This window comes from Pristiophorus japonicus, chromosome 9 (assembly GCF_044704955.1).
Source record: "Pristiophorus japonicus isolate sPriJap1 chromosome 9, sPriJap1.hap1, whole genome shotgun sequence".
Classification (NCBI taxonomy): Eukaryota; Metazoa; Chordata; class Chondrichthyes; family Pristiophoridae; genus Pristiophorus; species Pristiophorus japonicus.
In genome coordinates, this window is record NC_091985.1 from 227,106,525 (window position 1) to 227,174,716 (window position 68,192).

Genomic DNA, 68,192 nt, shown 5'->3' on the forward strand with positions numbered 1-68,192 from the left:
CTTTGCTGATTTTGATGGTTTCGTTGATATAAATAGTTGTTAATGACATATGTTGCTGTATATCTTGCATCACGATAATTGTTTAAATAATTCATTTATCAGGTCTTTAGCTCCTCCACTGACCCCTGCCAATAATCCTTGATTATGGGCTGGGGTTTGGGTGTAGGTTTGGAGGTTAGTGGTTGTGGTTATTTCTTAGAATTGGGGTTAGTGGTTGGGGTGGTCAATAGGATATTTGGTTAAGGAGATAGTGATTAACTCATAAACCATTATTTTCAATATAAGTGTCACTGGACGTGCCCTTTTCCATTTCATGTTTTTAACCATATACAGACGAGTCACAAACAGTTATACAAACTGTTCATTCAAGGAACCTGCTTTCCGAGTTCAGAGAAGGTTCACGAGGTTGATTCCTAGGACGAAGGGGTTGACTTATGAAGAAAGGTTGGGCCTAAACTCATTCGAGTTTAGAAGAATGAGAGGAGATCTGATTGAAACATATAAGACACTAAGAGGGCTCGATAAGGTAGATGCAGAGAAGATGTTTCCACTCGTGGGGAATCTAGAACTAGGAGGCATAATTTAAGAATAAGAGGTCGCCCAGTTAGAACAGAGATAAGGAGGAATTTCTTCTCTCAGGGTCATAAATCTGTGGCATTTCTGCCCCAAAAAGCTGTGAAGGCTGGGTTATATAATATATTTAAGGTGGAGATATACAGCTCTTTGAAAGGTAAGGGAGTCGAGGGCCTTCCTTCCATAATAAGGACAGAAGTGGGAATGTTCGTTGATGACTACACATTGTTCAGTTCCATTTGCAACTCATCAGATAATGGAGCAGTCCATGCCCGCATACAGCAAAACCAGGACAGCATTTAGGCTTGGGCTGATGTGGCAAGTAACATTCATGCCACATAAGTGCCAGGCAATAACTATATCCAACAAGTGTGAGTCGAACCACCACCCGTTAAAATGGGGAGCGGGCAGGGAAGTGGTGCTGAGTCCATGATCAGATCAGTCATGATCTTATTAAACGGCAGAGCAGGCTCGAGAGGCCAAATGGCCTTTTCCTGTCCTATTTATTATGTTCCTGCACAAGCCTCATTTCGTCCCTTCTTTCACATCTCTACATTTCTCACAAAAAATGAATTCGGGTCATTACGTTTTGGTACAAGAACAGACGGATACAATCGTTGTGTTGGTTACATCCATTCATCAGCCTGCCTGAAAAGGGCTTTTGACAATAACCTGTCACCAAGCCCTACCAGAGTCGCCATGTGATTCCAGCATCATATCTTCAGCCATTACCAACCTTTTTGACCTCACTGGAGCTGGTTTTGCCAGCATGATCATTCCCAATACTGAGGCTGTATAATTCCCGAGCAGAGCATAAACGCCGGCATGGACTGGTTAGTTGGAATGTGCTGTATATCCTATGTAAGTTTGTAGTCTCGGTGTAAGTGGTCCTTTGATTTGGTGTCTCATTGTAACTGGTGTCACAGTATAAGTGTCCCTGGATTTGGTGTCACAGTATAAGTGTCCCTGGATTTGTTGTCACACTGTAAGTAATCCCTAGATTTGTGGCCACCGTGTAAGTGGTTCTGGATTTGATGCCTCAATGTAAGTGGTCCCTGGATTTGGTGTCACATTGTAATTGGTCCCTAAATCTGGTTTCTCTATGTAAGTGATCGCGGGATTTGGTGTCACAATATAAGTGGTCCCTAGATTTGGTGTCATAATGTAGGTGGTTCCTGGATTTGGTGTGACAGTGCAAGTAGTCCCTGGATTTGGTGTCACAGTGTAAGTGGATCCTGGATCTGTTGTCGCACCATAAGTAGTCCCTGGATTTGTTGTCGACAGCACCTCATCACTGGGACTGAGGGCAAATCCGCAGCCCAGCAATGCGTTCAGCACAGAATGATCCCACACAAATCTATTCCCAATTAACACTGTCCACATTAATTCACCAGAAACAGCTGCCCCGCATCTAACGCCAGTGAAACACACAATTCAAAATATTTGAAGAAAAAATAAACCTCATCCTAGTTCAACAGAGATGATCAATGGGCAGTAAATCCCCCTCACTCATACATCTCGTTCACCCCTACTCTCCAACACCCTCATCCCAACTACTCTTTCACCCATTTCTCAAACCCTCACCGAACTCTGCTTTCAACCCTATACTCCAAACCCCTCACCCCACCTCCTTTCACCCCTACTCTCCAAACGCCCTCACCGCAACTCCTCTTTCACCCATACAATTTTATTTTTACCATCACTTAAACCATCACTTGCTTCTGTGTTAGTGATAGTGATAGTGAGGTGATCACTAGAAAATAATGTGCAGAGACTGGTGGGTGGCTGCTCATTATCTTATGTGAGATTCAATCCCCTTTCCCACTGAATACTGTGGATAGACATGGTCACCTTTGTAATGGAATGGTCAGTGTGACATCACTTTCTAAACAAGAGCACAGAAGGTAATATGCTATCAATAAATGAAACTGTCTGCAATTCTATTTGTAAATAAAAGGAAATTAAATGCTGGAAAATAATTGGTGAAGATGATAATTTATGTCTGAGGAACTAAGACAGGCCTCAGCCCAGTCATTTGTTCCAAATGTTGAAGCAATGGTTCAGGCTCAGAGGTGCGAGGAACCGTGAGCAGCAGTAACAGGAAATACAATCTAAATGTAAGTAAGTACCGATATAGTTTATCTTCATGCATTTCTATTTTTAATAACTTTTGTTGAATGCGGCCCACGCCATGTTCGAGGATATCGGGTCAGTCCCACCACAGAAAATATCCCCGAGGTTGTTGTCCTTAAAGCAGAGGAGATTTGGGAGAGGTTTTTAAAATCACAAACGGTTTCGCTGGAGTAAATAGCGGGAAACGTTTTCCAGTGGCATAAGCGTCGATAACCAGAGGGCACAGATTTAAGGTGATTGGTGACATGAGGAAAATCCTTTTTATGCAATGAGTGGTTAGGATTTGGAATGCGCTGCCTCATAAGGTGTTGGGTACAGATTCAGTAGTCGTCTTCAAAAGGTAATTGGATAAATACTTGAAGGAGAAAAAATTGCAGGTGTATGGGGAAAGAGGGAAGTTGCACTAACTGGAATGCTCTTCGAATGAGCTAGCACCAATTCGATGGACAGAATAGTCTCCTTCTGTGCGGTACTATTCGATGATTCTTTGGCAATCTCTTTCTATTTTAATATTGCTGATGTTATTGTCGACATCACATCCAACAGCTGGAATCTGAGCATCATGCACAGGAGTGCAGCCCGATGTGAAAATCATCTTTAACGGTCTACTGACCCCTGATATAGCTGGAAAAGCTTTTCCTATCATTAGCACAATTGTGCACCATCAGCTTTACCATAGATCTCTTAGCTTCTCTAATGGCTACTTTCGTCTCCCTCAGTTGTGGGTGATATGTGTTCCGATTCTTCTGTAAATGGAATGCATCTTGATCTAAACTGGGTTCAATGTAAGACAGTTCGGGGAGTCAGGAATCATTCATCCCTAGAGCTACACTGACAGCTTCGTCATTTAGCGCCTATTTTCACTATTTGACCAAAGTTACCCCCAACCTGGCCACCTCTTTATCTCTTTAGTGCTTAAAGTATTCGGCAAAAATAGCACACCCCTCCCTCTGGAGTAATGTGTTCAGTTCTGGGCATCACACTTTCGGAGGGATATATTGGCCTCGGAGTGCAGTGTACCTGAAAGATAAATGAACTCCAAGGGTTACATTTCAAAGAGAGATTACACAATTAGGGTTGTAGTTACTGCGATTTAGAAGTTTAAGGGGTGATTTGATCGAAGTTTCAAGATATTAAAGCAAACTGAGCGGGTAAATAAAGAGAAACTATTTCCGCTGGTTGGGGATTTAAAAACGAGGTCATAGCCTGCGAATTAGTCCTTTTAAGACGGAGGTTAGGAAATATTTCTACACGCAAAGGATGATAGAAGTTTCGAACTCCTTTCCACAAACGGCAGCTGTTGCTGGGTCATTTAATAATTTTAAATCTGAGGTTGATAGATTTTTGTTAACCAAAGATATGAAGGGATATGGATCAAAGGTGGTTATATTGAGTTAGATCACAGATTAGCCACAATCTGATTGAACGGCGCGACAGACTCGTGGGTCTAAATGGCCTGATCCTCTTACTATGTTCCGTCCATCATAACGTCAGAAATGGGCCCGTTCACTAAAGATTATAGTATTCAGCTCCATGCGCAACTCCTCAGATAATGAAGTAGTCCATAATTACCATCTCCAACGAGAGGGAGTTTCAACACCCCCCACCCCCCACCCACAATCCATCCCCCATTATCATCATCATCACCTTCAGTCAATGGCATTATCTTCACGGAATCTAACATCATCAACATCCTGGGTGTCGCCATTGATCACAAACTCAACTGGACCAGGCAGGTAAATGGCATGGCTATGAGAGCTGTGTAGACCACGTCTAAGGCACAAGGCAAGAGTGTGATCGAATACTTGCCTGGAAGGATGCTGCTACAAGACTCAAGGAGCTGTACAACACTTAGTTCAAAGCAGTATGAATAGGAATATAATGGTGAATGGGCCAAGGAAGAGGATCAAAGTAGTAAACAGCAAGGTGGAATCAAATGAGGAAGTTGCTCACAAACACTGATCAACCGATCGGATGGAATATTTGCCAAAGCAGTGGGACCAATAATCCCCTGGGGCCGAACATGGGCCCAGGAGACAGTCCTCCAACCTGCCTCCACACCAGGTACTCAAAGTTCAGGAAGCGTGGGATTGAAGTGCCGCTAGAAATCTAGGAGTAGTTCTTTTAAATAATGGCAGAGTGGCTCCAATCTCACACGCGCTGTAAACGCGTGGAACACGTACCCGAATCACTGGTCATTAGCGTCGGCCAATGAGAATTTGATTAAAAGTGAGATGTAATTGGTCAATTCACGATTAGCATCCCAGTATAAAGCGGAGCTGCGGTCATTACGGTTTGAATAGCGCTACTGAGAGTATTTGCGATCTTCCTGAAGCTGAGAAAGAGTAAGTCTATCATTTCTTTTTCTCTCTCTAATTGGGAACCAAAAGGTCTTGTATTGAACCGGGAGCACTTCCTGTTCTAATATCATTTGACATAGTTGCCCTAATTATTTATTTATGGGTCGCACTATTGAGTTTTCCAAGTCTAGGGTGAGCTCCTGGTTTCAGCTGCTTGTTTACTTCGGATTTGGGCAAGCCTCTTGCAAGGTATTCGGATGGGAGTGCAGCACCGTCATTACCGAGTTCGCTTCATTTAGTCTCCTTCCCTCTATTTACCGGGTCCTGAAGATATGTTCACGGTAACTTCCTAACTGAACTGATCTTGTTTCCCTCTGCACATTAGATCTGACATTGGTGTGAAACTGATATGGCGAGTAGTGCTAAAATAAATTTACCTTGTAAACCTTGGCAATGCGACATACCAATGGCCGTCGTGAGTCCTGTGATTGAACGGGAGGATCGCTATGATTCTGGTAAGTTCTTTCTTTACCCTTGCTCTGTTCCTGAAATCCAGCTGTTTGGGAGTTCCATGATTAAGTGGCCAAGTCTGGAGAAAGTTCACTTGGTGTATGGAATGTTTAATGTCTCGTCTATTCTAAAGATCTCCTTTCTGGTGGTGGTAAGGATTTTCGAGAAACTTGCATTTTTATTGTGCCTTCCATGATCTAGACGTCTCTGTGCCTTACAGCCAATAGAGACTTTTGAAGAGTAGTCACTAGTTGTGATGTGAGCATGGAGATTAATCTCAGCCTAGTTCTAATGGGCTGACATACATTCAACTGCTTGCAATCTTCTAGGCTTGTAGAAATGGAGTGTAGTGTTCCCTTGCCAACTGTGTAGGAGCCCTTTCGGGAGCTGTGATGGTGGCACTAGGCTGTGGGATAATCCTCAGCTGCGCGTGCTCTAGTTCATCTGGCCCTTAACGATTTGTTAACTTTGGAAAGTACTTTAAGACACAAGGTTATGATTAGGCATATCTTTTGCATGAAGGTATTCCACATTTAATTACTTAACTATACCAAAGCTAACTAGAAAATGGGAATTAAACACGTCAGCCTGCAACTTTTCAACCCGAAGTTTGCCGTTGAAACGGACGAAGTTCCAGCTGTTGGAGGCCCACTTCGTGGCTCAATTGGTCTCGGGTGAAGTTAGAAAAGTGGAGCTAGTATAAATTGAAACCATGTGCAATTAATCTTTACATTTCAAGGCTAATCGGCAAGGACCAATTATTGGGAACTCTATGGACTCCCAGGTCAGGCACCTGAACATAATTTACAATTCAAACACATTTGTGATTGACAATGGTATTTTAACAGACACTTTGTCAAGATACTTAATCAAATTACCTATTGGAAAAGGGCATAGACATGATCAATAAAATGTATAAATTAGTGTAATTATTATGCACTCTAGTTTCCCCCGGTGCTGGAAACTCGTTTCTACTCTTAATCGCCCCAATTGGGAGACATCGGGTTATCCCAGTGTCATCAACAGAGAAACACTGGATCTTGTTTTAAGGAGGCAGAGCAGTATGCGGTTTCAACCGAATCTAAACAGAAAATATTCATTCAAGACTACAACGAATGTTAAATGTTCTGAAATGTAATCATGAAAATCTAAACCAGGGCTACAACTGGTGATCTAGGAAGAGGTCAATTCAGCCTCAAACCTGTTTCACTATTCAATGAGATCATGGTTGATCTGTGACCGAAATCTGCCTTCATCCATATTTCCTCATTTAGTTAACAAATCTCAATCTCGGATGTAAATTTAGCTAGCACCAATTGCTGTTTGCGGAAGAGTTCCCAAATTACAAAACCCTTTGTAATTTCTTGGCTCCGAGAGGAATGGTTCACTTTGTACATTAAATCGGTGCTGCCAGGTTAGACACGGTGACGTTTGCTTCTACACCACCCCGCCTCAGTGTCTCGGTGACCAGCCCGTCCGACCCGGCTACCTGTGTGGACCACTCGAGGGATGTTTCCAAACCAGGAGTTCTGGACTCCAGGTGCACAACCCCAGACTCTGTTTCAATTGTTACCGTGAAGAGGCTGAGCCCTGAACAGTGTTCAACTTCTCACGGAGTCCACCTACACTGTCTGCTGCATGGTCTCTGGGCAGGAAGTTTCCGGACTTGGAACATAACTGATCTAAAGTCATTTTTTGCTCGAATGGCTTGGGGGAATTAAGAACTGTTCTGACCCGGGCCATTTCCCTAAAGCAAGGCTGGGATTCCTTTAAAGATTGTGATGCAATATTTCTATAATTACCAAATATTTCAACTTCTGTTTTCATAGTCCAACAACCCACAATGCCCTGGGACTGCCAGTCTTTTAAATCTAATATCGAGTTAGTAATGGGTCTGTTTAATGCTAAAAGCAAGCGAAGCTGCCAATAGAATCTGTGGGAGTGCTCGGCCTCCAATGAGTAGATGGCCAGGGTTTGGGGGCCGAAGATTTACACCACCCTGGATTAACCGCTCACCCTCTGTACACCGAAGGGTTGCGGATTCCTCCGGGGCATCTCTCTAGTGTCGGCTGGGGCGCTGAGTAACACTCTGAACAGGCCCTGGACACGGATCCCGGAGTTTTTGTAAAATATGACTTTAAACTGGCTCAATGGAAGTTTGGCCTCTCTATACTTTAGGATATCTGACTTCTCTTCCTTCTCCCCCCCCCCCCCCCCTCTCCACCCCCAAATTCTACCTCTCTCCTGTCTTTGCAGAAGGCGAAGCGACGAGCGCTGGAATCTCCAGCACGGCTCCAAACTCGGTGAATTTGTTGGCGGCCTGGAGAGGGTTCACAGGCGGCCGCCTGTCCGCCACTGAGGGTGCCGTCCGGTCTCGGGGGTAAGTAAAGCCGAGTCTCTCTCATCCACCTGCAGTTGAACCTTTAGACTGGCCGTTTCACCTTTCAGCCTCTGCTGGGCATGATGTTCACGGCACTAGCGGGGATTGAGCTCGGGTTTCTAGGAGGGATCCAGAATCTGGGGACCCCGCATGCTAGCACCGTCCGGCTTGTCTGTGCTTGTTATCTGCCGACCGATGACTACCGAAGGATTGGGGATTAGGTTCGTCGAGTTGGTGCTCTAACTGATTTCAATGTGGATTTGAGGGAGCGGTCGTTGACTCCAGCAATTTAATCTAGCATCAAATGATGAAGCAGGCTTTCAAAGGCAACTGTCGCTAGATTATTTCCAGGGCCACGGGCTAGTGAGCAGAGATAGGACGATATGCCGGTTAATAAGTGGCTAGAGAAATCATTTAGAAGGGAGCTTCAGATTCCTGTGACATTGGGACAAATTCAAGATAGAAGGGTTGCACCAGAATAGAGTTGGGACCATTATTCTTGCTGCAGGTTAACTAGTACTGTAGGACTGGGTTTAAACTAATTCCAGTGGGCACCAAGATGTAGTATGAAAAAAGTGTACAGGACTGGGAATATAGAATTGGGTGGAAACAAATGTAAAAGTCAGTTTGGAGTTCGTGTGTAAATGCAAGAACTGTGGTTCAGGTTAGTAAGCTGCAGGAGCAAATAACCACGTGGCAATATGATGTAGCAATGCCAATGAGACCTGGCTTAAATGGTAGGATTGCATGCTTATTCCCGACTACAAGGTGTTTAAGATAAATGAGGAAACCAAGACGAGGCGTCGGAGTTTTGATTGAGGGAAATATTATTCGAAATGATGTCCTTGAGGGGTCGAAGACCGAATCAATTTGGTTGTAGTTAATGGAAGAGTTATTTTGCTTTTTGTATTTGATAGGGCATGAGATACATGGGAAGATTTGTTTCAAACTAGATATGCATGAACGATAGTAATACCTCTCTATTGAATGGGGCCGAGAAGGGAGGGATTTCTAGTGAGCTCAGGAGCATTTTCTTGATCAGTGGGCAATGAACACTGATTAATGAGGGAGGCAGCATTGCTGGATCTCTTCCTGCGGAAAGTGGTCAAGTGTAGAATGTCCCAGTTGGAGAGCATTGCTAATTATCAGAGTATCATAAGGTTTAGCCTAGTTATAGAAAGGACAAGGAGCAATCTAGTCTGGAGGGCTACTTTCAGCGAGTTAAGGGATCTGGCCGAGGTAAATTGGAGTCACAAGACTTTGATGGGAATGTAACAGCAATGTGTGGATCAGAAGAGTTGGTTTGGATTCTGTCTGCTTATATTCCTATAAGGGAGGGCATCCAGAGCTCCTTGGTTGACTGAGTAGGATGACTCAAGGGCGTATGCCATGTTGGCTTGAATATGCAAGGGAGGATCAGGATGAATATAAAGGGAAATAAGAAGCAAATACAGTATGAATAGATTGGTGGGTAACATAAAGGAAATCCAGAAGCGGTTGTGCTAACTGGATTTATTGGTGGATGCAGAAGGCATGGATGATGTACAAAACGAGAACAGTATTGGTGTTTACCAGGGAAGTGAATTTTGGTAAACGGGGAGATTGCCATTTTACTAGAAGTGAAAAAAGGATGCTAAATGGGCTGACTGTAATTAAAGGTTGAAGTCACCTGGTCCAGATGGGATGCATCCTACGTTGCTGAGAAGTAAGGATCGATGTTGCGGAGGTGTTTGGCCCCAACTATCCACTCATTTTAGATAGAGGTGCCTTCGATACAGGGGTAGTACTAAAGGACTGAGTAGCAAATGTGACTCCATTGTTCAAGGAGGTGACTAAACTTGGAAATTGGAGCCAGTCAGTTTAACATCGATTATGGAGCAGCTTTTGGAATCCACAACCTTGAAGAGAAACATCCACTTTGGACAAAGGTGCTAGCACGGGTTTGTTGAGGCCAAATCGTATTTTACTAACATTGCTTTTGTGGTCAGGTGGATGAGGGTTGTACAGTTGCTGGTATATGGATTTTAAAAGGTGTTTGATCAATATCACATTAGGCTTGTTGGAAAAATTGAAGCCAAAGGGATTAAAAATACAGTTGCAGAATGGATACAAATGGAATAGAAAATGCAAATGTGGCAACTGACTGTTTTATGGACTGGACGGAGGCACACAGTGGAGTAGCCAAGGTTGTACTGTGGTTTGATGCACAATTTCGAAATTTGTAGATGACCTAGAACTTCGAAGTGTAATAAACTTCAGACGGGCTGGTGGAATGGGCTGACAGATCGCAGATTCAATTCAAAGCAGAAATTGATACATTTTGATAAATGAAGTTCAATACAGAAATTGAGGTGATAGATTTTGGTAGGAAAATTCATGCATAATAAATGGTACAATTTTAAACAGTACAAGAGGCCTTTGGGTGTTTGTGTGAATCTTAGCAGGTGGCAGGGCAAGTTAATAAGGCATATGGGATAGTGGGCGCTTTAAAGAGGCAGAGAGTACAAAAGCCAGGAAGTTATGTTCAACCTCAAATACTTGTGCCTCAACTGGAGTCTTGTCTCCAACTCTGGTCATAGTTTAGAAAGGACGTGAGGGTTTTGGAGATGGTAGACTGATTCTTTGGAATTGTTTCAGGAATGAGGGATTACAGTTGTGTTGGACTGGAGAAGCTGGTTCTCCCTGGAGCAGAGAAGGCCAAGAAGCTGTTTGAGATGTTCAAAAGCATGAAGGGTTGAGAAATTGATCTGTTTCCAATGGCTGAATGACCACGAGGGCACAGTTAAGGTGATTTGCAAATAAACCAGAAGCGACTTGTTTTTTTTTTCAAGCAGCGAGTGGCTAGGATTTGGAATGCAGTTTTTGATGGGCTGGTGAAGGCAGATTGAGTAGGGAATTGGATCAATACGTAAAGGATAAAATATTGCATGGATATGGAGTGGGATTGCTTAACGAAAGAGCAGCTACAGTCTCAAACACTACTCTCTGGGTTATCGTGGCAGTTGGTCTTGCCTTGGCGGCTCTCTTCACAGTTCCCTTGCCCTTGCTGCAAGGGGAACAGTCCATTCTAATGCTGTTTGAAGACTCGCCTTGTTCATTATGCCCCATTACATCCCGGGGGCTGTGGTCAATTGACCCTCTTAAATTTCACCAGAAATCGTTTTTGATTCCACCATCTGTCCAATTTGGTTTATCCTTTGAGGACAAATTGGTCACAGCAGTAATTTTTCCCTTTTCCAGTTGCTTGTTATCCAGACTCCACAGTAATTTGCCTGGCAAATAAATCTCGTTCATAATAGATGATCTAATCTTGAAATAGTTAACACTCAGCCCATGCTAACCACGAATACCCTTTGGCTATTGCTGTGATTTTGTATTACCAAACATGCTTCACTTCCGTGTAATGTGTCCTTATTGTACCAGGAAGATGTCTTCCTCTAAAGACGACTGAAATTAATCGCCCTCTCTCCCAGCAGGATGGCTACAGACCAACAATCAGGTGATAGAGGTCCCATGGCAGTCCCCTGGAGGCCCAAAATGACGGTGCCTCGAACTCCCACAGTTCTCAAGTAAGTTGCAACCAACACGTCTGTCTGAACTGGGCTTGTTCCTTCAGTATTCAGCTTCCCCTATGACCTGACTGTTGTTTAACCAAGAATCGGACGAGCGGAACAATGGCATGGCTCTTATTGCAACGTCTGCTTTTGACAATGTCATGGTTGTGATGGGGACAATATTTTCCCCCACCATTAGTTAGGCCACAGCTAGTGCACTGCACAGTTCTGGTCACCACATTACAGAAACTATACGATTGCATGAGAGGTTAGAGATGTACAAGGATGTTGTCAGGACTGGAGAATTTTAGCTGAGGAAAGATTGGATAGCTGGGGTTATCTTTGGAACTAGGGAAGCTAGTATGTTTCTAACTGATGAGCCTAGATAGAATGGATTGGAAAGACCTATTTCCCTTGGCAGATGGGTCAATAACTAGGGTGGCATAGATTTAAAGTAATTGGTAGGAAAACTGTTTCAGTGGATGGTGGGGGGGTCGGGAACTCGCTGCCTGAGGATGGTAGAGGCAGAAACCCTCTTAAAATGTACCTGGATGTGCACTTGAGTGCTGAACCTATAAGGTTAAGGACCAAGACCTGGAAAGAGGGATTAGGCTGGATAGCTTTGTTGGCTGGTTCAGACACGATGGGCCGAATGGCCTCCTGTACTGTAAACAATCTGACTTGCACGAATCCAGCGTGACCACATTGAGCATCCATCTGCTATTGTCAACCGTGCTAACTGCTCACCTCGCAACTCAAAGCCTTTTGTTTCAGAGCTACATCTGGACTAGAGTAAATTTTAGGTATTACTTTTGAGGTCTGTACATTCTTTCACGCTGCTGCTTGCAGCAACTCCCTGGGTAAAGGCACCACTTGCTGCAATAATTCCTGTCCACTTAATTACAAAACGATCGGAGCTGAATACCCTGGTCTGGACCTGAGATTTCTGCCCCTTCTGATCGCTTCATGCTCACTACTTGGAGCGTTGGACCATTTGGGGTACTCGATATCCATTTTCCCTTTGGGGGATGGTCATGGCTCAAGTTGCATCAGCACCTCTGACTGGTGTTGCTGGTCTAGCGAATCTGAGGCGCTCACTCCTGGTACCTGCTGCCCACTGCGAGGCTCAAACCCATGCAGGTCAAATATGTAACGAGAAACTAGCGACCTTTCAGTGAGGCTGGGATTGGGGAGGTGAGTAAGTCGGACTAGAAGTGATTGAGGTAACAGACCTGGTGTTTTTGAAGTTTAGAACCAAATTAGATGTTGCAGCCTCACTAATGGGTAACATGAGCTCGGCAAGTCTATACCAATCCGAGCTGGTCTCTCTCAATCTGATGGCTTGAGGCTTAACTCGATGCTGGAGGGCTTTCCTACTAACACGGAATGTAAGTGGCCCAATATTTAGCTAGGGGATGATAACCCGAGGTGCATTCGATAAGGCACCAAATAGTGGGAAATATATGGACGAGCAAATTTACAGCAAAATTAGAGGTGCAAGATGTAGTAGTAATGGGTGATTGAAACTACCCTAAAACAAATTGGACCACAGTATTTTATAAAGGGCAGAGAAGGGGCTTCATTTTTGAAGTGTTCAGGAGAATGATTGATTCCGGTCTGATGGAGGCTAATGCTGGTTCTGGAGAATGAAGTGGGTGAATGTTTAGGGAACAGCGATCATAATATAGTTTAGATTAGCTATGGAGGAGGAGGATGCGGCTGAGGTATTAGATCAGTACTTTGCATCTGTCTTTACCAAGGAAGCGAATGCTGCCATAAAGCTAGTGAAGAGAATAGTGGAGACACTTGATATTAGGAAGGCTGGCAGAGGACTAGAGAATTGCAAATATTAACCCATTGTTCAAAAGCCAACAGATACAGGCCAGTCAGTTTAACCTTGGTGCTAGTAGTAGGGAAGCTTTTAGAAAGTAATTGAGGACAATTAACAGGGGTTGATTGATTAAGCCAGCACGGACTTATTAAAGGCATATTTTGTCTAACCAATTTGATCAAGTTTTTTGATGCAGTTGATGTACTGTACATGGATTTCCAAAAGGCGTTTGACAAAGTGCCAAGTTGAAGCCCATTGAGTAAAAGGCACAGTGGGAGTGTGGATCTGGAGATGGCTAAGTGGCGGGAAACAGTGGTGAATGGTTGTTTTTAAATACTGACAGATGTATGGTATTCTCCAGGGGTTGGTCCGAGGCCCACTGCTTTTCTTGAGGTACACCCACGTCCAAGTCATTGGTGTACAAGTGTACAATTTCAAATTTGCAGGTGATGCACAACTTGTAAGTAAAGTGAACCGTGTGGAAAATACTGATCCACTTCAAGACACAGGCTGCTGAAATTTAACTCCATTGTGAAATTGTGTTTTGGTAGAATGAGTGGCGCACAAAGTAAATTGTACAATCCTAAAGTGGATGCATGCTGAGAGCTGGGGGTATATATGCACACCGTTGAAGGGGGCAGGTTGAGACAGCAGTTAAAATGCTTGTGATACTGGGCTTCATAAATACAGGTATGAGTATCAAAGTGTGGAAATTATGATTCTCCATAACCTGGTTCGACCTCAACTGGGGTATGGTGAAATTCTGAGCACCACACTTGAGGAAGGATGTGAAGGCCTTGGAAGGTGCAGACGATTTGAGAATGATTCCAGGAATGAGACTTCAGTTACGGGGATAGACTGAAGAAGCTGGCATTTTTGAGTAGAAATTTGTTAGCTGCTCAGTCAAGAGGGGTGTGGACAGAGTAGATGGAGAAACTGTTCACATTGGCAGTAGGGGTGAGAACCAGGGGACACAGATTAAAGGTGATTGATTCTTTTACCAAAGGTGACTTAAAACATTTTTATGCAGAAAGTGGTTGAGCTGGAAATGCACTGCTGGAAAGGGTGGCGAGAAGACACTATTTTTCTTTCAAGAGTTAGATAAGTATCTGAAGGCAAAATATTGCAGGGCTATGTGGAAATATTGGAGTGGGATTAGCTGAGTTGGCATGGTCTCGACGGAACGAATGGCCGCATTCTGTGTTGTAACAATTCAATACTTCAGTGATACGAGCTGGGAACTGACTCCATGATCTGAAGTGATGCAGCCTATAGTTAAAGTCCTGAAACCTGTCCGAATTCCTGGGGTTTGGGTGCACCAAGTGAGCCTGGCTTTCCTTAATCCACCACGTTTGTAACGGGAGGGGGTGGCGGAAAGGGGTCGCTGGCTATTGTGAAGAGCAGGGTGTTATCCCTGCTGTCGTAAATATTTATCCCCACTCAACATAACAGATTATCTGGCCACTATCTCATTGCTTTGTGGGAGCTTGCTGTGTGCAAATTGGCTGCCACGTGTTGAACATTGCAACTGTAACTAGACTCAAAGTACTTAATTGATTGTAAAGCGCTTTAGGACATCCGGTGGTTGTGAGGAGCTATAAACAGTCTTGATTTTTTTCACGATGGGAGATTGATTTTGTATTGAAGTACTGGTACTCCAACTGTTTTCTGGATTAGATGAACAAACGGCCATCTCTGCTTGCCTTTGCTCCCCAGGAGGCACAGGAGCAATGAATACCGGAGGCCAATGAGCTTCGAGGAACGAGAGATGTCCACAATCGCTCGATTACAAAGGGAGACAGCAGAGCACAGGCAGCTCAACAAAGCAATGATGCGTCTCGCGATTGCTGGCACAGGTAAACTGGCTGACTGCACTTGTCCACTCGAATAGGTTCCATCTGTAACTTTCTATAGGCAGGTATCTGTATTCAGTGTTGGAGAGGGAATACAATGTTCATTAATGCTATTTCGTGAGGATGGCTTCATAGTCCAACGGTTTGTTGTAAGGCCTTGAATTATGGGAGAGGTATGGTATTGCCTTATCTAAGTAACTCGATCTGTTTCTACGACACTCTCTGGTGGTCTACCTGCTTTGCATGTGCATCAGCGGTAGATTAGAGCTCCATTTAATTCTCGACTTGTCTATTCCAAGGCTCCTCTTTCTTTATCCTTGGCAGTTTTACTGGTGACTTGTTCTACAAGTGTGAATACTGTATGTAAGCCTGATCCATCAGTTTTGTGATGCAAGAATTGTAAACAATATTTAATACGTGCAGAGTTAGCAATTGGATCAGCTTGGAGGTTATTTTCTTTGATCTGCTGACCTTGGTGCTACGGAGTATTCTGCATCTGTATTGCTGCTTCCTTGGGGAATCTGCACAGCATGAAGTCTTGTCACAAAATGCTTCCTGAACACCCTGGGATTGGATAGCTCCTGATCTGTAGGTCCACCACCTTCTCGATAGTGGTAGCCTATTTGCTCTCCAGTATATTTGGGCCATTGGATCACGTGAAATTCATCTGCCTATTAGGATAAATTATTCTCCACGATAAAACATGGGGTAGGTGCTCCCACGGCATTAAAAGCCTCTTTGATCTTGCCTCCAAGTGGTTACATCGGAGACGGCAGTAAGTAAGCGGCGACATCACCTGAAGCTGATCATGGCCATATTCCAATATACTGGCGTTGTCATTTCAGTGTTCCTGGATGTTTCCTAACACCGAGATGGATGTTGGCGAGTGAATTGCTATTGTGCTCTGCTGGAGTCCAGCAATTCTGTACCAAGGCATGAGCCTGTCTGAGTCCCTGCTCCGCACTGCAATAGCACATGCTTTTCTCCATTTTTAGACAGCCAGCACATTGACCTTTGTCATTCTGAGCTGTCACTGCAAATTCCCTGATAATACTAAAACGGTTACCCTTGCTCTGCTGATATATCCAGTTTCCTGTTGCTCGTCTATTTTTACTGCAGAAACATTTTCAGCCCTGTTGTGGACTTGCAGTTAAGATGGATTCAAAGTGATCCTGCAACTTAGATTTTGGAGCTGACTGGAGAATTGACAGGATGTACACAGAAACTAGGTGCAGGAGTAGGCCATTCAGCCCTTTTAGCCTGCACCGCCATTCAATGAGTTCATGGCTGTACATGCAACTTAAGTACCCCCTTCCTGCTTTCTCGCCATACCCCTTGATCCCCCTAGTAGTAAGGACTTCATCTAGCTCCCTTTTGAATATATTTAGTGAATTGGCCTCAACAACTTTCTGTGGTAGAGAATTCCACAGGTTCACCACTCGGTGAAGTTTCTCCTCATCTCAGTCCTAAATGGCTTACCCCTTATCCTTAGACTGTGACCCCTGGTTCTGGACTTCCCCAACATTGGGAACATTCTTCCTGCATCTACCCTGTCTAAACCCCATCTGAACTCCAGTAAATACAAGCCCAGTTGATCCAGTCTTTCTTGATAGATCAGTCCCACCATCCCGGAAATCAGTCTGGTGAATCTTCGCTGCACTCGCCCAATAGCAAGACTATCCTTCCTGAAGTTCGGAGACCAAAACTGTACACAATACTCCAGGTGTGGCTTCACCAAGCCCCTGTACAGCTGTAGCAACACCTCCCTGCCCCTGTACTCAAATCTCCTCGCTGTGAAGGCCGACATGCCATTTGCTTTCTTAACCGCCTGCTGTACCTGCATGCCAACCTTCAATGACCGACGTACCATGACACCTAGGTCTCGTTGCACCTCACCTTTTCCTAATCTGTCACCATTCAGATAATAGTCTCTGTTTTTACCACCAATGTGGATAACCTCATTTATCCACATTATACTACTGCCATGCATTTGCCCACTCACCTAACTTATCCAAGTCACTCTGCAGCCTCATAGCATCCTCCTCGCAGCTCACACTGCCACCCAACTTTGTCATCCGCAAATTTGGAGATACTACATTTAATCTCCTCGTCTAAATCATTAATGTAGTGTGAACAGTTGGGGCCCCAGCACTAGTCACTGCCTGCCATTCTGAAAAATACCCATTTACTCCTAGTCTTTGCTTCCTGTCTGACAACTAGTTCTCAATCCATTTCAGCACACTACCCCCCAATCCCATGTGCTTTAACTTTCCACATTAATCTCTTGTGTGGGACCTTGTCGAAAGCCTTCTGAAAGTCCAAATATACCACATCAACTGGTTCTCCCTTGTCCACTCTACTGGAAACATCCTCAAAATTCCAGAAGGTTTGTCGAGCATGATTTCCCTTTCACAAATCCATGCTGACTTGGACCTATCTTGTCACCTTTTTCCAAATGCGCTGCTATGACATCCTTAATAATTGATTCCATCATTTTACCCACTACTGAGGTCAGGCTGACCGGTCTATAATTCCCTGTTTTTCCCCTCCCTCCTTTTTTAAAAGTGGGGTTACATTGGCTACCCTCCACTCCATAGGAACTGATCCAGAGTCTATGGAATGTTGGAAAATGACTGTCAATGCATCTGCTATTTCCAAGGCCACCTCCTGTACACTGGGATGCAGTCCATCAGGCCCTGGGGATTTATCGGCCTTCAATCCCATCAATTTCCCGACTAAAACATTTCCCTCAGTTCCTCCTCCTTACTAGACCCTCTGACCCCTTTTATATCCGGAAGGTTGTTTGTGTCCTCCTTAGTGAATACCGAACCAAAGTACTTGTTCAATTGGTCTGCCATTTCTTTGTTCCCCGTTATGACTTCCCCTGATTCTGACTGCAGGGGACCTACGTTTGTCTTTGCTAACCTTTTTCTCTTTACATATCTATAGAAACTTTTGCAATCCGCCTTAATGTTCCCTGCAAACTTCTTCTCATACTCCATTTTCCCTGCCCGAATCAAACTTTGTCCTCCTCTACTGAGTTCTAAAGTTCTCCCAGTCCCTGGGTTTGCTGCTATTTCTGGCCAATTTGTATGCCACTTCCTTGGCTTTAATGCTATCCCTGATTTCCCTTGATAGCCACGTTTGAGCCACCTTCCATTTTTTATTTTTATGCCAGACAGGAATGTCCAATTGTTGTAGTTCATCCATACGGTCTCTATGTCTGCCATTGCCCATCCACAGTCAACCCCTTCAGTATCATTCGCCAATCTATCCTAGCCAATTCACGCCTCATACCTTCAAAGTTACCCTTCAAGTTCTGGACCATGGTCTCTGAATTAACTGTTTCATTCTCCATTCTAATGCAGAATTCCACCATATTATGGTCACTCTTCCCCCAAGGGGCCTCACAATGAGATTGCTAATTAATCCTCATTACACAACACCCAGTCTAAGATGCCCCCCCCCCTTAGTTCGTTCCTCGACATATTGGTCTAGAAAACCATCCCTTATGCACTCCAGGAAATCCTCCTCCACCGTATTGCTTCCAGTTTGGTTAGCCCAATCTATGTGCATATTAAAGTCACCCATTATAACTGCTGCACCTTTATTGCACGCACCACTAATTTCCTGTTTGATGCCCTCCCCAACATCACTACTGTTTGGAGGTCTGTACACAACTCCCACTAACGTTTTTTGCCCTTTGGTGTTCTGCAGCTCTACCCATATAAATTCCACATCATCCAAGCTAATGTCTTTCCTAACTATTGCATTAATCTCCTCTTTAACCAGCAATGCTACCCCACCTCCTTTTCCTTTTATTCTATCCTTCCTGAATGTTGAATACCCCTGGATGTTGAGTTCCCAGCCCTGATCATCCTGGAGCCATGTCTCCGTAATCCCAATCACATCATATTTGTTAACATCTATTTGCACAGTTAATTCATCCACCTTATTGCGGATACTCCTTGCATTAAGACACAAAGCCTTCAGGCTTGTTTTTTTTTAAACACCCTTTGTCCTTTTAGAATTTTGCTGTACAGTGGCCCTTTTTGTTCTTTGCCTTGGGTTTCTCTGCCCTCCACTTTTCCTCATCTCCTTTCTGTCTTGCTTTTGCCTCCTTTTTGTTTCCCTCTGTCTCCCTGCATTGGTTCCCATCCCCCTGCCATATTAGTTTAACTCCTTCCCAACAGCAGTAGCAAACACTCCCCCTAGGACATTGGTTCTGGTCCTGCCCAGGTGCAGACTGTCTGGTTTGTACTGGTCCCACCTCCCCCAGAACTGGTTCCAATGTCCCAGGAATTTGAATCCCTCCCTGCTGCACCACTGCTCAAGCCACATTCATCTGCGCTATCCTGCAATTCCTACTCTGACTAGCACGTGGCACTGGTAGCAATCCCGAGGTAACTACTTTTGAAGTCCTACTTTTTAATTTGGCTCCGAGCTCCTTAAATTCGTTTTGTAGGACCTAATCCCTTTTTTTACCTATGTCGTTGGTAGCAATGTGCACCACGACAACTGGCTATTCTCCCTCCCTTTAGAATGTCCTGCACCTGCTCGGACATCCTTGACCCTTGCACCAGGGAGGCAACATACCATCCTGGAGTCTTGGTTGCGGCTGCAGAAACGCCTATCTATTCCCCTCATCATTGAATCCCCTATCACTGTCGCTCTCCCACTCTTTTTCCTGCCCTCCTGTGCAACAGCGCCAGCCACGGTGCCATGATCTTGGCTGCTGCTGCCCTCCCCTGATTCATTCCCCCCCAACAGCACTCCAAGCAGTATATCTGTTTTGCAGGGGGATGATCACGGGATCCCTGCACTACCTTCCTTGCACTGCTCTTCCTGCTGGTCTTCCATTCCCTATCTGGCTGTGGACCCTTCTCCTGCGGTAAGACCAACTCGCTACCTGTGCTACTCACGTCATTCTCAGCATCGTGGATGCTCGAGTGAATCCACCCTCAGCTCCAATTCCGCAATGCGGACTGTCAGGAGCTGGAGGCGGATACACTTCCTGCACATGCAGTCGTCAGGGACACCGGAAGTGTCTTAGTTCCCACATGGTACAGGAGGAGCATAACACCCGACCGAGCTCTCCTGCCATGACTTAACCCTTAGATGCACTTAAATTGGCAGCAACAATGTTGAAAGTTACTGACTAATATAAAAAAAGAAAAAGAAAACCTACTTGCCAATCACTTACCCCCTAGGCTGTGATGTCACCTTTGTTTCTTTCTACTACTTTTTTGCCTTCTCTCTAGCTGCACAAGTACGCCTTTTATAGGCCTCTGCTGATCCCGGACTCTCGCCTCAGCGACCAAGAACTTCCGCTGCCTTTCGCGGCTTTTTATAGGCCTCTGCTGATCCCCGGACTCGCGCCTCAGTGACCACGAACTCCCGCTGCCTCTCGCGGCCTTTTATAGGCCTCTGCTAATCCCCGGACTCTCGCCTCAGATTTCCAATAGGCATTGAAGATTCCACAACCTATTCAGGGACAATCTAACTAATGGGAGGTTGAGTAAAGGATGCAGTGGGCACTTGCTAGTTAGTGTGCAGGTCAAAGGTAAGCATTGGGTCTTGTGAACGGCCTGGGAAAGACCTGATGCTTCAGGAGGGCGTTTGGATGGAGCAATGTCCATTAAGTACCTATTCGTGATGTAGAAATTGCAAATGAGTATTGGGTCCTGTAGGTGGACTGAGCGATTCGATGTATTTGCCAAACTTCCCCTCAGGTCGGCACTTGAAGAGGAATTCCATTCTGCTAACCAGACCCATCAATGTCCAACTTTCCACGAGCAGACCAGTCAAAGGTCGATCAGACCTGGAGTACAAAGAGTTCAACTTCATCAAGGATCTCCGCGTGTACCCGCCCTCGGTGAGTGATGTACACCCTGGGAACCACGGTAACATTTAACTAGCTATGGCATGCTGTGAGGAATTCTGAGATTCCATGAGCCATTTTTCTGAAAGCTGTGACGTACATCAAAACAGTTAGCCGCTCGAGCCTTTCTGCCATGTGATATCAAGGCTGATCTTGTGACCTAATTCAATAGACTAGCTTTTGCCACATAGCATTGGTTAACAAAAATCTATCAAACTGAAATTTAATTGATCTAGTAACAATTGCTGTTTGTGGAAGCTCCCAAATTCGACCATAACAGACGTGTTTCCTGACCACTCCTGAAAAGTCTAGTTTTTTCAGGTTATGTTCCCTAGTGCTAGACTCCAACCAGCGGGAGTAGTTTTTCTATCTCTATCTACCCTTTTTTGCTTTAACATCGTAAACTTCGATCAAATCGTACCTTAATCATCTTTCCAGTTAATACAGCCCTAATTTGTGTAATCTCAATAGTTTAACTGTTCACATCCAGTTTCATTCTGGTAAACATGGACTGCACTCGTTCCAAGGCCAGGCTAAGGTGTGGTGCCCAGAACTGCTCAGTGCTCCAGATGTGGTCTAACCAGGGATTTGTATAGCTGCAGCATAACTTCTACCCCCCCTGTATTCAAGTCTTCTAGATGAAAAGGCCAGAATTCCATTAGCCTTTTTGATTTATCGGTCCATGACATTTTAATCTAATATACATAGCCTCTACATCTCTATACCTCCACTTATTGGCTTCCCTCCAGTTTGGAGGCACTCTGATCTATACTTGCGTCCAAAGTAGATGACCCCTCATTTGCTTGCATCAAAATCCATTTGACAGTTTTGCCCACTCGCTTCATCTCTATCTAGTAATGTTATACTTTCTTTTAGTGCTGCCTATATTTGTCATCGTCAAACTTCGACATGTGCTTTTCTATCCCCTATCATAAGTCGTTAATAGCAAATATTTGAGGCCCCAATGTAGATTCCTGAGGGACACTAGTCAAATTTTTCCAATCATCTCTACTGTCTCCTGACTTTCAGCCAAATTCCTAACTAGGTCAATGATTTGCCTTCAATGGAGGCCAAATATTTTGCGGGAATGGGAAATTAAATGAAGTAGAGGAGGAAATATTTAGAGGAACATATTCACAAATAAATGAAAATAGCATCAACACAATTAACAATAGTCCTTAGCTAGACAACACTGCACATTTGTGGTCTCTAATATATCTCTGGCACAAAGATAAATGGATTATATGGATAAAATGATAGAATTCTAGAAATTTACAGCACGAAAGGAAGCCATTGCGAGCCATGGTGTCAATGTTGGCCGACAAAGCTATCCAGCCTAATCCCACTTTCCAGGTCTTGGTCTGTAGGTTGTGGCACTTCAAGTGCACATCCCAAGTAATGGTTCAGTGGTGAGGGTTTCAGCCACCAGCACCCTTTTAGACAGTGAGTTCCAGACCCCTACCACCCTTGGTGAACACATTCCCTTCGTATCTCTTCTAAACCTCCTACCAATTACTTCAAATCTATGCTTCCTGTTTGTTGGCCCTGCTATGTGAAATCGGTCCTTCCTATGCACTCTATCTAGGCCCCATATAACTTTATACATCTGTCTTTGCATAGATGATCCATCACGAATGATTGACTGGGGTGGGGCACTGAAGCGTCCTGTTGAAGTCTTTTTTTTGAAAACTTTTGAAAAATATGTCTGCTTGTGAGGAATCATAACAGATGGTCAATAATTAAAACCAATAAGGATTGAAGATAAACTACTTGGTGGATACGACGGAGTAGTTGTAGCAATTAACACGGGGGCGAAAGGAATATAAAGTTCAACCGGTGTGGTTGGGTGAACTAGGGTGGAAGGACGCTCTTGTACAGCATCGAGCGGCCTCTTTCTGTGATGTGGGCTCCATGTAGTAATGGGTATTCGATAACTTTTCACGAAATAGGCCATTGGCCTGAATGAAAGTACATGGAATCGGAGGCAACCTGTCGACAGTGATAAGAATAATGGTTGAGGGAAGGCGACAGTAGGGATACGGGGTATCTACTGCAATTGGTACGACGTGACTTGTGATCCCTCGGGATCGCTACTGGGGCCTCGGCTTTTTACTTTCAATGACTTGGATGCAGCAATAGCCATATATCCAAGTTTGACGCCAGCGTTGGATGGCACGTAAGTAATGTGTATATGGGAGCAGCAAGTTTCAAAAGGCCTCAGTTTAGTTTTGATGACTCAATTTACAATCGAGGTGGCGTTTAATGCGTGCAAGTGTGAGGTCCTCTTTAAATCCCGAGAACGTTGGATCACTATTTCTGTGTAAGTGGTTAGAAGCTAGGAACTGAAGCAGTAGAGGTCGAAGGGTCCCCATGCAGATATCATTTAAACCAGTGGAAGATACGAAATACAAATTTAAAAGGCTAGTGGAATGTTGGCCATCTTTGGGTGAAGGCCATCAGTGGATGTTACTGGTTAGATCTCCTCTGGAGCACTCGGTTCATTTCTGGTCAACGCGCCCCAGATGGATGCATTGACCCTGGAGAAGGCGCTAGACATTGTGTGCATTGATATCAATCCAGGGATTGAGAATAGTGTAGGATGGGAGATTGAGATTCTGTACTAATGCTACTGTCATTCCAGACACGCGTAATCCGAGGATGCACGGTGCCCAAACCGTTCAACCTGTCTTGCCCCAGGAAAAGAGAATGCGTGGGCGTGGCTGTCGGGCTTTGTGTGTCGATGGCCGAGTGCATTGATGCGCTTCGCACAAGACCGAGAGGCCACAAGCGGGCCAGGCACCAGAAGACACCAGGTACTACAGTCGGCGCTTCTCCTGACCCTTGGAGGCCCCCTCTGCCCCCACACCATGGCCCTTCTCTGGCTCTCTGACCATAGTTTTGCATTCATAAAAAAATTGAAATTAGCCATTTAAAGCATTGATTTTTTTCCCCTCCTTCCCCCCCCCCCCCCCCAATCGGTACATACCTTTCCCCAAGCAATAGGCTGATGTCACATCTACAGACACACCCAACGCACTGACCCCAATAACGCAGTGCCCGAGCTGGAATCTGAATCTGAGCTCTGAGACCAAGGCCCGCGGCGGGGCTGTACCTACTGAGAATTGGTTTGAGGCCCAAATCTCTTCAGATGATTTTATAGTCGGGAAGCTCTCAGCTGGATTTGAATTTGACCCCCAGAGGCAAACGTACAGCGTCTGAGCTGTGGGTCTCTTCAAACTATTGGCTCCTGGTTCTGGACACCGAGACCTAGGAAACGTCCGTCTGTTGCCCAGCAGGATCTTTTTGAATTGGAATCTTATTCCTGACAGACTATTGGCGGGGGTCGAGGTGCAAGGACCCGCACTGGTCCTCATTGTCAGTCTGCTCTGGTAGGGCTGTATTCACAAACTATAATTTCTACATTAATTGATCTCACGGGCGGGCTAGAGGGCAGGCTTTTTAAATTGGACTGATAACTGGAGGGCGTGGTTTACGATCAAACCCTGGATTTATATCACATCTCCCAACGAGTCAGATACAGCTGTTGAACCATATGAACAGGAAGATCGCTGTTGATTGATTCGGAGCTGTCGCCAGGGGCCCGGGTGGTGCGTCCGGGGCACACTATTAGAAGGGGGTGGGTGTTTAATTGGACACATCACTGCCAGACTGAAATCTGCCTGTGTCTTTCTTCTGAACTTCACAGGTGAACAAGGCGGGTTCAGGCTGGCTGGCGATTGTGAAAACCGTAATCGGGTTCAGGCTGACTGACGATTGTGAAAACCGGGATCGGTGAAGTGGATATCAGGAATTTCCTAATCCGTGTACGTTTGTCGTTGTTCAGTTTGGTCTAATCCCACGTTCTCTCTGAAATGTTTGTTCCATGGGTCAGTTTTACCTCTGCTGCCAGGGCTGCAGTCGATGAAACCCTCCAATTTGCGTTATTTGAATGATTACAGTCCGCTTTATCGCCTGTCAAAAGCCCACCAGGCAGCCGAACTGTTTCCTCAAGCAGAGTTTTGAAAGCGGACCAGCGCCCGAGGTATCCGATGCCCGAAGTTTAATTCTCCGATCCGGGGCCAAGCTGAATCTCGACAGGCCAGTGTGATGCTTCACTCATTTTTCAGACCGCTCCGGCCGATATCGGCAATCGCTGAGGTTATTGGATCAGAAATGTTTAACGTTGTTTAGTGATGCACGGTCTTTCGAATCTCAAGATTTGCTGCTCTTGACTGATGGGAAAATTCCTCAACCCCAAAGCTCCTTCTTTCCTTTCCCTGTATTTGGTTTCAGTTCCAGGGTAGCCGGGCAGTAAGTGGCCAGGGTTGGCGAAATTTGGTCATCGCATAACATTTTTATTTGTAACACTTATATACTTAATAAAGATCTCTAATCTATACGCCTCTGGTCCTTGTGTTTGAATTCCAGCACAGCTGAGCTTATTTCTGGTGCAGTGAGTAATTCACTGCCAGAGGAATAGCAAATGAGCCTGGGCAGGAGTCGGCTGAACTCGGGCTTGGATCGTGTTGCCAGCGGTGGTGTAGGAAGAGATTTTGGCAATGTCCACTCCTGCTATAATGTGAATGTTTGATTTCTTCCCCCACCCCTTCCTGCTTTGGACCAATTAGGCCGCTCCTCTTATTCACGAGCTTGCCAGTGTCCAATGGTAGCGCAACCGCTTCAGCAGTTTCATGTGCGGACTCAACTCTGACATCATCCAAAAGTCAACGGGCTGTATTTTACCAGTTCTGACTGCCTACGCACAGCGTAAGCTGTCGCATGTGCCCTTCCGGGATTGCGACATATGGATGTGCAAAAAAAAAAAACCACAACACGTATCCAGTTTCTCCTTGACTGTCTGACTCGCACCAGTCTGTTGTAAATTCCCTTTCGCTGGTGCAGGATTGGGCAATTTGCGCAACTAGTGCCCAGTGAATAGCCAGCAAACTTGTGTCTGGTAAAAACAGTAAGGTCATTTACTAGCATTGGTTTATATAACAATTTAAAAATCGCTTGCATTTAAAAATATTTCAGGTGAGTTGTGTCCTTGTTAAAAATGCGTAGATTTATTAAATTTTGAATCTAACTTTCTATTTCAGCTAGTTTTTAGGTGATTTCCAATGCTTGTGTAGATTTTTTTAAAAATCCTCCTCATTGGTTATCCTAGCTCACGTGATCCTAGGGACACTTGCGAACTGCATGCTCCCCTAGGATGCGTGAGGCTTTACGGAAGCATACGCCTGCAGGCCCAGGAGCGCAAGGGGCTGCAGCCATGAGGTAAATATATGCTTTCCTTGTGGTTGAGGCTTGAGCATGGGGCAAGAAGCTGACCGCAATTTCCAGTCCGTTATCAGAAGATTGTAGGTTCGAGTCCTGTCACTGCTGTTTTAATTCAATGGGCGTAATTTAATATTCACTGTTCTGAATTGTTACTCAATTGAAGTAAGGAAGGCCGTTTGCTTAAAGAAACTGCATTTTCAATATTGTCGATCTGGGTGCAGGACAAATGGTGAAGATGACATTATTGCCGAGTATTTCTGGTAGCAAAAAGCAGGAATTGGAATGGCAGACGAGGTGTGAGGTTAAGGCGACGGACTGCTAATCCATTGTGCTCTGCACGCATGAGTTCGCATCCCATTCTCGTCGCTTTTGTGTTAAACCTTTTGATGTGGTTGTTTTGTCAATCACTTTAAACCTCCTGTCCAAATTCAACGTTTAATGCCAAATATGCTGCATATATATGGGCGAATGGAGCAGGGTCGTGCGTTTTTGGTGAAAAGTTGAGGCGCTTCTGTCCTGCTTGATGGGGTGGGCGGGGGGAGGGGAGGAGAAACAGTCTGCTCTTTGGAGAGAGAAGCAAACTTCAGGAATGTATTTCTTGGAAACTGACTGCAGAGCAGAAACCAGCTTTTAGAGGAGCAACCTGATCATTCAACTTTTTATAATTAACTACTCACATTTCCAAAAAGGTAGAAGGAATCATTAATCTGTTTAAAAACGAATTGTTCAAATTAAACTTGTCTTACTAAACTAATGTAATGTTGGTTTACATTCAAATGATTGTTATACGAATGGTCCTTAACTGAATTTTACAGGGTCTCAAAGTAAGATATAATTTAAAGCTGGAAAATAACTAACTTTAGGTTGGATACATTACTGACTCGCTTTTACACATCCCCAGTGGGGAAGGACCGGACACTATGATAAGAAATAGGAGCAGGAGTAGGCCATACGGGCTCTAGGCTGCTCCACCATTAAATACGATCATGGACTCGGGTCCACTTCCCTGCCCGCTCCCCATAACCCCTTATTTCCCTTATTGGTTAAGAAGCTGTCTGTGTCTTAAATTTATTCAGTGACATGAGGAAGCGAATTCCACAGATTTACAACCCTCAGGAAATTCCTCCTTATCTCAGTTTTTAAATGGGCGCCCCTTATTCTAAGATTGTGTCCCCCGAGTTCTCATCAGTGGAAACATCTCTATCCACCTTGTCTAGATCACCCCTCATTCATCTGAATTCCAATGAGTAGAGGCCCAACCTACACAACCTTTCCTTATAAGTCAACCCCCAACTCCAGAATCAACCTAGTGAACTTTCTCAACTGCCTCCAAAGCAAGTATATCCTTTATTAAATAAGGAAATCCAAACTGGACGTAGTATTCCAGGTGTGGCCTTACCAATACCCTGCATAACTAGCAAGACGTCTGTTTTTATACTCCATCCCTTTTGTAATAAAGGCCAAGATTCCATTGGCTTGCCTGATCACTTGCTTTACCTGCATACTAACTTTTTGTGTTTCATGCACCAGGACCTGCACGTCCCGCTCTTCTGCAGCACTTTGCAATTTTTCTCCATTTAAATAATAACTTGCTCTTAGGTTATTCACTTTGCTAGCAAAAAAATCAAACCCTTCCCAACATTATACTCTCTGCCAAATTGTTGCCCACTCACTTAGCCTGTCTCCTTTTTGCAAGTTTTTTGTGTCCTCCTCACACATTGCTTTCCCTCAAATCTTTGTATTGCCAGCAAACTTGGCTACATCACACTCGGTCCCTTCTTCCAAGTCATTAATATAGATTGTAAAATAGTTGGGGTCCCAGCACTGATCGTGGTGGCACCCCACTAGTTGCTGATTGCCAACCCGAGATTGAACCATTTATCCTGACTCTTTTCTGTTAGCCAATCCTCTATCCATGCTAATATAGTACCCCCAACCCCGTGACCTTTTATCTTGTGCAGTAACCTCTTATGTGGCACCTTGTCAAATGCCTTCTGGAAGTGCAAATACACCACATGCATTGGTTCCCCTTTATACACCCTGTTCGTTGCACCCTCAAAGAATTCCAGCAAATTTGTCAAACATGACTTCCTCTTCATAAATCCATGCTGACCCTGCCTGACTGCATTATGCTTTTCCAACTATCCTGCTACTGCTTCTTTTAATAATGGACTCTAACATTTTCCCAACAATAGATGTTAGGCTAACTGGTCTATAGTTGCCTCCTTTTTAAAAATGGGGGTATTACATTTGCAATTTTCCAATCTGCTGGGACCGTCCCAGAATCCTGGGAATTTTGGTAAATTACAAACAATGCATCCACTATCCCTGCAGCTACTTCTCAATGCCCTAGGATGCAAACCAGGGGATTTATCCACCTTTAGTCCCATTATCTTCCTGAGTACCACCTCCTTTTACAGGTTGTGATTGTGTTATGTTCCTCCCCCCACCCCCCACTATAGCCCCTTGACTATCCACTGTTGGGATATTTTTAGTTTCCTCTACTGTAAAGACTGATACAAAATTTGTTCAGTGTTTCTGCCATCTTTATGTTCTCCATAACTAATTCTCTGCTCTCGTTCTCTATAAGCGACCAACAATTACTTTAGCCATTCATTTCCTTTTTTATATACCTAATAGAAACTCTTGCTATCTGTTTTTATATTTCGTGCTAGTTTACTTTCATAGTCTATCTTCCCTTTCTTAATCAGTTTATTCATTCTTTGCTATCTTTTAAAAGCTTCCCAATCTTCTGTCCTCCCACTAGTTTTGGCCACATTGTATGCCATTGTCTTTAATTGGATATCGTCCTTTATTTCTTTAGTTAGCTACGGATGGCTATCTTTTCTCTTCCACCCTTTCCTCCTCACAGGAATGTATTTTTCTTGAGTTGTGAAATATCTCCTATGTATGCCACTGTTCATCAACCATCCTACACGTTAATCTATTTTCCCAACTCTGCCCTCATCCCTTTTTGTAGTCTTTTATTTAAGCTTAGTACACTGGTTTGAGGTCTAACTTCCTCGCTCTCCATCTGAATTTGGAAGGGATCCTTTACAAGGCGATTGTTTATTAATCCTGTCTCATTACACAGGACCAGATCTAAGATAGCCTGCCCTCTGGTTGGTTCTATTACATACACGCCCCTTATGCTACTCTGCCTATTTTGATTTGTCCAATAAATATGGATGTTAAAATCACCATGATTTTTGTTGTTCGCTTTTTACAAGCCCCCGCTATGTTTTTGGTTTATACTCCAACCAACAGAGTTCTTACTGTTGAGGGGCCTATGGACCACGCCCACTGGTGACTTTTCCCCCTTATTATTCCTTATCTCCACTTGCATTGTTTCAACATCCTGATCACTTGAGCCAATATCGTTTCTCACTATTGCAGTAATTCCATCCTTGATTAATATAGCTACTCCACCTCCTTTTCCTTTCTATCTGTCCTTCCGGATTGTCAAATACCCCTGAATATTTAGTTCCCAGTCCTGGTCACCTTGCAACTATGTATCTAAAATGGCTAGCAGATTGTACCCCTTTGCGCTGTCAACTCATCCATTTTGTTATGAATGCTACATGCATAGTTTGATTGGACACATGTGTGAGCCCATGCACACGGCAATGCTCACACACGTGAAGAATTATGATTGAAAAACAAGTCAAAACTACCACATGTACATTTATGGCTATTTCTGAGACTGAGACCTTTTAAAGATATTACAAACATAAATGCTGTACATCTTGCTATTTAAAATTACATAATTCATAAAATTCTACATTAGTGTTAATAGTATGGAGCAGTGGTAAATTTCCTCACATATTAGTGCTCACAGTACGAGAGATGTGGTAAATATATTCCAATGGAAGCATCAACCAGGACATGTCTCCATGAACATATGGATAATATCACCGCCCTTAGAAATCAGAGAATTCACACCCAGCTTATATATTGTACATTTGGATAGATATTAAATTCCAGTAAATTATGAATATATCAAAATTGAACACATCCAAAATATTCAACACAAATCTGTGAATAAAAATATATTTCTAGAAGACCGGTGTAAAATGAGTGAAGGATCACTTAATTCATTAATGATAACGCCGTATCATAATTTCCTCTTGAAAGTAAGCTACAGAGCGGGAAAAACGCTGGTTATGGCCTGCACTATTTGATTAAATGAAAACAATTGTCGCACTTGTGAAACCTTATATACATCTGGCAGGATCGCAATATACTATGAAGCCCATACACAAGTGGCAGCATGCTGATTCACTGAAACCACGTACAGGCTTGGAAAGATCATAATATATTGTGAAACCCTATACACATTTGACTCACTGAACCTGCATTCGGACCTGGCATAATCCCGATACACTGTGAAACTCCATTCACGTTGCTGGGATTCTGACACACTGTGAGGCTCCATAGGGAACTGACAAGATCCTGAAACACCATGGAACTCCATACATACCTCGCAGGATCCTGATACAATGTGAAACCCAATACATACCTGGCAGGAATCTGATACTGTGCAACTCCATACAAACATGGCAGGATCCTGATACACTGTGAAACGCCATACACAGCTGGCAAGATCAAGATATATTATGAATCCCCAGACAAACCTGGCATGATCCTGATTCACTGAGAAGCACACAGCTTTTGACTAGAGATAGTAAGGGGTCCTGGCTTGTCCAGGTTTTGATCTGCTGGGCAGTGACAGATGATTGCTCACACTCAAATGCTTCCATAACCATGGCTAGATCTGCGGACTGCACCATTTCCACCCCCGTGGTGGGCAATGGCAGCCTACTGAGAGCATCGGCGCAGTTTTCTGTGGCAGATGGCGTAGTTGTATGCGGACAACGTGAGCGCCCATCTCTGGATGTGGGCTGATGCGTTGGTATTTATCCCTTTACTCTCGGAAAACAAGGATGTAAGTGGCTTATGGTCAGTTTCCAATTCGAATTTTAGCCCAAACAGGTATTGATGCATTTTCTTCACCACATAGACACACGCTAACGCTTCTTTTTCAATCATGCTGTAGGCTCTCTTTGCATTAGCCAGACTCCTGGATGCATAAGCAACCAGTTGCAGTTTCCCGAAATCATTAGCTTGTTGCAATACACACCCAACGCCATATGATGACGCATCACATGCTAGTACCAAATGCTTACATGGATCATACAACACAAGCAATTTGTTTGAGCATAACAATTGTCTCGCTTTTACAAAGGAATTTTCTTGGCTTTTGCCCCAAATCCATTCGCCCCCTTTTCGTAGAAAGACATGGAGTGGTTCTAGCAGGGTGCTGAGACCCAGTAAGAAGTTACCAAAGTAGTTCAAGAGTCGCAGAAACGACCGCTGTTCTGCCACGTTCTGTGGCCTCAGTGCATTCTCGATTGCCTCCGTCTTCACGTTGGTGGGCCTGATGCAGTCCGCCGCAATCCTCCTTCCCAGGAACTCCACTTCGTGTGCCAGGAAACGCTCCGAGCGTTTTAACCTGAGCCCCACGTGGTTGAGTCGACTAAGAACCTCCTCCAGGTTCTGCAGGTGCTCGACTGTTCCGACCTGTGAACAAAATGTCGTCCTGGAAGACCATGGTGTGCGGGACCAACTTCAGTAAACTTTCCATGTTTCTCTGGAATATCGCCACCACTGATCGGATTCCAAACGGGCATCTGTTATAAACAAGGAGACCTTTGTGCGTGTTGATGCAGGTGAGGGCCTTTCATGATTCCTCCAGTTCCTGCGTCATGAAGACTGAAGTCAGATCCAGCTTCGTGAATGTCTTTCCTCCCGCCAGCATTGCAAAGAGGTTATCGGCTTTTGGTAATGTGTATTGGTCCTGCAGAGAGAAACGATTGATCGTTAATTTGTAATCGCCACAGATTCTAATGATGCCGTCTCTCTTGAGGACTGCAACAATATGTTTGGCCCACTCGCTGAACTCGATCGGTGAAATGATGCCTTCTCTTTGCAGCCAGTCTAGCTCGATCTCTACACTTTCTCTCATCAAGTACGGTACTGCTCTCATCTTGTGATGGATGGGTCATGTCCCCGGAATTATGTGGATCTGCACTTTTGCTCCTTGGAATTTTCCGATGCCTGGTTTGAACAGCGAAATAAATTTGTTTAAGGCTTGGGCACACGAAGTGTCGTCAGTGGGCGATAGCGCTCGGACGTCGTCCCAGTTCCAGCGTATCTTTACCAGCCAGCTGCTGCCAAGCAGCGAGGGACCATCGCCCAATACCACCCAAAGTGGTAGCTTGTGCACTGCTCCATCGTAGGAAACCTTTACGGTAGCACTGCCAATTACAGGAATCAGTTCTTTAGTGTAAGTTCTTAGTCTCGTGCGAACTGGAGTTAAGACTAGCCTTGAGGCCTTGTTGCACAACAACCTTTTGAAAGTCTTTTTGCCCATGATGGACTGGCTCACGCCCGTGCCCAGCTCCATTGACACCGAGAGTCCATTTAGTTCAACATTCAGCATTATCGGGGGAAAACTCTTGGTGAATGTGTACACCCCATGTAGCTCTGCCTGCTCTATCTGAGGCTCTGTTTCGTAGTGATCCTCCGTGTATCTGTCTTCCTCTGCAACGTGGTGGTTAGCAGGTTTAACAAGCTTAGTAGCTCGCCTGCACATTCGCTGGATGTGTCCCATTGTTCCACAGCCCTTGCAAACGTATCCTTTGAATCGGCATGAATGGAAACGATGATCACCCCCGCAGCGCCAACAAGGTGTTAATGGCCATGCATTCATCACCCTTTATGGTGGACTCTGCGACATCTGCGGACGTGTAGCTGCATGTATGTGTGACCTGCCCTGTATGTTACGATTCGAAAACAACATCACTTTGTTCACAGTACTTGTAGCAGCACTTGTTTGCTGAGAGATTTGTTTAGTATTGTCACTGGTGGCAATGAACGCCTGGGCTATCGCTATGGCCTTACTCAAGATTGCGATCTCTACAGTCAAAAGCTTGTGAAGTATGGTTTCGTGGCCAATGTCAAGTACGAAAAAGTCTCTGAGCATGTGCTCCAAATGTCCTTCAAATTTGCAATGTCCTGCAAGGCGTCTCAGCTCGATGACATAACTCGTCACTTCCTAGCCTTCAGACCTTTATTAGGTATAGAACCAGTACCTCGCCATCAGAACGCTTTCCCTCGGGTTCAAATGCTCTCGGACCAGTGTGCACAAATTGTCGTACGATTTTTCCGTGGGTTTCGCTGGAGTGAGCAGATTCTTCATGAGTCCATACGTTGGTGCCCCACAGACAGTGAGGAGGATCACTCTACGTTTGGCAACGCTCTCTTCCCCATCTAGGTCTTTGGCCACGAAGTATTGGTCCAGTCGCTCCACAACAGTTTCCCAATCATCTCCCTCCGAAAATTTCTCCAGGATTCCCACTGTTCTCTGCATGTTTGGGTTCGCTATCTGTATCTCGTCGCCAGTTGTTGTGTATGGAGAACGAGTCAGACTGAACACTGTTAGCTCAAAGTAAAATGCGACCTTAGTCTTTTATTGCAGGTCTCCAGAGTGCCTCTCCAACCTGTGAAGACTTCTTAAATACCTGTGCTACCAAGGGATTATGGGATCCCTTGGGACTCCGGGGAATGAGCCCTCTGATGGCTGTATAGAGTAAATACAAGTCCACGTATATAACACACACAATCTGTCCTCAAACAGTTTCTCTCTTTGCAGACTTCCATCCTGGGGAGGCAATATTTAGTACGGTCTGAGACCCACCCTGAAAATGAAGATATTCCAACCTTTACAAAGACTATGCCACACGAATAGTCCTTTCTGTATCTACCAATGTGACGGGTGTATCTGCTGCAGATTTACAATAATAAATGTAACGGAAGAAAGTATGTACTAATTCCCCAGTAGCTGAGGCGATTGGTGCTCACGGATAGTTTTATTCGGCGGTTAAATGGTTAATGTCCTCACGTACAGAAACGGCTCATTGACAAGAACGTGGCTCTGAATCCATGTGCTCAAAGTACAAACATCAAGAAATTGAAGGGACTTTTAGCAGACAATACCCCAGATGGGAATATAACAATTTATTCCTAACCATGCGTCTGTTTTACTGAATTTTCCTGGAACACGAAGAGAGAAAATGTTATATTTAACTTTGTTCACAGATTAAGTGGCAGCGAGTTGTCAAATCTATTCAGTTTGTTCTACAGTGAATGAGGAATGTTTGAGTTGAATCCACCCTGAGGGCTGACAATGGCTTTCACACAAAGGGCGGAGCTCCGAATCTCACAGAGCAAGGAGCAGATCAGACTCATAATTTGTGACTTACTCAAATCAAAGGAGGGACTTCTACCTGATTGATTGCATTGAAATAACACGGATATAACTTGCAAAATCTACAATTGCGAAATAGAGACCGGAAATCTTTGTCGGATCAAGCTAATGTTAATTTAGATTCTAAGCTTCATTTGTGTTTTATTCTTCCATTTCTCCCTTTGCTCTTCCTCTCTAAAGCCTTTTTCCCGCGGTTCTGAAGTGTTCCCCAGCGCCAGTGATACAGCTGTTCTGTGAGTGTGGGTTCAGACCGTGACTGAGGGCTGTCCATTTAACATCGGGGATTTCAGGGATAAACCCACTCCTGGTCTCCCCCAGTCTCCCCACAGGCACATTTTAAAGCGGGTGCTGATCGAGAGCGCGAACTTGAACACTGGGGATTTACCACATCCTGGTCCGCCTCCTCCCTATTTTACAGTCGGCAATTCAGTAAACAGTGTTGGGAATCTGGTCAAGCTTTCTCACTCCAAATGCTTTTATTTTTTTTACAGTAACACTAAGTGTTTTTACTCACTTAGTCGCTTGGTACCCGCACAGTTTTATTTAACTGATCAAAGGGATTCCATCAGTTCAGACCAAGCACACAGTTCAGCTCAGTGTTAACAGATTCGCACTGGCCGATTATCGCTCTCTGCCGAGCACCTGGAACATCAGCCCGTCTTTTCCTTGTTCCAGACTTGACGAAACCCAAACACAGCATGAGGGCAACTTCGGAGTTAAAAGTTGACCGCTGATTATAGAGCCGATATTATTGACAGTATCTGTCTTGAATATAGAGCTGATATTACTCACAGTGTCAGTGATGATTATAGAGTCGATATTACTGACAGTATCTGTGCCGGTTCAAGAGCTGATATTACTGAATGTCTGTGCTGGGTATGGAGCTGATGATACTGACAGTATCTGTGCTGGTTGAAGAGCTGATATTACTGAGTGCTGTGCTGATTTCACAGCTGATAGTACTGACAGGGTTTATAGTGATTATAGAACTGATATGATTGACAGTATTTGTGCAGATTGTAGAGATGATATTACTGACAGTCGCTGTGCTGATTATGGAGTTAATGTTACTTATATTATAGGTGCATATTATAGACCTGATAATATCTGAGAGTATATGTACTGATTATAGAACTGATATAACTGAAAATATCGGTGCCGATTATCGAGATGATATTATTGACAATCTCCATGCTGGTTATAGAGGCGATATTAGTAACAGTATCTGTGCTGATTATAGAGCTGATATTAGTGATCGTACATGTCCTGATTATAGAGTTGATATTACTGAATGTATCTGTGCAGATTATAGAGATTATATCACTGACAGTATCTGTGCTGATTATAGAGCTGATATCGCTGACAGTATCTGTGCTGATTATTGAGTTGATATTATTCACTCTATCTGCACTGATTATTGAGCTGATATTATTCACAGTATCTATGCTGATTATAGAGCTGATTTTACTGACAGTGTCTGTGTTGATTATAAAGCTGATATTATTGACAGTATCTGTGCTAATTATAGAGATGATATTACTGAGAGTGTATGTGCTGACGATAGAACTGATATTACTGAGAATGTATGTGCTGACCATAGAACTGATATTACTAACAATATCTGTGATGATTATAGAGCTGATATTGCTGACAGTATCTGTACTGATTATAGAGCTGATATTACTCACAGTATCTGTGCTGATTATAGAGCTGATATTACTGAGAGTGTATGTGCTGACGATAGAACTGATATTACTGAGAATGTATGTGCTGACCATAGAACTGATATTACTAACAATATCTGTGCTGGTTGAAGAGCTGATATTACTGAGTGCTGTGCTGATTTCACAGCTGATAGTACTGACAGGGTTTATAGTGATTATAGAACTGATATGATTGACAGTATTTGTGCAGATTGAAGAGATGATATTACTGACAGTCGCTGTGCTGATTATGGAGTTAATGTTACTTATATTATAGGTGCATATTATAGACCTGATAATATCTGAGAGTATATGTACTGATTATAGAACTGATATAACTGAAAATATCGGTGCCGATTATCGAGATGATATTATTGACAATCTCCATGCTGGTTATAGAGGCGATATTAATAACAGTATCTGTGCTGATTATAGAACTGATATTAGTGATCGTACATGTCCTGATTATAGAGTTGATATTACTGAATGTATCTGTGCAGATTATAGAGCTGATATTACTGACAGTATCTGTACTGATTATAGAACTGACTTTACTGACTGTATCTGTTTATTACAGAGATGACATTACTGCGATTATCTGTGCTGATGATAGTACTGACATTACTGACAGTGTCTGTGCTGATTATAGAGCTGATATTACTGACTGTGCATGTATTGATTATAGAGCTGATATTACTGACAGTATCTGTACTGATTATAGAGCTGATATTACTGACAATATCTTTTGATTATAGAGCTCATATTACTGAAAGTTTCTGTGCTGATTTTCGAGCTGATATTACTGACAGTATCTGTGCTGATTATAGAGCTGATATTACCTACAGTATCCGTGCTGATTATAGAGCTGATATTAATGACAGTATCTGTGTTGATTATTGAACTATATTATTCACAGTATCTGTGCTGATTATAGAGCTGATACCACTCACAGTTTCTATGCTGGTTATAGAGCTGGTATTACTGATATTATCACTGCTGCTGATAGAACTGACACTAATGACAGTATCTGTGCTGACAATAGAGCTGATATTACTGACAGTGCATGTGTTGAGTTTAGAGCTAATATTACTGACTGTATCAGTGCTGATTTTCGAGCTGGTATTACTGACAATATCTGTGCTGGTTATAGAGCTGATATTACTGACAGTATCTGTGCTGATTATAGAGCTGATATTATTTACCGTGTCTGTGCTAATCATAGAGCTGATATTACTGAGAGTAACTGTGATGAATATAAAGCTGATATTACACACTGTATCTGTGTTGATTATAGAGCTGATATTATTGACCGTGTCTGTGCTGATAAAAGAGCTGATTTTACTGACAGTATCTGTGCTGAGAATAGAGCTGATATTACTGACAGTATCTGTGCTGATTTTGAGCTGATATTACTGAAAGTGTCTGTGCTGATTATAGAGCTGATATTACTGACAGTGTCTGTGCTGATTATAGAGCTGATATTACTGACAGTATCTGTGCTGATTATAAAGCTGATATTGCTCATAGTACCTGTGCTGATTATAGAGTTGATGTTATTCACAGTATCTATACTGATTATCAAGCTGATATTACTGGCAATATCTATGCTGACTTTAGAGCTGATGTTACTGACTGTATCTGTGCTGATGATAGAGACAATATTACTGACAGTATCTCTGCTGATTATAGAGCTGATATTATTGACTGTGCCTGTGCTGTTTAGAGAGCTGATATTAGTGAGAGTAACTATGCTGATTATAGAGCTGATATTACATATTGTATCTGTGTTGATGATAGAGCTGATATCATTGACCGTGTCTGTGCTGATGATAGAGCTGATATTACTGACAGTATTTGTGCTGATTATAGAGCTGCTGTTACTTACTGTATCTGTGTTGATTATAGAGCTGATATTACAAACAGTATTTGTGTTGATTATTGAGCTGATATTATTCGCAGTAGCTGTGCTAATTATAGAGCTGATATTACTGACGGTATCTGTGCTGATTATAGAGCTGGTATTACTGACCGTATCTGTGCTGGTTATAGAGCTGATCTTACTGAGAGTATCTATGCTGATTATAGAGCTGGTATTACTGACCGTATCTGTGCTGGTTATAGAGCTGATGTCACTGACAGTATCTGTGTTGATTATAGAGATGATATCACTAACAGTGCCTGTGCTGATTATATAGCTGATATTACTGACGGTACCTGTGCTGATTATAGAGCTGATATTACTGACAGTATCTGTGCTGTTTATAGAGCTAATATTACTACAGTACCTGTGCTGATTATATAGATGATATTACTGACAGTATCTGTACAAGATATAGAGCTGATATTACTGACAGTATCAGTGCTGATTATAGAGCTGATATTACTGACAGCATATGTGCTGATTATAGAGCTGATATTACTCACAGTAACTCTGCTGATTAGAGACCTACATTACTGACAGTGTCTGTGCTGATGACAGAGTCGATGTTCCTGACAGTGTCTGTGCTGGTCCAAGAGCTGATATCACTGAGCTTGAGCTGATTATAGAGCTGATATTACTGACTGTATCTGTGCTGGTTCAAGAGCTGATATTACTAAGTGTCTGTGCTGATTTTAGAGCTGTTATTACTGACAGTGTCTGTGCTGAGTATAGAGCCGATACTACTGACAGTTTCTGTGTTGATTATAGAGCTGATATTACTGAAAGTATCTGTGCTGGTTCAAGAGCTGATATTACTGAATGTTTGTGCTGATTTTAGAGATGATATTACTGATAGGTTTATAGTAACTACAGAAATTATATTACTGACAGTATCTGTGCTGATTGTAGAGATGATATTACTGACAGTGGCCGTGCTGATCATGGAGCTACAATTACCCATGTTATAGGTGCATGTTATAAACCTCATAATAACTGAGAGTATCTGTACTTATTATAGAGATTATGTTACTGACAGTATCTGTGCTGTTTATCGAGCAGATATTATTGACCTTGTCTATGCTGATAATAGAGATGATATCACCGACTGTAACTGTGCTGATATTCGAGCTGGTATTATTGACAGTATCTGTGCTGACTATAGAGCTGATATTAATGACAGTATCTGTGTTGATGCTAGAGCTGATATTATTGACCGTGTCTGTGTTGATTATAGAGCTGATATTACTGATAATATCTGTGCTGGTTATAGAGCTGATATTACTGACATATCTGTGCTCATTATAGAGCTGATGTTACTTAATGTATCTGTGCTGATTATAGAGCTGATATTACAAACAGTATCTGTGTTGATTATTTAGCTGATATTATTCACAGTAGCTGTGCTGATTATAGAGCTGGTATTACTGACAGTATCTGTGCTGATTATAGAGCTGATATTGCTGATCGTATCTGTGCTGATTATAGAGCGTATATTACTGACAGTATATATGCTAATTATAGAACTGGTATTACTAACAGAATCTGTGCTGATCATCGAGCTGATATTACTCACAGTGACTGTGCTGATTAGAGACTTACATTAATGACAGTGTCTGTGCTGATTATAGAGCTGATATTACTGATAGTATCTGTGCTGATTATAGAGCTGATATTACTGATAGTATCTGTGCTGCTTACGGAGCTGTTATTACTCACAGTGTCTGTGATGATTATAGAGCTGATATTACTGACAGTAGCTGTGCTGGTTCAAGTGTTGATATTACTGATAGTATTCGTGCTGATTATAGAGCTGGTATTACTGACAGTATCTGTACTGATTATAGAGCTGATATTGTTGATAGTATCTGTGCTGATTATAGAGCTGATATTACTGACAGTATCTGTGCTGATTATAGAGCTGATATTACTGACAGTATCTGTGCTGATTATAGAGCTGATATTAGTGACAGAATCTGTGCTGATTATAGAGCTGATATTACTCACAGTGACGGTGCTGATTGGAGACCTACATTACTGACAGTGACTGTACTGATTAGAGAGCCGATATTACAGACAGTGTCGGTGCTGGTCCAAGATCTGATATTACTGACCGTGTGCTGATAATAGAGCTGATATTGCTGACAGTATCTGTGTTGATTATTGATCTGATATTATTGAATGTTTGTGCTGATTTTAGAGATGATATTACTGATAGGGTTTATATTAACTACAGAAATTATATTACTGACAGTATCTGTGCTGATTGTAGAGATTATATTACTGACAGTATCTGTGCTGACTATAGAGCTGATATTAATGACAGTATCTGTGTTGATGATAGAGCTGATATTATTGACGGTGTCTGTGTTGATTATAGAGCTGATATTACTGACAATATCAGTGCTCGTTATAGAGCTGATATTACTGACATATCTGTGCTCATTATAGAGCTGATGTTACTTACTGTATCTGTGCTGATTATAGAGCTGATATTACAAATAGTATCTGTGTTGATTATTGAGCTGATATTATTCACAGTAGCTGTGCTGATTATAGAGCTGATATTACTGACGGTATCTGTGCTGATTATAGAGCTGATATTACTGACAGTAGCTGTGCTTGTTCAAATGTTGATATTGCTGATAGTATCTGTGCTGGTTATAGAGCTGGTGTTACTGACAGTATCTGTGCTGATTATAGAACTGATATTGTTAATAGTATCTGTGCTGATTATAGAGCTGATATTACTGACTATCTGTGCTGATTATAGAGCTGATATTACTGATAGTATCTGTGCTGATTATAGAGCTGATATTAGTGACAGTATATATGCTAATTATAGAACTGGTATTGTTGACGGAATCTGTGCTGATCATAGAGCTGATATTACTCAGAGTGACTGTGCTGATTAGAGACCTACATTATTGACAGTATCTGTGCTGATTATAGAGCTGATATTACTGACAGTATCTGTGCTGATTATAGAGCTGATATTACTGACAGTATATATAATAATCATAGAACTGGTATTACTGACAGAATCTGTGCTGATCATAGAGCTGATATTACTCACAGTGACTGTGCTGATTAGAGACTTACATTACTGACAGTATCTGTGCTGATTATAGAGCTGATATTACTGATAGTATCTGTGCTGATAATAGAGCTGATATTACTGACAGTACTTGTGCTGATTATAGAGCTGATATTACTTACAGTATCTATGCTAATTATAGAACTGGTATTACTGACAGAATCTGTGCTGATTATAGAGCTGATATTACTCACAGTGATGGTGCTGATTAGAGACCTACATTACTGACAGTGTCTGTGCTGATTAGAAAGCCGATATTACAGACAGTATCCGTGCTGGTCCAAGATCTGATATTACTGACAGTGTGCTGATAATAGAGCTGATATTGCTGACAGTATCTGTGTTGATTATTGAGCTGATATTATTCACAGTAGCTGTGCTGATTATAGAGCTGATATTACTGACAGTATCTTTGCTGGTTGAAGAGCTGATATTACTGAGTGTATGTGCTGATTTTAGTGAAGATATTAATGATAGGGTTTATAATGATGAAAGAACTGATTTTACTGACAGTATCTGTGCTGATTGTAGAGATGATATTAATGACATTGGCTGTGCTGATTATGGAGATAATAATGCTCATGTTATATGTGCAAATGACAGAGGTCATAATAACTGATAGTACCTGTACTGATTATAGAGATTATATTACTGACAGTATCTGTGCTGATGATGGAGCTGATATTATTGACCGTGTTTGTGCTGATAATAGAGCTGATATTACTGACAGTATCTGTGCTGATAATAGAGCATATATTACTGACAATATCTGTGCTGATTATGGAGCTGATATTATTGACCGTGTCTGTGCTGTTAATACAGCTGATATTTCTGAAAGTATCTGTGCAGATAACAGACCTTTTATTACTGACAATGTGTGTGCTGATTATAGAGCTGGTATTACTGAGAGTATCTGTGCTTATTATAGAGCTGATATTACTGACAGTATCTGTGCTGATTATAGCGCTGATATTACTCACAGTATCGATGCTGATTATAGAGCTGATATTACTGACAGTGTCGGTGCTGGTTGTGGAGCTGAGATTACTGACAGTATCTGTGCTGATTATAGAGCTGATATTACTGAGAGTATCCACGTTTTATATAGAGCTGATATTACTGACAATGTCTGTGTTGTTTATAGAGCTGATATTACTGTCAGTATCTTGCTGATTATTGAGCTGACATCACTCAGTGTCTGTGCTGATTAAAGACCTGATATTACTGAGAGTGTCAGTGCTGATTATAGAGCTGATATTACTGACAGTATCTGTGCTGATTATAGAGCTGATATTACTGAGAGTATCTGTGCTGATTATAGAGCTGATATTACTCACAGTATCGATGCTGATTATAGAGCTGATATTACTGACAGTATCTGTGCTGATTATAGAGCTGATATTACTCACAGTATCGATGCTGAATATAGAGCTGATATTACTGACAGTGTCGGTGCTGGTTCTGGAGATGAGATTGCTGACAGTATCTGTGCTGATTATAGAGCTGATATTACTGACAGTATCTGTGCTGATTATAGAGCTGATATTACTCACAGTATTGATGCTGATTATAGAGCTGATATTACTGACAGTGTCGGTGCTGGTTCTGGAGCTGAGATTGCTGACAGTATCTGTGCTGATTATAGAGCTGATATTCCTGAGAGTATCCGCGTTTTATATAGAGCTGATATTACTGACAATGTCTGTGTTGTTTATAGAGCTGATATTACTGACAGTATCTGTAAAAGATATAGAGCTGATATTACTGACAGTATCAGTGCTGATTATAGAGCTGATATTACTGACAGCATATGTGCTGATTATAGAGCTGATATTACTCACAGTAACTCTGCTGATTAGAGACCTACATTACTGACAGTGTCTGTGCTGATGACAGAGTCGATGTTTCTGACAGTGTCTGTGCTGGTCCAGGAGTGGATATCACTGAGCTTGAGCTGATTATCGAGCTGATATTACTGACTGTATCTGTGCTGGTTCAAGAGCTGATATTACTAAGTGTCTGTGCTGATTTTAGAGCTGTTATTACTGACAGTATCTGTGCTGAGTATAGAGCCGATATTACAGACAGTTTCTGTGTTGATTATAGAGCTGATATTACTGACAGTATCTGTGCAGGTTCAAGAGCTGATATTACTGAATCTTTGTGCTGATTTTAGAGAAGATATTACTGATAGGGTTTATAGTAACTACAGAAATGATATTACCGACAGTATCGGTGCTGATTATGGAGCTGATATTATTGACCGTGTCTGTGCTGTTAATACAGCTAATATTTCTGAAAGTATCTGTGCTGATAACAGAACTTTTATTACTGACAATGTATGTGCTGATTATAAAGCTGGTATTACTGACAGTGCCTGTGCTGATTACAGACCTGATATTACTGACAGTAAGTCTGCTAATTATAGAGCTGATATTATATATTGTATCTGTGCTGATTATAAGAGCTGATATTAAGGACAGTATCTGTGTTGATTATTGAGCTGCTATTATTCACAGTATCTGTGCTGATTATAGAGCTGATATTACTCACAGTAACTCTGCTGATTAGAGACCTACATTACTGACAGTGTCTGTGCTGATGACAGAGTCGATGTTTCTGACAGTGTCTGTGCTGGTCCAGGAGTGGATATCACTGAGCTTGAGCTGATTATCGAGCTGATATTACTGACTGTATCTGTGCTGGTTCAAGAGCTGATATTACTAAGTGTCTGTGCTGATTTTAGAGCTGTTATTACTGACAGTATCTGTGCTGAGTATAGAGCCGATATTACAGACAGTTTCTGTGTTGATTATAGAGCTGATATTACTGACAGTATCTGTGCAGGTTCAAGAGCTGATATTACTGAATCTTTGTGCTGATTTTAGAGAAGATATTACTGATAGGGTTTATAGTAACTACAGAAATGATATTACCGACAGTATCCGTGCCGACTATGGAGCTGATATTATTGACCGTGTCTGTGCTGTTAATACAGCTAATATTTCTGAAAGTATCTGTGCTGATAACAGAACTTTTATTACTGACAATGTATGTGCTGATTATAAAGCTGGTATTACTGACAGTGCCAGTGCTGATTACAGACCTGATATTACTGACAGTAAGTCTGCTAATTATAGAGCTGATATTACATATTGTATCTGTGCTGATTATAAGAGCTGATATTAAGGACAGTATCTGTGTTGATTATTGAGCTGCTATTATTCACAGTATCTGTGCTGATTATAGAGCTGATATTACTGACAGTATCTATGCTGATTATAGAGCTGATATTACTGACAGTATCTGTGCTGATGATAGAGCTGATATCACCAACAGTATCTGTGCTGATTATATAGCTGATATTACTGACTGTATCTGTGCTGCTTTTCGAGCTGATATTACTGACAGTATCTGTTCTGGTTCTAGAGCTGATATTACTGACAGTATCTGTGCTGATTATAGTGCTGATATTATTGATCGTGTCTGTGCTGATTAGAGAACTGATATTACTACAGTAACTGTGCTGACCATAGAGTTGATATTGCGTTTTGTTACTGTGTTGATTATAGAGCTGATATTATTGACCCTGCCTGTGCTAATTATAGAGCTGGTGTTACTGACGGTATCGGTGTTGACCAAAGATTGATTTACTGACAGTATCTGTACTGATTATCGAGCTGATATTACTGAGATTATCTGTGTTGATTAGGGAGCTGATATTACTCACAGGGTCTGTGCTGTTTATAGAGCCGATATTACTGACAGTATCTGTGCTGATTATAGAGCTGATATTACTGATAGTATCTGTGCTGATTATCGAGCTGATATTACTGAGATTATCTGTGTTGATTATGGAGCTGATATTACTCACAGTGTCTGTGCTGTTTATAGAGCTGATATTACTGACAGTATCTGTACTGATTATAGAGCTGGTATTACTGATAGTATATGTGCTGATTATCGAGCTGATATTACTGACAGTATCTGTGCTGATTATAGAGCTGATATTACTGTCAGAATATGTGCTGATTATGGAGCTGGTATTACTGACAGTATCTGTGCTGGTTATAGAACTGATATTACTGACAGTATCTGTACTGATTCTAGAGCTGATATTACTGATAGTATCTGTGCTGATTATCGAGCTGATATTACTGAGATTATCTGTGTTGATTATGGAGCTGATATTACTCACAGTGTCTGTGCTGTTTATAGAGCTGATATTACTGACAGTATCTGTACTGATTATAGAACTGATATTACTGATAGTATCTGTGCTGATTATCGAGCTGATATTACTGACAGTATTTGTGCTGATTATAGAGCTGATATTACTCACAGTGTCTGTGCTGTTTATCAAGCTGATATTACTGACAATATCTGTACTGGTTATAGAGCTGATATTACTGATAGTATCTGTGCTGATTATAGTGCTGATATTATTGATCGTGTCTGTGCTGATTAGAGAACTGATATTACTACAGTAACTGTGCTGATCATAGAGTTGATATTGCGTTTTGTTACTGTGTTGATTATAGAGCTGATATTATTGACCCTGCCTGTGCTAATTATAGAGCTGGTGTTACTGACGGTATCGGTGTTGACCAAAGATTGATTTACTGACAGTATCTGTACTGATTATCGAGCTGATATTACTGAGATTATCTGTGTTGATTAGGGAGCTGATATTACTCACAGTGTCTGATGCTGTTTATAGAGCCGATATTACTGACAGTATCTGTGCTGATTATAGAGCTGATATTACTGATAGTATCTGTGCTGATTATCGAGCTGATATTACTGAGATTATCTGTGTTGATTATGGAGCTGATATTACTCACAGTGTCTGTGCTGTTTATAGAGCTGATATTACTGACAGTATCTGTACTGATTATAGAGCTGATATTACTGATAGTATCTGTGCTGATTATCGAGCTGATATTACTGACAGTATCTGTGCTGATTATAGAGCTGATATTACTCACAGTGTCTGTGCTGTTTATCAAGCTGATATTACTGACAATATCTGTACTGATTATAGTGCTATTACTGATAGTATCTGTGCTGATTATCGAGCTGATATTACTGACAGTATCTGTGCTGATTATAGAGCTGATATTACTGTCAGAATATGTGCTGATTGTGGAGCTGATATTGCTGACAGTATCTGTGCTGATTATAGAACTGATATTATTGACAGTATCTGTGCTGATTCTAGAGCTGATATTACTGATAGTATCTGTGCTGATTATCGAGCTGATATTACTGGCAGTATCTGTGCTGATTATAGAACTGATATTACTGACAGTATCTGTTCTGATTATAGAGCTGATATTGCTCACAGTGACTGTGCTGATTCGAGACCTACATTGCTGACAGTGTCTGTGCTGATTATAGAGCCGATATTACTTACAGTGTAAGTGTTGGTCCAAGAGCTGATATTACTGACAGTGTGCTGATTATAGAGCTGATATTACTGACTGTATCTGTGCTGGTTCAAAAGCTGATATTGCCAAGTGTATGTGCTGATTTTAGAGCTCATATTATTGACAGTATCTGTGATTTTTATATCGCTGATATTACTCACAGTATCTATGCTGATTAGAGAGCTGATATTATTGACAGTATCTGTGCTGATGATCGAGCTGATATCACCAACAGTATCTGTGCTGATTATATAGCTGATATTACTGACTGTATCTGTGCTGATTTTCGAGCTGATATTACTGACAGTATCTGTTGTTGTTCTAGAGCTGATATTACTGACAGTATCTGTGCTGATTATAGTGCTGATATTCTTGATCGTGTCTGTGCTGATTAGAGAACTATTACTACAGTAACTGTGCTGATCCTGGAGTTGATATTGCGTTTTGTATCTGTGTTGATTATAGAGCTAATATTATTGACCCTGCCTGTGCTAATTATAGAGCTAGTGTTACCGACGGTATCTGTGTTGACCATAGAGCTGATATTACTGACAGTATCTGTACTGATTATCGAGCTGATATTACTGAGATTATCTGTGTTGATTAGGGAGCTGATATTACTCACAGTGTCTGTGCTGTTTATAAAGCCGATATTACTGACAGTATCTGTGTTGATTATAGAGCTGATATTACTGATAGTATCTGTGCTGATTATCGAGCTGATATTACTGAGATTATCTGTGTTGATTATGGAGCTGATATTACTCACAGTGTCTGTGCTGTTTATAGAGCTGATATTACTGACAGTATCTGTACTGATTATAGAGCTGATATTACTGATAGTATCTGTGCTGATTATCGAGCTGATATTACTGACAGTATCTGTGCTGATTATAGAGCTGATATTACTCACAGTGTCTGTGCTGTTTATCAAGCTGATATTACTGACAATATCTGTACTGATTATAGAGCTGATATTACTGATAGTATCTGTGCTGATTATCGAGCTGATATTACTGACAGTATCTGTGCTGATTATTGAGCTGACATCACTCAGTGTCTGTGCTGATTAAAGACCTGATATTACTGAGAGTGTCAGTGCTGATTATAGAGCTGATATTACTGACAGCATCTGTGCTGATTATAGAGCTGATATTACTGAGAGTATCTGTGCTGATTATAGAGCTGATATTACTCACAGTATCGATGCTGATTATAGAGCTGATATTACTGACAGTATCTGTGCTGATTATAGAGCTGATATTACTCACAGTATCGATGCTGATTATAGAGCTGATATTACTGACAGTGTCGGTGCTGGTTCTGGAGCTGAGATTACTGACAGTATCTGTGCTGATTATAGAGCTGATATTACTGAGAGTATCCGCGTTTTATATAGAGCTGATATTACTGACAATGTCTGTGTTGTTTATAGAGCTGATATTACTGTCAGTATCTTGCTGATTATTGAGCTGACATCACTCAGTGTCTGTGCTGATTAAAGACCTGATATTACTGAGAGTGTCTGTGCTGATTATAGAGCTGATATTACTGACAGTATCTGTGCTGATTATAGAGCTGATATTACTGACAGTATCTGTGCTGATTATAGAGCTGATATTACTCACAGTATCGATGCTGAATATAGAGCTGATATTACTGACAGTGTCGGTGCTGGTTCTGGAGATGAGATTGCTGACAGTATCTGTGCTGATTATAGAGCTGATATTACTGACAGTATCTGTGCTGATTATAGAGCTGATATTACTCACAGTATCGATGCTGATTATAGAGCTGATATTACTGACAGTGTCGGTGCTGGTTCTGGAGCTGAGATTGCTGACAGTATCTGTGCTGATTATAGAGCTGATATTCCTGAGAGTATCCGCGTTTTATATAGAGCTGATATTACTGACAATGTCTGTATTGTTTATAGAGCTGATATTACTGACAGTATCTGTAAAAGATATAGAGCTGATATTACTGACAGTATCAGTGCTGATTATAGAGCTGATATTACTGACAGCATATGTGCTGATTATAGAGCTGATATTACTCACAGTAACTCTGCTGATTAGAGACCTACATTACTGACAATGTCTGTGCTGATGACAGAGTCGATGTTTCTGACAGTGCCTGTGCTGGTCCAGGAGTGGATATCACTGAGCTTGAGCTGATTATCGAGCTGATATTACTGACTGTATCTGTGCTGGTTCAAGAGCTGATATTACTAAGTGTCTGTGCTGATTTTAGAGCTGTTATTACTGACAGTATCTGTGCTGAGTATAGAGCCGATATTACAGACAGTTTCTGTGTTGATTATAGAGCTGATATTACTGACAGTATCTGTGCAGGTTCAAGAGCTGATATTACTGAATCTTTGTGCTGATTTTAGAGAAGATATTACTGATAGGGTTTATAGTAACTACAGAAATGATATTACCGACAGTATCGGTGCCGACTATGGAGCTGATATTATTGACCGTGTCTGTGCTGTTAATACAGCTAATATTTCTGAAAGTATCTGTGCTGATAACAGAACTTTTATTACTGACAATGTATGTGCTGATTATAAAGCTGGTATTACTGACAGTGCCTGTGCTGATTACAGACCTGATATTACTGACAGTAAGTCTGCTAATTATAGAGCTGATATTATATATTGTATCTGTGCTGATTATAAGAGCTGATATTAAGGACAGTATCTGTGTTGATTATTGAGCTGCTATTATTCACAGTATCTGTGCTGATTATAGAGCTGATATTACTCACAGTAACTCTGCTGATTAGAGACCTACATTACTGACAGTGTCTGTGCTGATGACAGAGTCGATGTTTCTGACAGTGTCTGTGCTGGTCCAGGAGTGGATATCACTGAGCTTGAGCTGATTATCGAGCTGATATTACTGACTGTATCTGTGCTGGTTCAAGAGCTGATATTACTAAGTGTCTGTGCTGATTTTAGAGCTGTTATTACTGACAGTATCTGTGCTGAGTATAGAGCCGATATTACAGACAGTTTCTGTGTTGATTATGGAGCTGATATTACTGACAGTATCTGTGCAGGTTCAAGAGCTGATATTACTGAATCTTTGTGCTGATTTTAGAGAAGATATTACTGATAGGGTTTATAGTAACTACAGAAATGATATTACCGACAGTATCCGTGCCGACTATGGAGCTGCTATTATTGACCGTGTCTGTGCTGTTAATACAGCTAATATTTCTGAAAGTATCTGTGCTGATAACAGAACTTTTATTACTGACAATGTATGTGCTGATTATAAAGCTGGTATTACTGACAGTGCCTGTGCTGATTACAGACCTGATATTACTGACAGTAAGTCTGCTAATTATAGAGCTGATATTACATATTGTATCTGTGCTGATTATAAGAGCTGATATTAAGGACAGTATCTGTGTTGATTATTGAGCTGCTATTATTCACAGTATCTGTGCTGATTATAGAGCTGATATTACTGACAGTATCTATGCTGATTATAGAGCTGATATTGCCAAGTGTATGTGCTGATTTTAGAGATCATATTATTGACAGTATCTGTGATTTTTATATCGCTGATATTACTCACTGTATCTATGCTGATTATAGAGCTGATATTACTGACAGTATCTGTGCTGATGATCGAGCTGATATCACCAACAGTATCTGTGCTGATTATATAGCTGATATTACTGACTGTATCTGTGCTGATTTTCGAGCTGATATTACTGACAGTATATGTTGTTGTTCTAGAGCTGATATTACTGACAGTATCTGTGCTGATTAAAGTGCTGATATTCTTGATCGTGTCTGTGCTGATTAGAGAACTATTACTACAGTAACTGTGCTGATCCTGGAGTTGATATTGCGTTTTGTATCTGTGTTGATTATAGAGCTAATATTATTGACCCTGCCTGTGCTAATTATAGAGCTGGTGTTACCGACGGTATCTGTGTTGACCATAGAGCTGATATTACTGACAGTATCTGTACTGATTATCGAGCTGATATTACTGAGATTATCTGTGTTGATTAGGGAGCTGATATTACTCACAGTGTCTGTGCTGTTTATAGAGCCGATATTACTGACAGTATCTGTGTTGATTATAGAGCTGATATTACTGATAGTATCTGTGCTGATTATCAAGCTGATATTACTGAGATTATCTGTGTTGATTATGGAGCTGATATTACTCACAGTGTCTGTGCTGTTTATAGAGCTGATATTACTGACAGTATCTGTACTGATTATAGAGCTGATATTACTGATAGTATCTGTGCTGATTATCGAGCTGATATTACTGACAGTATCTGTGCTGATTATAGAGCTGATATTACTCACAGTGTCTGTGCTGTTTATCAAGCTGATATTACTGACAATATCTGTACTGATTATAGAGCTGATATTACTGATAGTATCTGTGCTGATTATCGAGCTGATATTACTGACAGTATCTGTGCTGATTATAGAGCTGATATTACTGTCAGAATATGTGCTGATTGTGGAGCTGGTATTGCTGACAGTATCTGTGCTGATTATAGAACTGATATTATTGACAGTATCTGTGCTGATTCTAGAGCTGATATTACTGATAGTATCTGTGCTGATTATCGAGCTGATATTACTGGCAGTATCTGTGCTTATTATAGAACTGATATTACTGACAGTATCTGTTCTGATTATAGAGCTGATATTGCTCACAGTGACTGTGCTGATTCGAGACCTACATTGCTGACAGCGTCTGTGCTGATTATAGAGCCGATATTACTTACAGTGTAAGTGTTGGTCCAAGAGCTGATATTACTGACAGTGTGCTGATTATAGAGCTGATATTACTGACTGTATCTGTGCTGGTTCAAAAGCTGATATTGCCAAGTGTATGTGCTGATTTTAGAGCTCATATTATTGACAGTATCTGTGATTTTTATATAGCTGATATTACTCAAAGTATCTATGCTGATTATAGAGCTGATATTACTGACAGTATCTGTGCTGATGATCGAGCTGATATCACCAACAGTATCTGTGCTGATTATATAGCTGATATTACTGACTGTATCTGTGCTGATTTTCGAGCTGATATTACTGACAGTATCTGTTGTGGTTCTAGAGCTGATATTACTGACAGTATCTCTGCTGATTATAGTGCAGATATTATTGATCGTGTCTGTGCTGATTAGAGAACTGATATTACTACAGTAACTGTGCTGATCCTGGAGCTGATATTGCGTTTTGTATCTGTGTTGATTATAGAGCTAATATTATTGACCCTGCCTGTGCTAATTATAGAGCTGGTGTTACTGACGGTATCTGTGTTGAACATAGAGCTGATATTACTGACAGTATCTGTACTGATTATCGAGCTGATATTACTGAGATTATCTGTGTTGATTAGGGAGCTGATATTACTCACAGTGTCTGTGCTGTTTATAGAGCTGATATTACTGACAGTATCTGTACTGATTATAGAGCTGATATTACTGATAGTATCTGTGCTGATTATCGAGCTGATATTACTGACAGTATCTGTGCTGATTATAGAGCTGATATTACTCACAGTGTCTGTGCTGTTTATCAAGCTGATATTACTGACAATATCTGTACTGATTATAGAGCTGATATTACTGATAGTATCTGTGCTGATTATCGAGCTGATATTACTGACAGTATCTGTGCTGATTATAGAGGTGATATTACTGTCAGAATATGTGCTGATTGTGGAGCTGGTATTGCTGACAGTATCTGTGCTGATTATAGAACTGATATTACTGACAGTATCTGTGCTGATTCTAGAGCTGATATTACTGACAGTATCTGTGCTGATTATAGTGCTGATATTATTGATCGTGTCTGTGCTGATTAGAGAACTGATATTACTACAGTAACTGTGCTGATCCTGGAGTTGATATTGCGTTTTGTATCTGTGTTGATTATAGAGCTAATATTATTGACCCTGCCTGTGCTAATTATAGAGCTGGTGTTACCGACGGTATCTGTGTTGACCATAGAGCTGATATTACTGACAGTATCTGTACTGATTATCGAGCTGATATTACTGAGATTATCTGTGTTGATTAGGGAGCTGATATTACTCACAGTGTCTGTGCTGTTTATAGAGCTGATATTACTGACAGTATCTGTACTGATTATAGAGCTGATATTACTGATAGTATCTGTGCTGATTATCGAGCTGATATTACTGACAGTATCTGTGCTGATTATAGAGCTGATATTACTGTCAGAATATGTGCTGATTATGGAGCTGGTATTACTGACAGTATCTGTGCTGATTATAGAACTGATATTACTGACAATATCTGTGCTGATTCTGGAGCTGATATTACTGATAGTATCTGTGCTGATTATCGAGCTGATATTACTGGCAGTATCTGTGCTGATTATAGAACTGATATTACTGACAGTATCTGTTCTGATTATAGAGCTGATATTGCTCACAGTGACTGTGCTGATTCGAGACCTACATTGCTGACAGCGTCTGTGCTGATTATAGAGCCGATATTACTGACAGTGTAAGTGTTGGTCCAAGAGCTGATATTACTGACAGTGTGCTGATTATAGAGCTGATATTACTGACTGTATCTGTGCTGGTTCAAAAGTTGATATTGCCAAGTGTCTGTGCTGATTTTAGAGCTTATATTATCGACAGTATCTGTGTTGTTTATAGAGCTGACAATACTGACAGTGTTTGTGCTGATTACAGAGCTGGTATTGTTGACAGTATCTGTGCTGTTTAAATAGCTGATATTACTCACAGTATCTATGCTGATTATAGAGCTGATATTATTGACCGTGCCTGTGCTGATTATAGAGCTTATATTATTGAACGTGTCTCTGCTGATTATAGAGCTGATATTACTGTCAGTAACTGTGCTGATTATAGAGCTCATATTACATACTGTATCTGTGCTGAATATAGAGCTGATATTATTGACGCTATCAGTGCTGATTTTAGAGCTGATATTACTTACAGTATCTGTGCTGATTATAGATCTGATATTACACACAATATCTGTACTGATTATAGAGCTGATTATACAGAGAGTATCTGTGCTGATTATAAAACTGATATTACTGACAGTGTCTGTGCTGATTATAGAGCTGATATTATTGTCCGCATCTGTGCTGGTTAGAGAGCTGATGCTGAGAATGACGTGAATAGCAGGTTTAGCGAGTTGGTCACACCGCAGGTAAAGGGTACTCAGCCAGATAGGAAATGGGCGACCAGCATTAATAGCAGTGTAAGGAAGGTAGTGCAGTGGTCCCCTGCGGTCATCCCCCTGCAAAACAGACACACCGCTTTGGGTAATGTTGCAAGGATGACTCATCAGGGGAGGGCAGCAGCAGCCAAGTTCATGGCACCGTGGGTGGCTCTGCTGCACAGGAGGGCAGGAAAAAGAGTGGGAGAGCTATAGTGATAGCGGATTCGATTGTAAGGGGAATAGATAGGCGTTTCTGTGGCTGCAACCGAGATTCCAGGATGCTATGTTGCCTCCCTGGTGCAAGGTTCAAGGATGTCTAAGAGCAGGTGCACGACATTCTGAAAAGGGAGGGTGAACAGCCAGATGTCGTTGTACACATAGGTACCAACGATATAGGTAAAACACGGGATGAGGTCCTACGAGACGAATTTAGGGAGCAAAGAGCTAAATTAAAAAGTAGAACCTCAAAAGTAGTAATCTCAGTACTGCTGCCTGTGCCACGTGCTAATCAGAGTAGGAATCGCAGGATCGCTCAGATGAATACGTGGCTTGAGGCGTGGTGCAGAAGCGAGCGATTCAAATTCCTGGGGTATTGGAACCGGTTCTGGGGCAGCTGGGACCAGTACAAACCGGACGGTCTACACCTGGGTAGGAGCAGAACCAATGTGCTCTGCGGAGTTTGTGCTAGTGCTGTTGGGGAGGAGTTAAACAATATGGCAGTGGGATGGGAACCTATGCCGGGAGGCAGAGGGAAATAAAATGGAGACAGAGGCAAAAGATAGAAAGGAGAATAATAAAATGGAGGGCAGAGAATCCCAAGGCAAAAAATAAAAAAGGCCAAATTACAGCAAAATTCTAAAGGTGGAAGGAGTGTTAAAAAGACAAGCCTGATGGCTCTGTGCCTCAATGCGAGGAGTATTCTGAATAAGGTGGACGAATTAACTGTGCAGATAGCAGTTAATGGATACGATGTAATTGGCATCACAGAGACATGGCTCCAGGGTGAGCAAGGCTGGGAACTCAACATCCAGGAGTATTCAGCATTTAGGAAGGATAGACAGAGAGAAAAAGGAGGCATGGTGGCGTTGCTGGTCAAAGAAGAAATTAATGCAAGAGTAAGGAAGGACATGGGCTTGGATGATGTGGAATCGGTATGGGTGGTGCTGCGGAATACCAAACGGCAGAAAACGCTGGTGGGAGTTGTGTACAGGCCACGAAACAGTAGTAGTGAGGATGGGGAACGCATAAAACAAGAAATAAGGGATGTGTGCAATAAAGGTACAGCAGTTATCATGGGCGACTTTAATTTACATATAGATTAGGTTAACCAAACTGATAGCAATGTAGTAGAGAAGGATTTTCTGGAGTGTATTAGAGCTGGCCATCCTAGACTGGGTGATGTGTAATGAGAAGGGACTAATTAGCAATCTTGATGTGCGATGCCCCTTGGTTAAGAGTGATCATAATATGGTAGAATTCTTCATTAAGTTTGAGAGTAACGCAGTTAATTCAGAAACTAGGGTCCTAAACTTAAGGAAAGCTAACTTCGATGACATGAGGCGTGAATTGGCTAGAATAGACTGGCAAATGATACTTAAAGGGTTGACGGTAAATAGGCAATGGCAAACATTCAAAGATCACATGGATGAATTTCAACAGTTGTACATCCCTGTCTGGAGTAAAAATAAAACAGGGAAGGTGGTTCAACTGTGGCTAACAAGGGAAATTAAGGATCTTGTTAGATCCAAGGAAGAGGCATATAAATTGGCCAGAAAAAGTAGCAAACCTGAGGACTGGGAGAAATTTACATTTCAGCAGAGGAGGACACAGGGTTTAATTAGGAGGGGGAAAATAGAGTATGAGAGGAAGCTTGCCGGGAACATAAAAACTGACTGCAAAAGCTTCGATAGATATGTGAAGAGAAAAAGGTTGGTGAGAACAAACGTAGGTCCCTTGCAGTCGGATTCAGGTGAATAAATAAGGGGGAACAAAGAAATGGCAGACAATTGAACTAACACTTTGGTTCTGTCTTCATGATGGAAGACACAAATGACCTTCCGGGTGTACTGGGGGATAGAGGGTCTCGTGAGAAGGAGGAACTGAATGATATCCTTATTAGCCGGGATATTGTGTTGGGGAAATTGATGGGATTGATGGCCGATAAATCCCCAGGGCCTGATTGTCTGCATCCCAGAATACTTAAGGAGGTGGCCCTAGAAATAGTGGATGCATTGGTAATCATTTCCCAACAGACTATCGACTCTGGATCAGTTCGTATGGACTGGAGGGGAGCTAATGTAACACCACTTTTTAAAAAAGGAGGGTGAAAGAAAACGGGTAATTATAGACCGGTTTGCCTGACATCAGTAGTGGGGAAAATGTTGGAATCTATTAATAAGGATGAAGTAGCAGCGCATTTGGAAAGCAGTGACAGGATCGGTCCAAGTCAGCATGAATTTATGAAAGGGAAATCATGCTTGACCAATCTTCTGGAATTATTTGAGGATGTAACTAGTAGAGTGGGCAAGGGAGAACCAGTGGATGTTGGTGTATTTGGACTTTCAAAAGGCCTTTGACAAGGTACCACATAAGAGATTGGTGTACAAGACCAAGGCACATGGTAATGGGGGTAATGTACTGGCGTGAATAGAGAATTGGTTGGTAGGCAGGAAGCAGAGAGTCGGGATAAATGGGTCCTTTTCGGAATGGGAGGCAGTAACTCGTGGAGTACCGCAGGGCTCAGTGCTGGGACCACAGCTCTTCACAATATACATTAATGATTTGGATGAAGGAATTGAGGGTAATGTCTCCAAGTTTGCAAATGACACTAAACTGGGTGGCGGTGTGAGCTGTGAGGAGGATGTTAAGAGGCTGCAGGCTGATTAGGACGGCTTAGGAGAGTGGGCAAATGCATCGCAGATGCAGTATAATGTGGATAAATGTGAGGTTATCCACTTTGGTGGCAAAAACACGAAGGCAGAATATTATCTGAATGTCGGCAGATTAGGAAAAGGAGAGGTGCAACGAGACCTGGGTGTCATGGTTCATCAGTAATTGAAAGTTTGCATGCAGGTACTGCAGGCGGTGAAGAAGGCAAATGGCATGTTGGCCTTCATAGTTAGATGATTTGAGTGCAGAGCAAGGAGGTCTTACTGCAGTTGTACAGAGTCTTGGTGAAGCCTCACCTGGAATATTGTGTTCAGTTTTGTTCTCCTAATCTGAGGAAGGACGCTCTTGCTATCGAGGGAGTGCAGCGAAGGTTCACCAGACTGATTGCAGGGATGGCTGGACTGACATATGAGGAGAGACTGGATCAAATGGGCCTTTATTAACTGGAGTTTAGAAGGATGAGAAGGGATCTCATAAAAACGAAGATTCTGACGGGACAGGACAGGTTAGATGTGGGAAGAATGTTCCCGATGTTGGGGAAGTCCAGAACCAGGGGACACAGACTTACGATAAGGGGTAGGCCATTTAGGACTGAGATGAGGAGAAACTCTCCACTCAGAGAGTTGTTAACCTGTGGAATTCCCTGCCGCAGAGAGTCGTTGATGCCAGTTCATTGGATATATTCAAGAAGGAGTTAGATGTGGCTCTTACGGCTAAAGGGATCAAGGGGTATGGAGAGAAAGCGGGAAAGGGGTACTGAGTGGAATGGTCAGCCATGATCATATTGAATGGTGGTGCAAGCTCGAAGGGCCAAATGGCCTACTCCTGCTATGATTTTCTATGTTTGTATGTTTCTATGTTACTGATAGTATCTTTGCAGGTTGAAGAGCTGATATTACTGAGTGTACATGTTCATTTTAGAAATGATATTACTGATAGGGTTTATAGTGACTATCGAATTGATATTACTGACAGTATCTGTGCTGATTGTAGAAATGATGTTACTGAGAGTATCTGTGCTGATTATGGAGCTGACATTATTGACCGTGTCTGTGCTGATTATAGAACTGATATTATTCACAGGAACTGTGCTGATTACCGAGCTGATATTACTGGCAGTAACTGTGCTGATTATAGAGCTAATATTACATAATTCATCTGTGCTGATTATAGAGCTGATATTATTGACGGTATCAGTGCTGATTATAGAGCTGATATTACTGACAGTATCTGCTGATTATAGAGCTGATATTATTAACCGTGTCTGTGCTGATTATACAGCTGATATTACTGACAGTGTCTCTGCTGATTATAGAGCTGATATTACTCACAGTATCTGTGTTGATTATGGAGCTGATATTACTCACAGTATCTGTGCTGATTACAGAGCTGATATTATTGACTGTGTCTGTGTTGATTATAGAGCTGATATTACTGACAGGAACTGTGCTGATTATAGAGCTCATATTACATACTGTATCTGTGCTGATTATCGAGCTGATATTATCAGTGCTGATTATGGAGCTGTTTTTCTTACAGTGTCTGTGCTGTTTATAGAGCCGATATTACTGACAGGATCTGTGCTGATTATAGAGCTGGTATTACTAACAGTATCTTTGCTGATTATAGAGCTGATATTACTGACAGTGTCTGTGTTGAATATCGAGCTGATATTACTGAGAGTGTCTCTGCTGATTATAGTGCTGATATTGGTGGCAGTATCTGTACTGATTGTAGAGCTGATATTACTGTCTGCATCTGTGCTGAATTTCGAGCTGATATTACTGACAGTATATGTGCTGGTTATAGAGCTGATATTACTGCCGTCTCTGTGCTGATTATAGAGCTGATATTATTGACCGTGCCTGTGCTGATTATAGAGCTGATATTATCTGTGCTGATTATGGAGCTGTTTTTCTTACAGTGTCTGTGCTGATTATCGAACTGATATTACTGACTGTATCTGTGCTGATTATAGAGCTGATATTACTGACAGAATATGTGCGGATTAAAGAGATGATATTACAGGCAGTATCTGTGCTGATTATACAACTGATATTACTGACAGTGTCTATGTTGGTCCAAGAGCTGATATTACTGACCGTGTGCTGATTATAGAGCTGTTATTACTGACTGTATGTGTGCTGGTTCAAGAGCTGATATTGCTAAGTGTCTGTGCTGATTTTAGAGCTCATATTACTGACAGTATCTGTGTTGATTATAGAGCTGATATTACTCACAGTATCGATGCTGATTATAGAGCTGATATTACTGACAGTATCTGTGCTGATTATAGAGCTGATATTACTGAGAGTATCTGCGTTTTATATAGAGCTGATATTACTGACATTGTCTGTGTTGTTTATAGAGCTGATATTACTGACAGTATCGTGCTGATTATTGCGATGACATCACTCAGTGTCTGTGCTGATTAAAACCTGATATTACTGAGAGTGTCTGTGCTGATTATAGGGCTGATATTACTGACAGTATCTGTGCTGATTATAGAGCTGATATTATTGACGGTATCAGTGCTGATTATAGAGCTGATATTACTGACAGTATCTGCTGATTATAGAGCTGATATTATTAACCGTGTCTGTGCTGATTATACAGCTGATATTACTGACAGTGTCACTGCTGATTATAGAGCTGATATTACTCACAGTATCTGTGCTGATTATAGAACGGATATTACTGACTATCTACGCTGATTATAGAGCTGATATTACTGACAGTATCTGTGCTGATTATAGAGCTGATATTATTGACCTTGTCTGCGCTGATTATAGAGTTGATATTACTGACAGCAACTGTGCTGATTATAGAGCTGATATTACATATTGTATCTGTGCTGATTATACAGCTGATGTTACTGACAGTATCTTGCTGATTATTGAGCTGACATCACTCAGTGTCTGTGCTGATTAAAGACCTGATATTACTGAGAGTGTCTGTGCTGATTATAGAGCTGATATTACTGACAGTGTCTGTGCTGATTATAGAGCTGATATTGGTGACAGTATCTGTAGTGATTATAGAGCTGATATTACTGTCTGTATCTGTGCTGATTTTCAAGCTGATATTACTGACAGTATCTGTGCTGGTTATAGAGCTGGTATTGCTGACATTACCCGTGCTGATTATAGAGCTGAAATTATTTCCGTCTCTGTGTTGATTATTGAGCTGATATTACTGACAGCAACTGTGCTGATCATGGAGCTGATATTACATATTGTACCTGTGTTGATTATAGATCTGATATTATTGACCGTGTCTGTGCTGATAATAGAGCTGATATTACTGACTGTATCTGTGTTGATTATTGAGCTGATATTACTCACAGTACCTGTGCTGATTATAGTGCTGATATGACTGACAGTATCTGTGCTGATTACAGAGCTGATATTATTGACTGTGTCTGTGTTGATTATAGAGCTGATATTACTGACAGGAACTGTGCTGATTATAGAGCTCATATTACATACTGTATCTGTGCTGATTATCGAGCTGATATTATCAGTGCTGATTATGGAGCTGTATTTCTCACAGTGTCTGTGCTGTTTATAGAGCCGATATTACTGACAGTATCTTTGCTGATTATAGAGCTGATATTACTGACAGTATCTGTGCTGATTATAGAGCTGATATTACTCACAGTATCTGCGCTGATTTTTGAGCTGATAACTGACAGTGTCTGTGCTGGTTCTGGACCTGACATTACTGACAGTGTATGTACTGATTTTCGAGCTGATGTTACTGACATTATCTGTGCTAATTATAGAGCTCATATTACTGACAGTATCTGCGCTGATTATAGAGCTGATATTACTGACAGTGTCTGTGCTGATTATCGAGCTGATATTATCAGTGCTGATTATGGAGCTGTATTTCTCACAATGTCTGTGCTGTTTATAGAGCCGATATTACTGACAGTATCTTTGCTGATTATAGAGCTGATAGAAACATAGAAACATAGAAAATAGGTGCAGGAGCAGGCCATTCAGCCCTTCTAGACTGCACCACCATTCAATGAGTTCATGGCTGATGTTACTGACAGTGTCTGTGTTGAATATCGAGCTGATATTGCTGAGAGTGTCTCTGCTGATTATAGAGCTGATATTGGTGACAGTATCTGTACTGATTGTAGAGCTGATATTACTGTCTGCATCTGTGCTGATTTTCGTGCTGATATTACTGACAGTATATGTGCTGGTTATAGAGCTGATATTACTAATGTCTCTGTGCTGATTATAGAGCTGATATTATTGACCGTGTCTGTGCTGATTATAGAGCTGATATTACTGACTGTATCTATCTTGATCATAGAGCTGATATTACTGACAGTATCTGTGCTGATTATCGAGCTGATATTATCTGTGCTGATTATGGAGCTGTTTTTCTCACAGTGTCTTTGCTTTTTATAGAGCCAATATTACTGACAGTATCTGTGCTGATTATAGAGCTGGTATTGCTGATAGTATCTGTGCTGATTATCGAGCTGATATTACTGACAGTATCTGTGCTGATTATAGAGCTGATATTACTGACAGAATATGTGCAGATTAAAGAGATGATATTACAGGCAGTATCTGTGCTGTTTATAGAACTGATGTTACTGACAGTGTCTGTGTTGGTCCAAGAGCTGATATTACTGACCATGTGCTGATTATAGAGATTATATTACTGACTGTATATGTGCTGGTTCAAGAGCTGATATTGCTAAGTGTCTATGCTGATTTTAGAGCTCATATTATTGACAGTATCTGTGTTGATTATAGAGCTGATTTTACTCACAGTATCGATGCTGATTATAGAGCTGATATTACTGACAGTGTCGGTGCTGGTTCTGGAGCTGAGATTACTGACAGTATCTGTGCTGATTATAGAGCTGATATTACTGAGAGTATCTGCGTTTTATATAGAGCTGATATTACTGACAATGTCTGTGTTGTTTATAGAGCTGATATTACTGACAGTATCTTGCTGATTATTGAGCTGACATCACTCAGTGTCTGTGCTGATTTACGACCTGATATTACTGAGAGTGTCTGTGCTGATTATAGAGCTGATATTACTGACAGTATCTGTGCTGATTATAGAGCTGATATTACCCACAGTATCGATGCTGATTATAGAGCTGATATTACTGACAGTGTCGGTGCTGGTTCTGGAGCTGATATTCCTGAGAGTATCCGCGTTTTATAGAGCTGATATTACTGACAATGTCTGTGTTGTTTATAGAGCTGATATTACTGTCAGTATCTTGCTGATTATTGAGCTGACATCACTCAGTGTCTGTGCTGATTAAAGACCTGATATTGCTGAGAGTGTCTGTGCTGATTATAGAGCTGATATTATTGACAGTATCTGTTCTGATTATAGAGCTGATATTACTGACAGTATCTGTGCTGATTATAGAGCTGATATTACTCACAGTGTATGTGCTGATTTTTGAGCCGATACTACTGACAGTGTCTGTGCTGGTTCTAGACCTGACATTACTGACAGTGTCTGTGCTGATTTTCGAGCTGATGTTACTGACATTATCTGTGCTGATTATAGAGCTGATATTACTGACAGTATCTGCGCTGATTATAGAGCTGATATTACTGACAGTGTCTGTGCTGATTATAGAGCTGATATTACTGACAGTGTCTGTGCTGATTCTATAGCTGATATTACTGACAGTATCTGTGCTGATTATAGAGCTGATATTACTGACAGTATCTGCGCTGATTATCGAGCTGATAATACTGAGAGTATCTGTGCTGATTATAGAGCTGATATTACATATTGTATCTGTGCTGATTATAGAGCTGATATTGGTGACAGTATCTGTAGTGATTATAGAGCTGATATTACTGTCTATATCTGTGCTGATTTTCAAGCTGATATTACTGACAGTATCTGTGCTGGTTATAGAGCTGACATTGCTGACATTACCTTTGCTGATTATCGAGCTGATATTATTGTCGTCTCTGTGTTGATTATCGAGCTGATATTACTGACAGTAATTGTGCTGATCATGGAGCTGATATTACATATTGTATCTGTGTTGATTATAGAGCTGATATTATTTACCGTGTCTGTGCTGATAATAGAGCTGATATTACTGACAGTATATGTGCTGATTATCGAGCTGATATTATCTGTGCTGATTATGGAGCTGTTTTTCTTACAGTGTCTGTGCTGTTTATAGAGCCGATATTACTGACAGTATCTGTGCTGATTATAGAGCTGGTATTGCTGATAGTATCTGTGCTGATTATCGAACTGATATTACTGACAGTATCTGTGCTGATTATAGAGCTGATATTACTGACAGAATATGTGCGGATTAAAGAGATGATATTACAGGCAGTATCTGTGCTGATTATAGAACTGATATTACTGACAGTGTCTGTGTTGGTCCAAGAGCTGATATTACTGACCGTGTGCTGATTATAGTGCTGTTATTACTGACTGTATGTGTGTTGATTATCGACCTGATATTACTCACAGTATCGATGCTGATTATAGAGCTGATATTACTGACAGTATCTGTGTTGATTATAGAGCTGATATTACTGAGAGTATCTGCGTTTTATATAGAGCTGATATTACTGACATTGTCTGTGTTGTTTAAAGAGCTGATATTACTGACAGTATCTTGGTGATTATTGCGCTGACATCACTCAGTGTCTGTGCTGATTAAATACCTGATATTACTGAGAGTGTCTGTGCTGATTATAGGGCTGATATTACTGACAGTATCTGTGCTGATTATAGAGCTGCTATTATTGAGGGTATCTGCGTTGGTTATAGAGCTGATATTACTAACAATGTCTGTGTTGATTATAGAGCTGATATTACTGACAGTATCTGTGCTGATTATAGAGCTGATATTACTGACAGTATCGGCGCTGATTATAGAGCTGATATTACTGACAGTGTCTGTGCTGATTATAGAGCTGGTATTATTGACAGTGTCTGTGCTGATTCTATAGCTGATATTACTGACAGTGTCTGTGCTGATTTTCGAGCTGAAGTTACTGACTTTATCTGTGCTGAGTATAGAGCTGATATTACTGACACTATCTGTGCTGATTATCGAGCTGATATTACTGACAGTATCTGCGCTGATTATAGATCTGGCATTAGTCACAATGTCTGCTGATTATAGAGCTGATATTACTGACAATGTTTATGTTGATTATAGAGCAGTTATTACTGAGAGTATCTGTGCTGATTTTAGAGCTGATATTACTGACAGTATCTTGCTGATTATTGAACTGATATCTCTCAGTGTCCGTGCTGATTGAAGCTCTGATATTACTGAGAGTATCTGTGCTGATTATAGAGCTGATGTTACTGACAGTATCTGTGCTGATTAAAGAGCTGATATTACTGAAAGTGTCTGTGCTGATTATAGAGCTGATATTACTGACAGTATCTGTACTTATTCTAGAGCTGATATTACTCACCGCATATGTGCTTGTTATAGTGCCGATGTTACTGACAGCATCAGTGTTGATTGTAGAGCTGATAGTGCTGAGAGGATCTGTACTTATTACAGAGCTGATATTATTGAGAGTATCTTTACTGATTATAGAAGTGATATTACTGACAGTATCTGTGCTGATCATAGAGCTGATATTACTGACAGTGTCTGTGATGATTTTAGAGCTGATATTATTGACGAGTCCATGATGGTTACAGAGCTGACATTACTGACAGTATCTGTGCTGATTATAGAGCTGATATTACTTACAGAGTATGTGCTGATTTTTGAGCCGATATTACTGACAGTGTCTGTGCTGGTTCTAGACCTGATATTACTGACAATGTTTGTGCTGATTTTCGAGCTGATATTATTGACAGTATCTGCGCTGATTATAGAGTAGATATTATTGACAGTGCCTGTGCTGATTATAGAGCCGATATTACTGACAGTGTCTGTGCTGATTATATAGCTGATGTTACTGACAGTATCTGTGCTGATTTTCGAGCTGATGTTATTGACTTTATCTGTGCTGATTATAGAGCTGATATTACTGACAGTATCTGTGCTGATTATAGAGCTAATATTACTGACAGTATCTGCGCTGATTATAGAGCTGATATTACTGAGAGTATTAGCGCTGGTTATAGAGCTGACATTAGTCACAATGTCTGCTGATTATAGAGCTGATATTACTGACAATGTTCATGTTGATTATAGAGCTGATATTACTGAGAGTATCTGTGCTGATTATAGAGCTGATATTACTGACAGTATCTGTGCTGATTATAGAGCTGATATTACTGACAGTGTCTGTGCTGATTATAGAGTTGATATTGCTCACCGCATATGTGCTTATTATAGTGCAATGTTGCTGACAGCATCAGTGTTGATTGTAGAGCTGATATTGCTGAGAGGATTTGTGCTTATTACAGAGCTGATATTATTGAGAGTATCTTTACTGATTATAGAAGTGATATTACTGACAGTATCTGTGCTGGTCATAGAGCTGATATTACTGACAGTGTCTGTGATGAATTTAGAGCTGATATTATTGACGGTATCCATGATGGTTACCGAGCTGACATTACTGACAATATCTGTGCTGATTATAGAGCTGATATTACTGACAGTATCTGTGCTGATTATACAGTTGATGTTACAGGCACAATTTCTGCTATTAATTGAGTTGATATTACTGACAGTATCTGTGCTGATTATACAGTTGATGTTACAGGCACAATTTCTGCTGTTAATTGAGCTGATATTACTGACTGTATATGTACTCATTATTGATATGATATTCCAGACAGTATATATGCTGATTATCACCATCATATGCAGTCGCTCAGAAACGTGGAAGACTTGCTTCCACTCTAGAAGTGAGTCCTTTGGTGGCTGAAGATTCCAATTCGAGAGCCACAGTCTGTGTCACAGGTGGGACAGAAGGTCGTTGAGGGAACAGGTGTGGCAACTGATTTGCCACACGCTCTTTCCGCTGCCTGCACTTGACTTCTGTTGGCTCTTGGCATTGAGACTCGAGGTGCTCAGTGTCCTCTCGGATGCACTTCCTCCAATTAGGGCTGTCTTGGGCCATTGACTCCCAGGTGTCAGTTGGGATGTCGCACTTTATCAGGGAGCATTTGAGGCTATCCATGTAACGTTTCCATGGCCCACCTTTGGCTCGCTTGCCATGAAGAAGCTCCGAGTAGAGCACTTACTTTGGGACTCTCGCGTCAGGCATGCAAACTATGTGACCTGTCCAGCGGAGCTGATCGAGCGTGGTCAGTGTTTCAATTCTGGGGCTGTTAACCTGGATGTGGGTGCTGATGTTGGTGTGCCTATCCTGCCAGGGGATTTGTAGCATCTTGTGGAAACATCACTGGTGATACTTTTCCAGCAACTTGTGGTGTCTACTGTATATGGTCCATATCTCTGAGCCATACAGGAGGACAGGTATTACTACAGCCCTGTAGACCATGAGCTTGGTGGCAGTTTTGAGGGCCTGGTCTTCAACCATTCTTTTCCTCAGGTGGCCGAAGGCTGCACTGGCGCACTGGAGGCAGTGTTGGATCTCGTCATCGATACCTGCTCTTGTTGATAGGAGGGTCCAAAAATATGGGAAGTGGTCCTTGGTGTCCAGGGCTTCGCCGTGGATCTTGATGACTTGGGGGCATTGCTGTGTGGTGAGGACAGGCTGGTGGAGGACCTTTGTCCTACGAATGATTCGCCAAGGCCCATGCTTTGATATGCCTCAGTAAATACATCGAGTATGACCTGGAGTTCAGCCTCTGTATTTACTCAGATGCAGGCTCCGTCCGTGTACTGTAGCTCGATGACAGACGTTGGGGTTGACTTGGACCTGGCCTGGAGATGGCGAAAGTTGAACAGGTTCCCAAAGGTTTTGTAATTTAGTTCCACTCCAGCAGGGAGTTTGTTGACTGTAAGGTGGAGCATGGTGGCGATAAAGATTGAGAAAACAGATACACCGCTTTGGGTACTGTTGAGGGGGTGACTCATCAGGGGAGGGTAGCAGCAGCCAAGTTCATGGCACCATGGCTGGCTCTGCTGCACAGGAGGGCAGTAAAAAGAGTAGGAGAGCGATAGTGATAGGGGATTCAATTGTAAGGGGAATAGATAGGCGTTTCTGCGGCCGCAACCGAGACTCCAGGATGGTTTGTTGCCTCCCTGGTCAAGGATGTTTCGGAGCGGGCGCTGGACATTCTGAAAACGGAGGGTAAACAGCCAGTTATCGTGGTGCATATAGATACCAATGACATAGGTAAAAACCGGAATGAGGTCCTACGAGAGGAATTTAGGGAGCAAGGAGCTAAATTAAAAAGTAGGACCTCAAGAATAATTAGCTCAGGATTGCTACCAGTGCCACGTGCTAGTCAGAGTAGGAATCGCAGAATAGCTCAGTTGAATACGTGGCTTGAGGAGTGGTGTAGAAGAGAGTGATTCAAATTCCTGGGACATTGGAATCGGTTCTGGGGGAGGTGGGACGAGTACAAACTTGATGGTCTGCACCTGGGCAGGGCCGGAACCAATGTTCTAGGGGGTGTGTTTGCTAGTGCTGTTGGGGAGGAGTTAAACTAATATGGCAGGGGGATGGGAACATATGGAGGGAGACAGAGGGAAACAGAATGGAGTCAGAAGCAAAAGATAGAAAGGAGAATCGTAAAAGTGGAGGGCAGAGAAACCGAAGGCAAAAAACAAAAAGAGCCACATTACAGCAAAATTCTAAAGGGGCAAAAGTGTGTTAAAAAAACGCCTGTAGTCTCTGTGCATCAATGCGAGGAATAATCGGAATAAGGTGGATGAATTAACTGTGCAGATAGCAATTAACGGTTACAACGTGATTGGCATCACGGAGATATTGCTCCAGGGTGACCAAGGCTGGGAACTCAACATCCAAGGGTATTCAGCATTTAGGAAGGATAGACAGAAAGGAAAAGGAGGCGGGGTGGCAATGCTGGTTCAAGAATAAATCAATGCAATTGTAAGGAAGGACATTAGCCTGGATGATGTGGAATCGGTATGGGTGGAGCTGCGGAATTCCAAAGGTCAGGAAACGCTAGTGGGAGTTGTGTATAGACCACCAAATAGCATTAGTGACATGGGGGACAGCATCAAACAAGAAATAAGGGATGTGTGCAATAAAGGTACAGCAGTAATCATGGGCGACTTTAATCTACATATTGATTGGGCTAACTTAACTGGTAGCAATGCGGTGGAGGAGGATTTCCTGGAGTGTATTAGGGATGGTTTTCGAGACCAATATGTCGAGGAACCAACCAGGGGACTGGCCATCCTAGACTGGGTGAT

At 41.8% G+C, this 68,192-nt stretch overlaps 1 protein-coding gene across 1 annotated transcript; it reads left to right on the forward strand.

The window, feature by feature from the left end:
- The first annotated feature begins 48,187 nt into the window (after window positions 1–48,187).
- On the forward strand, window positions 48,188–60,256 carry LOC139274185 (streptococcal hemagglutinin-like). Its single transcript, XM_070891220.1, has 17 exons — window positions 48,188–48,219; window positions 48,312–48,508; window positions 48,850–49,054; window positions 49,167–49,399; window positions 49,562–49,766; window positions 49,879–50,111; window positions 50,222–50,506; window positions 50,666–50,718; window positions 50,808–51,547; window positions 51,667–51,863; window positions 52,026–52,653; window positions 53,213–53,302; window positions 53,548–53,918; window positions 57,751–57,999; window positions 58,305–58,419; window positions 58,511–58,804; window positions 59,815–60,256. Exons 1-17 carry the CDS (start codon window positions 48,188–48,190, stop codon window positions 60,254–60,256), a joined length of 4,569 nt encoding a protein of 1,522 aa, XP_070747321.1.
- Window positions 60,257–68,192: the final 7,936 nt, after the last annotated feature.

What these genes read in the sequence shown, in the direction of transcription:
- LOC139274185 (XM_070891220.1), top strand. Translation starts at nt 48,188, where the DNA reads ATGTCTGTGTTGTTTATAGAGCTGATATTACT. An exon ending in CAGACCTGATATTACTGACA is followed by an intron (nt 49,400 to 49,561) that starts GTAAGTCTGCTA and finishes TCTGCTGATTAG; the next exon opens with AGACCTACATTACTGACAGT. An exon ending in GAGCCGATATTACTGACAGT is followed by an intron (nt 53,303 to 53,547) that starts GTAAGTGTTGGT and finishes TATTACTCACAG; the next exon opens with TATCTATGCTGATTATAGAG.